At 41.1% G+C, this 72,089-nt stretch overlaps 2 long non-coding RNA genes across 3 annotated transcripts; one reads left to right on the forward strand and one right to left on the reverse strand.

Annotated features, from left to right (window-relative positions):
- Positions 1-7,737: 7,737 nt before the first annotated feature.
- On the reverse strand, positions 7,738-57,442 carry LOC133378161 (uncharacterized). Of its 2 annotated transcripts, none has more exons than XR_009760888.1 (3): positions 57,154-57,442; positions 10,560-10,653; positions 7,738-9,692 (listed from the first exon to the last, which is right to left on the reverse strand). It is a non-coding gene; the product is annotated as an uncharacterized LOC133378161 (long non-coding RNA). The 2 variants fall into 2 exon arrangements; XR_009760887.1 differs by lacking the exon at positions 57,154-57,442 and adding an exon at positions 14,169-14,270.
- On the forward strand, positions 18,807-19,543 carry LOC133378162 (uncharacterized). Its single transcript, XR_009760889.1, has 2 exons — positions 18,807-18,913; positions 19,172-19,543. It is a non-coding gene; the product is annotated as an uncharacterized LOC133378162 (long non-coding RNA).
- Positions 57,443-72,089: the final 14,647 nt, after the last annotated feature.

Here is a 72,089-nt window from a genome sequence, read left to right on the forward strand (position 1 = left end):
TGTGTGTGTGTGCATGTATGTGGTTTTTTTTAAAGGGCAGCCAGGGTTTCATACAAAAGCTTTTGACAAAGATTTGTGTTCCTTTCTCACCAGGTAACTTTAAAGGGTGGGGGAGGGTGGCTTATACATGCCAGTAATAAAGAAAGACCGCTAGAACCTATGTTGGGAACGGAACAGAAAAACAGCTCTAACAAGCATAATTTTTGCCAGCGATTAATCAAAATGTATTTAGTGAGTCATTTCCAATGATAATCAACAGACCTGCTTAAAACAATAACCATTTGGCAATGACAACACTTTTTGTTCATTCTGATGTAAGTGGCCTTTGATGCTTGAAATAAAACACAGTGCTTCCAATGACTGAAGTTTTTAACATGATGAATTATCTGACCAAGAAAATGCCATTACATGGCTCGAGGATTAAATATATGCATCTTTAAGCCTTATATGCCACAACTTATTCAAGCATCACAGTGAAACAAAGGATTGTTCTATTCCCTCCCCCCACCTTATCATAGTATTTTTAACATTTGTCTTTTTCAAAACAATTATCTCTTTAACAGAAATCATTAGCCAGCAACTCAATAGTTCATTAGCATATGGTTGGGTGTTTCTTCTTCCCTTACAAAGACATTACACACTCAAAAGTGTATAGCTGCTGCACTCGTGGGGTGGGGGAGTTATCACACCTGTAATTTGAGACCCTAAGGCAGACTTCACTGTTGGTAAATCTTTTAAGTATTGTATAAAGCTTGTGTGAAATCAGCATTTACACGCAGTAAAGAACCATGGCTGCAATCCTATGGACATTTACTGAGAAGTAAAGTCCATTATATTCAGAGGGACATACTCCTGAGTAAATAACCATAGGACTGATCCTTAAGTAACAGCACAATCCTATATGTGTCTACTCAGAAGTAAGCTTTATTGTGTTCTATGAGGCTTAATCCCATGTCAGTAGGAATAGAATTGCAGTCTCAAAATTTCCTTTCTCCTCGGCTCTGTATTTTAAGTGCTTCTGTAAGAAAAGGCAAAATGATCACTTTTTGTTGTCTATTCCTCATCTCCCTTTGCCACTCTAGAAATGCCAATTGGCATTGAAGGGGCAGAGTATCAATGTTGGTAATAAGCAGAAATGAATACTCCCTGTTGCTGACTATGATGTACTTCACAGCAAGCTTTGGGTAACAAAATGACACTAAACTGAGCTTTTCAAAATCAGATGCTCCAAGAAAACCATCATATCCAGTAACTATGGGGTGCTCCCAGGCAGGAGCTTCATTTTTTTTAAAGGTGATGTGTATTACAAACTGGGTGCTTTTAAATTATTGAGTTTCCCCCAGAAATCCAGATAAAATTAGGGGGTGGAGAGAGAGAGAGAGAGAGAGAGAGAGAGAGAGAGAGAGATAAGCTGGCATTTTGATGCCAATGATATTGTGTGGACACTGCAAAAATGTGCATGCATGAGGAGCGCTGATTCTACAATAAATACCCATGTGGAAGCACCCATGGAAAAGAATCACTTTGATCCTGCTGTTTAATGAAATTCACAAAATCCTGAAATAATAATCCTGAAACTGTCCTATTTAGCAAGCACTGGAATAACCACAATATCCTTTTCTGTGGTGGCCCCCGAGTTGTGGAATAGCCTCCCCGAAGAGGTACACCTGGCGCCTACATTATTATCTTTCCGGCGCCAGGTAAAGACCTTCTTATGCTCCCAGGCATTTTAATCATTTTATCTTTTTAATCTTGTAATACTAATCCTTTTATCATCTTATATTTTGTTTAATTGTATTTTGTTTTCATTGTGTCTTATATGTTTTGTGATTTTATTATTATGATGTATGTATTTTATCCTATTCTGTTTACCGCCCTGAGAGCTACTTGCTATGGGCGGTATATAAATGCAACAAAATAAATAAATAAATAAATAAAGCTTCCTGCAGCAAAATAGAGCACACCAGGATTTATAACCTGCAATGTTATGTCAGAGTGAGGTAAGCTAGAATCACAATGGCATTATGCTTTCCATTAGAATGAAATCTGGTGTAAATGTTTAGTACCAGGGTACCAGTTTGTTGACTTTCTTTTAAAACACAGGTTGGGATGAGGTGGGGTGGTGGAGGAGGTATTATGGGCCAGTATGGAAAGCATTCTTTTTCTTAAGCTTAGAAAGTCAAGAAAAAATAATTTGGAAGTATTTTAAACTTATTTTATCTGACTCCCTGACAGTTAATTTGGTGTGAAAAACGGCAACAGTAGAAAACAGATGTTAAGAGGCCAACATATAGTTAAGGTCACAGCAAACATAAAACACAGCTTTTCCTTTCTAGGGAGGAAAAAAGATTTGTCCAGCAACAGGTTTTCTACTACACCTGCATTTTATTGTTCTGCTCATGCTATCTGCAGACTATACAATGGAATACTGTCTGCCATAGTGCAATACCTCTCAGCACTAGTAATTTAAGACTTTCTTCTCTGTAATACACTAAACCATCATAACCTGTCTCTTCCTATTTAGTTTAACCTACAACCACCACATACTGATTTGGCTGTGTGTGGCTTTCTCTATTGCCATTTATTACTCTGCTCGACTCCTGAAATTCTGTTTGCAATTTAAGGCCACAAATTAGAAGCGTAAGTCATCTGTTTCCTATAATCCTCCTGTCAGGGCTGGAATCACATTTGGAGCTCAGCACCATGGCTAGTCCTGGGCCCTTAAAGCCTCTCTGATTGGTTAAGGAGGCCAAGAGCTGTACTCTGAATAAATAAAATACACTGAAGTGCGGGACTTAAGAAGCACAAAGACGGAGCGGGGGGGGGGGAGGGAAAGCAAGCAAGAAGGAAACTCACCAACACATTTATTATATTATCATGTGCAGAACCAATGGCAAAAAAAGACTACATAATAACAATATGTATTACAATACATTAGATAATATTTATAAGGCAATTGACTGGGATTTTATGGCCCTTAATAAAAGTTACCATCTTATATACAAATATAGGAATGTTACGATTCATTATCGCTTCCATACAGTAAACACTTCCATAATATTTCTCGTCTTTACTAATCTAATTAACTGTTTGCCCTCATAATGCCACTATGAAACTTAAAATCTAAAAAAAAATCCACCCATCTACCTTTAATATATACCTAATGAATCTCTGCTTTTCTCCTTTATAACTATACAGACCACTTTAAAGAAGATATTTTTAAAATGTTCAGGCCTAGTCCCCTCCCCTCCCAACACCCACTCACTCTAACAAAATGTAATCAAATAAATGCAGTGATTTCATAGAAACAGCTATAGCTATAAAGGCCATGTGAATGTTATTTACCTGGTTGCCTGAAATCATATTTTTTAGCAGTCACTGGCAAGTTCTATTTTCACGTCTCTGCATCTCACAATGCTCCACTACAGAGGAAAATAATGATTTCTCATACATTATTTTGAACTTTCTGTATTACAAAATATCACCAGGCAGTGCTAAAAGAACAAGGTTAAACAGTTATTTGAATACAAACAGAATAACAGTGAGCAGGAAATATGTCTGCCGTCAGCAGTATCAAGACGTTTTGTTGAATTAGAACAATTCAGACAGCAATTCTAGGCATACTTATCCAGGTATAAGCTCCACTGAATACAGTAAGACTTACTTTGGAGTAAGCATGTATAGTATTGTGTTGCAGATGTAATACAGAACAACCTAGCCAAGCATACCATATTTATTACTCATTCCTAGCCTTCAGTGGGTAATTAGAGAGATTGACAGAATATCCCAAATATGTACAATTTGTATTTATGCAACAATAAAACTCTGCACTGTATAACAACACAGGAAAGATTTGATTCAGGCAATATATATGTCAGACTTTTTTGGAACAAAACTATAAAAACTATTATAGTGTTTAAAAGTTACAAGAATTCTTTAAAAAAATTAAAAAGAGCATTCCATTGCTCTTTGAACTTTTGTAAATTCAAACTCAGCTATGCTTTTAAATAAAATCTGGCAGGTTATTACTTTTAAATGTGCACTGAGATATTGGGAAGTTGGAAAAAACACACACAGAGAAGAATTGGCCAAGATGTGATATTTTAGAAGCATCTGCTATGTATGATCTGCACTTTGATGTTTTTAAAAAAACTGTCTTCTGCATTACCCAAATAAATGTGCATTACGAGCCCTTAATATACAAATGCAAAGTCATGTCAAGATTCATTTACAGCATGCACCATGATGACTCCTGAGCAAAGGACTCTCTTGATTATGAATGCCATTATTATAAATAACTACGCAAAAGAAAATCATTAACCAAAGACAAAAACATATCCAAATTATTCCGTTTGCTCTAGAGCCGAGATACCACCAGTGCTACTGCTATTAAAATAGCTTGGTGCTGGTAAAGCCGCTGGAGCATTGCTATAGAAATTAGGAACATACTGAAGACTTAGAGACTCTGGAAGCACAGAGGCGGTATACCAAAATGCTACAAAAGTTTCCTTGACTGCCTAGAAAATAGAATTTTTGCCAGATTAAGGACAAATAATTTCTGAACTACAAGCAACCTAATCTACAAGCCAACTGAGCAGGAGACTAATAGAACTAAACTGGCTTCAGTTAAGCACATTTTGGCTGAATTGAATTGCAGATCTTGGTAATATACCCTGGACCCTGGTCCAACCATCCACACAATTCTCCCCACCTACAAGGATTTTCCCATTCACTTGAATAGAAGAAAGAGCTCTGCATATACAAGCGATGGATGGATGTTTCTTCTCAACTGAAGTGAACAAGGAAGTCCACTCACGCAGAAGCGCCATCTGCAAGTAAGAGCAGGACATTGGGCTGCAATTATCATGCCACTTACTTGAGAACAGCCCCACTGGGACTATGCAAATATTATGGGGTCAACTTGGCCACTGCTTGTATTAATCACAAATTGAGGAATCTAACCTCAGATGACAAAATCTGTGCCAATAACCCTGCAAGCTATGCCGTGGTGCGACCCAGTTGTCAAACCATTCAAAAGGAAAAATCACATGTTTGAATAGTCTCTTGCTTCCCTGATATGCAGGACACACCACAGATAATCTCTATTTGAAGTTACCGATAAGTTATTTTCAGTCTGCTGTGCTAGCTTGCTCACAGTGATATATGGAAATTGGAGCAAAACTATATTCAATTTCCTTGTCCTAGAAGTAGGTACTTTTCAATGATGCTACGAAATGATGTTGCCATATAACACAATGCAACTTTGCAGTACAGACTGCAGAGCAAAACGTCTAATTCTATATCCCCCAAAAGCCTTGCACATTAAATACAGGAGTGCAGCAGTTTAACGAGTAAATCATTGGGGAAACATGTAGTGAAAAGATGTTGAATTGAGAATAGATTAAGTCATTCAGCTCTAAAAATGCTAAGACTAGCTAGCATGTGTACAGCATTTAAAAGTTCTTACAATGTGAACCCGGTTTTCCAAATTCTGGTTATCAGAAACTCCTAGGCTGGTTCACATCAGGAGTTCATCACTTTTTAAATAAAATATTTATTAGGTTTTTGTCTTCCATCCAGCATCCCATTATCAGCACAGTTTGTAGAAGTTAAAATTGAGTAAAAATAGAAGAAAAATCAACAAATTCACAATAGTGGCAGGATCAAAGTAGCAGTAAAAATTCCCCTTCAGATGGTGAAAGCTGGGGATTTAAAAAGGTCTTCCAGGCACTGGAAAAAAATTACATTAGGGTTAGCCAAGCCTCCCTGGGGAGGGAGTTCCACAAACAAGGCACACAACAGAGGAGGCCCTCTATAGTTATCACCCTTCTCACCTGAGATGGTGGGGGAATATCCAGAGAAGGATCTCTGGATGACTATCTCAGTGCACAGGTAGACAGATGTGGTGGACGCAGATGTTTCTTCAGCACATGTGTCCCAAGTCATATAGAGGTATTTCGAATTGTGCTCTTAGAAAGACCAGACGCTAGTGCAATCCTTTAAGCCCAGTTTGTATCCTAAAAGAAGCATTCCATAAAAACTGCCATTTCTATACATTCTTTAAGCACAGTCCCATGTACAATGCATTGCAGTAATCCAACTTGGTGGTTATTAAGGCATGGATAATCATAGCAGGCTTGATGACTGGGGGGTCCCATTGTGATGCATATGTGAATGGGCCCTTGCAGATAAAATATGAATGCTAGAACTTTAATTTTCCCTCTTATAACCTCAGCTGCCAGTCACCATCATCAAGAATACATAAATCAAGTGATGCATATGCATGGGTGAACCAATTATAAAAGTAGTATGTATGTTCATTTATATGTTTCTGAATAATGCAAGACAGCAAATATTTCACAGTTCAGGAAATGAAAAAATCAGAAATATAACATTTCAGTTTATATAATAATTCAGAAAGAAAATCTAGAATATCTATTTTTGCAGCAGGATGTCTGTTGCCTCTTACACCCCTCTACCCCGCTCTGTGCCTGACTCATGGCACGCCTTTGTAAATAGCATTGCTGTTTATCTGAGCTTCTGATTATTCCAATGGCCCTCTAGGCTATTTGGATAAATGATGTGCACTGTAATCATCACAGCATTCTCAGTGATCTAGGAATGTAGTCATGCTTGGCATTTTAAAAGATGGAAGAACTGAGTCACAAATTCTGGTTCCATCCATGTGCCTGGGAATCTGCATTCAATGACACTGGAATGGAATTTAAAAACATAAGTGTACCTCAAGGCTACCCCATGACTCAGTGGCACTACAAGTTCAATAACGAATTGTTCCGCAGCCCACTCCAATACACCAGGTTGCCTTAGACTAATTAAAATGAGAAATGTGCCGGAGAGGTGGGAAGAAGAACAGCAAAGTACAGAAGACAATACTGTGCATCAAGTCTCATTCCAGCTGAACTTGTTTCTGCTGATTCTCATTCAGTCAAATCAAGGCGAATGCAAATCAACATGGCTGAAGTCCGCTTGGCTCAGTTTGGAATTGGGCTTGGCAGAAACAGGCTATTTTCCAAACAAAATGAGAGAGAGAGAGAGAGAGAGAGATCATTTTTATCTGAGTCTAATTCTGAATTCAAACTCTGAATTCAGCCTCCAGAGAATATTATTGTGAGTGCAACAGGAACCACATGCCTCCCCCAATATCCCTGCAATCATGAGGATGTCTCACTCAACTCCTTCTTGCAAGATCTCCCTACTTCCCTAGTGACTACTAGCCCACTTCCACATCAATGTGCCAGGCATCAGGGACTTAGGACACCTAAGGTTACATTAGGAATGTTAGGTACCCTGTAAGCTTTGGACATATTAAGATGCATCTGGAGTTGCCTGTGCAGAAGTCTACTCATGGAACATAACTATCTCCCATCCTCCTGCATTCCCTAAAGTTGTTCAACTGCAGATCCGGTGCATAATTTCCAGGGTCCAGATATCCATAGAGGAAAGTCTCAGCCATCCTAGAGAATTAACTTTCCCTGTTTCCTACAGCATTCTTGGTGCCAGGGAAAGAAAGAAGAAGGATGACCCTTAGCAAATCCTTCATATTGTCCCAACCGGCAGTATACTCTTAGCCAGTTTATGTATGTCATGTATTTTCCACAAATAAGATCACAGAAAGCTCCATTGTACCAAATCAGACCATTGGTTCATCTGGCAGAGTATTACCTATGCTGACAGGTAGTGTGAAATGTATCATGAAGGAAAAGGCCACACAGATGATCTAAACAACAACAAGAACTTTATTATAACTAATCATATACAGGGAACAAGGCCCACAGCATGGTGCTGCTTGTAAGGCAGGCCTGGAACGGACTACCACAGCCTGGGGCTGACTCAGCAGTTCCTGGTATGGTAAGCCTGGAGGGCCAATACACTACACCCCTCCCCCCTAGCTCTCATAGTCCTGAAGATACTTGGGACGAGCCCTGGTGCAGGTCGATTGACGACAATTTGCATTGAAGCTGATAGTGCATCCCCTAGTTCCCCATTTGGCTCTGGTTCATGCAGGTCCACTACAGGGTCCAGGCGCAACTGCTCTTGTCCGGCATCAGGAGCAGCCACTGGCTCATTTTCTCTTTCCACCTGAGTGTTTCCAGCACCCTCAGAAAGAACTGATGGCGCTGGGCTTCGTCCTCTCATCTGGTCCACATGTTGACGTAACACATGGCCGTTCGGTGTTTGAGCCCTGTAGGACAATGGGCCCATGGCTTGGGTCACAGTGGCAGGAATACACATTTCACCAGCACCGTAGTTCCTGACATACACCCGGTCACTGGGGTGAACAGCCGTGCAGGTTCTTGAACTGCAATGGACTCCCTTGGTCAGTCCTCGGTTAAGTCAGGATACAACCGATCAAGCAGAGTCGTTAGTAGTCTGTTCATCAATAGCTCAGCTGGGCTCCTTCCCACTGTGGCACAAGGTGTGATGTTTCAGGAGAAAACTTGCAAGGCGTTGGTCCTAGTCACCTTCTACAATCCGTTGCAATGCATGAAGAAAACACGCTGTGTTCCTCAGTAGATCCCATCCTCGTCACCAGTGAAAAGTATCATGAAGGAAGAAGCCACACAGATTATTTAAACAACAACAAGAACTTTACTATAACTAATCATATACAGGGAACAAGGCCCACCGCATGGTGCTGCTTGTAAGGCAGACCTGGAACTGACTACCACAGCCTGAGGCTGACTCAGCAGTTCCTGGTATGGCAAGCCTGGAGGGCCAATATACTACATAGTGGCTGTCTAGCATTTCCAAAGGGGTATCTCCCAGCCCTACATGTATTGAATCCTCATGGGATTGAACCTGAGACCTTTTGGATGCAAAACATGTGTTCTCCAACTGAGCCACAGCCCTTCCCTTGTGCAATTCACAATTCATTTAAAACAGGGACAGAGGATCCTTTTTCAGCCCAAGGTTTGTATTCCCTTGCAGGGAATCTTCCAGGGGCCACATGCCAGTGGTGGGTGAGGCCAGAAAAAGGAGGCTAGAGCAACAAGTGTGACTTTTTCCTTTATGCGGTAGGTTACATTCCAGCCACGCAAAAGTCAAAGGTTTCTAATCACATACACATCTCTCTATCTTCAATCCAGCTAAGCAAGTAACATTTTCACAGTTCAAGGAAACATTCCAGCCACACCAAAGCACCTCGAGAAGAGCACAGAGCACAGTCAGAGACGTAGTCTTGGAAGGGGTGTGGCCTAGAGAGAGTCCCCAGGGCCTGGAGGGCCACATTTGGCTCCTGGTCCTGAGGTTCCCCATCCCTGCCCTGATTTAAAACACACCTAGGTCAGTTAACAATACCCAATACCAATAACATCAATATGCCCACATTCAATAGTTTATTTAGGTATGTGAGAAGGGAAGGAGGTGGCTGTTGTAGTGGAGTGGGGGGGGGCAGTGGCAGCATTGGGTGAGCCTTTCTTATGAGCAGACCTGAAGCTTGTTGGAGCTTCAGCCTGCTCATTAGAAAACTTAAGAGAATCCTTCCTATCGCTAATATAGAATTACTTTGATAAATAATTATTCCACAATGTCAGTCCCGTATTTCAGGCCAAATAACACCAGAAAGTCATTCTTATAAACCAGGAGTGGAAGAACCTTTTTCTCCGATGAAGGCTGCATTTCCTCAGGAGTAATCTGTTGGGTACCACTCTCTGGCAGTGTATGGCAGGGACCTAGGGGTGGGGTGGGAATTCAGTTCAGTTCACATTTAAAGATGAATTTCCCTAATTTGCACAGTTCCAGAACAATATGAAAAGCAAAACACGGACATTCTTTGAAATTCAGACCTCTCCGAATTTTACTATGCACTTCTCCAGCCAAGTAATGTGTACCAAAAAAATATACTAAGGTAAAATGTGCATATGAATGCATATATTAGTGACAAATAAGATATAAAAATGCACATTGGTTCTGACAAATTATTGAATATATCTATGAAATTTTGGGAAAAATTGCTTGCAAAAATTTGTTAATTAGGCAAAATTGCATACAAACATGGGTATATTAGGAGAAAATTGCACATAAAATGTTATGAATTTTCATGATAATTCTTAAAAAAAGAAATTGCAAAGTGATGTAGAAATGTGGAGAACTGAACTTAAGATTGGAAAAATGAGAAACTAAGACAAACCAAAATGGGAAGATTTGCCCATCCTTAGTGGGACCAGAAGCAAAAGTGATTTGCAGCTTTTCAAAGAAACATACCTCCCTCCCTCCTTCCCTCTCCATCCCCCTCCCCGTACCCCTCTCCCGCTCCCTCACCCTCTCTGTGTGTGTTACCCTATTTCTCTTTCTCCCCCCTCTTCTCTCTTACATCCACCCACACGACACAGTGGAGGGAACAATTCTCAGAAGGCTGGTCCAGTGAGCAAGGTTGGACCTACAGTTTCCAAAGGGCTTTATAAAATTAGGCTGGAGACCATATGCAGCCCCTGAGCCACATATTGATCACCACTGTTGTAAGTGGTTTACTGGCAGAAATATTATGGGTAAAATCTACCCTAGTGTTATTAGAACTAGTGGAATTGTTTATTTCTTACCCCTCCTAAGCGTCAGAATTCAATATCCCATGTAGTTTTTCATTGACAACAGATGCTTATGCTGGCATTCTAGGCAGTCCCTCTATGCCATGCACTGAAAGAAAAGAAAAAAGAAAGGAGCTACAGCATATGATGAATATTATAATTCAAGAGAGAAATATATAATGTGGTCATGGATATATATAGAAGAGATTGTGTTATCACCAGCGACACACTACTGATGGAATTGGATGGTTTCTGTGGCCAAAGTTATTTTAAAAACTAAAAGAATAGACAGAGAATGGCTACATTTATTCCTGGAATACAGAAACTTGTTAAAATGGGGATGATTTTTTTATTATTAAATTCAACAGAAAGGCAATCTACAACAAGCACTATGAACTGTGCAGAAGCACTATATAATGTAGAAGCTGCCTTGTGACCTTTACTGCTACTTAAATGGGAGTGAACCTGACCCATCAGCCACATCTTTTCATGGGGTGAGGGAGGCATTCCTGATTAGAGATGGGGGCAGTCATCTTTTCCCCCTACAAGGTCCCTAGCAGAAGCAACATCTCAGTACATTGCTTTCAGGGGCATTTGTAGCCCTGGGCTTTCTAGACACTTGGAGCAGCTACTACTACTACTACTACTACTACTACTACTACTACTACCAGGGCCAGCACCAAAGGGCCTGAAGGACTACGCGTTAGGATGGGGGAGTAGCACTCCCCTTCTGCAATCCGCCACAGGGTCCCTGCCACGGATCACAGGGAGAGAGCTGTCTGCCCGCCTGCTCATTAGCTGGCCCACCCATGCCCACTCGCTCACCTGCCTGTCCCCTCACTCACTCACTCGCCTGCCCTCCCTGCCCCCACCTGCTCACTCCCCCTCCCCCCCACCAGCTCGCTCACTCACCCTCCCCCAGCTGCCCCACTCGCCCGCTCCCCCACTTCCTTGCCTGACCTTCCACCCCCCCACCTGCCTGCCCACCCACTCAGTAGGTAGGTAGGTGGGGTGTGCATGTCTGTGGCTGCCAGGGGCCAGGGCAGGCTGGTGCCCAAGGGCCCTGGCATGTCTGGCACTGGACCTGACTACTACTACTACTACTAACAACAACAACAACAACAACAAATAATGTGAAAATGCCTTTGAAAAGGCAGCCCTCAGACAACTCATAACAGTATAAGAAGTATTTTTTAAGTAAAAATTTCTTGCAGATGTTTTTAACAAATGAGGAAACACAACAGAACAAGACATTTTAATAAACATGCAAAAGTGACCCAAATTGGAATTAGACTGATTCGTCCATCCCTCTTCCTGACTCACTGTACCCCTCCAAGACCCTGGGTGTGTGAGCTAGGCTAATCCCACAGGGATTCATTTCCCCACCCAGATCCCTAAGTCATGAGTAGTAGTTCTAGGGCAGGGATGAGGAGCCTATGACCCTTCAGATGTTGTTGGACAACAACTCCCATCATCCTTGACTACTGGCCATGCTAGCAGGGGCTGACGGGAACTGGAGTCCAACAACATGCAAAGGGACACACGTTCCCCATCCCTGGTCATCGTCTGTTTGAAAACTGGGGGAAATCTGTTGTAGCTGGCCAGCTTCTGAGACTATATGTTGTGTATTACAGATACATAAGCTTTTTGGTTCACCTGAGGTGTGAGCCACAGTGGCTTGGTAGCCTGTGCATGAGACCATACTGGAGAACATCAGGAGGACTTGGGTATAGCTGCGTCACTCTGAGCACTGACTCTGGGAACGGCTACTTTAGCCAAGCCAGCTATGCCTCTGATAGTGGACGCTGCAGGAGTCAACACCAACACTAGGAAAATTGAGGGCTGAGGCAGGATTATAAAAACATCACACACAAGGGCCAGAGAACATTGGAAGGAGGCTTAAATCTTGGTATGTGTCATGGGGTGGGGGGACAGGACCACTTTTGGGACTGAATGATGTTAGGCTGGCTGTTGATTTTTATATTCATTTAGTGCTGCTGCGTTAGTTTTAGATTTTTTTAAAAATTTCTAATTTACATGTGGTTTTTGTGATTAGATTTTGAGGATGTCCTTTTATTGTACTGTATTATTTGGCTGAGTTTCAAGACCAATTTGAAAAGCCCCAGTGAAGGAGCAACACTGGACATATAGGCCACTGCCAAGCCCTACCCCCAAGCCAGCCATCTGCAGATACTCTCTAGCACAGGGGTTCCCAAACTGTGGTCCGTGGACCATCAGTGGTCCACAAGCTTCACTGAGGTTGTTTGTGGCATGTCCATATTAAATATTAATATTGATTGTTAATTATATTTTTATATTATATTAATTATATTTTATATATTTTATTTCCAATATTGTATTTTATTCTATGGAATGCAAATTGTAATACAACAAAATGCAATATATAAGAAATGAAAGAAGCAATAAAAACATAATTTAAAAATCACACAGCATCTGGCACACACACACACATTAACACGTCAAGGTATATAGTAACCAAGGCCAGCCAAGTTATTTTTACACCTTTTACAAGTTATTTTATTCTGAGGCAGAAAATCCCACAAGCATCTCTCCCCTTCCCTGGAAGTAAAAATACAATAATGAATTAACAAACAATTTGCTGCCCTTTCATGAAACTCAGGCTGCATGCACACCATATATTTAATGCATATTTGAAGCTCATTATTTGCCCCAGTGAATCCTAGGAACTCTCACAGAGCTACAATTTCCAGAACCCTTTTAAAAACTAAAATTCCCAGGATTGTTTGGAGGAAAGAATGTGTTTTGAATGTGCTTCAAATGTATGGTGGGTGAAATGGAAATGGACTGCCTTCAAGTCGATCCTGACTTATGGCGACCCTGTGAATAGGGTTTTCATGGTAAGTGGTATTCAGAAGGGGTTCACCATTGCCTTCCTCTGAAGCCCAGAGGCAGTGACTGGCCCAAGGTCACTCAGTGAGCTTCATGGCTGTGTGGGGATTCGAACCCTGGTCTCCCAAGTTGTAGCCCAATGCTCTAGCCACTACACCACACTGGCTCTCATATGGTGGGTACACAACCTCAAAATCAGCTGCCTGTGACTGCCAGTAGGGCTTGGCCTGCTTCTGCTCATTCCTGTGGACAACTCTCTTCTACCTAAATTAAATGCACCTTGGCCCGCTTCCTTATTAAGGCCTCTGCTTCCTGTTCTATGTCTATGTTGTTCTGTTCCACATTACCAAAGCTTTCTTATCCCTATCCTGCTCTCTAGGATCAAAGCAGTTTTGTTGATGGCAGAACAGCTGAGGTAGAATGACCACACATCAACACATGGAACATTGTACAGTATACCTAAAAAAGAGAAGAGACAAAATATGGGCTCACATAATGAGTGAAATCCCAAACTATCTAGAATTTGACCCTAATGAGGCTAGAAATATTTGGCTTAATAGAGCAACCACATTTTATTCATGAGATGCTTGGGACACAGCTACGTGTGTGTGTGTGTGTGTGTGTGTGTGTGTGTGTGTGTGTGTGTGTGTGTGTGTGTGTGTGTGTGTGTGTGTGTGTGTGTGTGTGTAAAAAAATATGAGAAGGAAGAAGGGCTAAGTTTGTGGGCGGGTGGCCTTGTGGGACAACGCATACCGGGGCAGCCCAGAATGATGCTAACTGTTCAGAACCATCGATCTCATCCGTTGATGCTTGCTAATCCTCCAGTAGGGATGAAAAAACTTGGCAAACACAAGAAATATGGGTGGAATTTTGGACTGATCTGAAAAATAAAATAAAATAAAATGGACACAGAAGTTCACGTTGATACAAGGTAATGTTTTAAGCCTTTAGGGAGGGAAGAAAGGGGTCATTGGTCAGTGGCAGAGCACATGTCTTGCATGCGAAAGATCCCAGGTTCAGTCCCTGGTATCTCCAGGTAGGGCTGGGAGAGACCCCTGGCTGAAACCCTGGAGAGCCACTGCCAGTCAGTGTAGATTATACTGAATTAGATTGACCAACAGCCTGACACAGTATAAGGCAGTTTTCTATGCTCTAGGAGGCACTGCTACCAGGCAGAGGTAACAGAGAACAAAAATGCCACTAGAAATGATTCAATCCGTAGTTATGGTGGTCGAGAAAAGACAATAAATATCATGTGCAGTAGAGTCTCATTGTTCAAATGGATGGATGCATACCTGGTACAAAGAGTCTTGATCCTGCAAATAGCTTATTCATGTAGTCAACATTAAATACATACTTCTTTCAAACCCAATATAATAACTGTATTGAACTGTATGTTTAAAGTATATAAATGCTTCAATGCAATAACATTCTTGAGAAGGAAAAGGAAGGCCCAATCTGGCTGTTCATTTCTAATTTTGTACAATCCCCTCAGACTTGACTGTATCACATCAGATTTAATGTGTGATTTTGGCAAAGAGTTTTTTTAAACAAGCAAACCTTGGAGCTTAAGCACTCAGTTAAGCATTTCAGTGCTTCAGATTCTCCCAGTGTGCTTAGGGTCAGGATATAAAATATTGCTTTGCAGATAACATACATACTTTTGAGAACCATGGTTAAGTACAGTTAGGGACTCCCTCCATGTGTTCCATGAGGCACTTAAATACAGTAATACCTTGGTTAGCAAAGCAGATGAGTTCCTGGACATTCCTTCTTTAACAGAAACTTGGGTACCAGAGGTAGGAATAACATGGAAAGAATATGGATAGGTTCCTGCACCCGCTCATAGATGGTAGAGGCAGCTTCAGTGGGAGCTTTAAAGGGTGCCTACACAACAGCCACTCACTCTCCCTCCTTCCCCCTCCCCTCCTTCTCCTCCTCTGAATGTACTGGATCCTTCCCTCCCCAGCCCTGGGAGAAAAGCAAGATATCTCTTTAATGCAAAGCAAACACACAGGCTTGTCAGTATCACCCTAGCAAAGCAAAGGCATAGGCTTATCAGTTTTTACAGAACAAAGCAAAGACACAGCCTGGTCAGTTTCACCTTAAAGCAAAGGCACAGGCTTGAAAATTCATCTATAATAGCAAAGCAAACACACAGTCTAATCAGTTTCACCTTAAAGCAAAGGCATAGGCTTGTCAGTTTATTGATAGCAAAGCAAAGACACAGGGTGCTCAGTTTCAGCCTAAAGCAAAGGAATAGGCTTGAAAGTTTATCCACAGCAAGGCAAAGCTAGTTGGTTTCACCTTTTAAAAAGCTTTGTCAAAAAGAGCTTTGTTCCTGGAGAATTCCTTAACTCAGGTATTACTCTGTGTTCATGTGTGTATTTTAAGACAACTGATAGCCAATTAATAAAACATCATTGTTGAAGGAAAGCGTCTTTTGTAAATTGTTAACAGTGTAGCCCCAATTTGGACAGTTATTCCTCTGGCATATCAACCAATCCATTTACCCCACTGAAATAAACAAGGTCAGAGTCTAGGAAATGTCTCCCTGGCAGCTCCTTGCAACACAGCCTTTGTCATAGTTACTGCAAAAATTAAGCATATCTTTCAAAACTTTGTGAAATGTACATTGCATCGATTGCCCCCTCCCCCAGAGTCAGCTAACGTAATCTGATGAGACACATAAAGAATGGGGTAACAAAGAATGTTTCATTGAATAATGGAGTTAGCCTGTTACAAAAATCTTCTAGTTATAAAAAAAAATCCCTTAAAAGTGTTCCTGGAAACAACTCACCATGAGGCTTGCAGCTAACAGGATCACAAAAGTTGTCCATGAAAAGTAAAATATCCACAACAATTTTCATAATAGCCAGCAAAATGCATTAGCATTTCAATACTGTTCAGTGATTCTGCTAAACAGGATGATGGGTGAATGACCATTCTTTACAAAGTCAAGCAACTACAGTTATGCCCTCAAGCGAAAATATTGCCAAATTACGCAAACTCTAGGGATAGACTATGTAGACCTATGGGGGGACTATTGGGAGGGGGCATTAGGATACAATAAAATGTTGAAATCTACTTTAGCTGTTAATAGGTTTGACCATGTTCCTATCAGTCACAGCTGAAAAGAACTTGGAGAAACACCCTTCTCTCCACCCTCAGCACATTTTTCATTATTCATATAATGACTATAGTAGGCTTAGATGGTCCAAAAATTCAGACAGCAAAGATGCAGAGGCTTTCTCAGTGGTTCCCTGACAACAATGCTATAAACACAAAGTTATGAAATGATTCAAACTGCCGATTCATCAAAATCCAAGCCTTAGCACTTTGGGGAAGTGTAGTCAGATCTATTTGGGCAGGTGTTCAGAACTCAGGATTAAGTCAGCAAAAAAGGAAGTCCTAACCAGCGATGAAGAAACTTTCCCTACCTTGCCTCATAATTAGGTTGGACTTTCTGAGTTTTCTCAGAAAACTCTCAAAGAAAGCTCAGGGACTTTCCAAGAGAGCTTGTCTGGGGCAGCTGCCAGCTCAATAATCTGAGCAGTGGTAAGGTTTGGTTGAAATCAGAGATTCATGGAAGGGATATCTGTCTAGTGGTGGAGAGTGTTGGTGCTAGGGTGAGCCTGTTATCAGCTGGGCATGAACTTCAGGAACATCCAGGCTTGACTTGTAATAGGTGGTGGAGCAAAAGATGAAGATAAGTTGGAGGAGGTACAGCTCTTCTCATCCACATATTCCTTTTTATGTACAAAGAAAAACTGCACCCCAATTTTTGTATGAATAGGGCACAAATAAGAACTGTTTTAAAAATCATGGCTACTACCTTCACTTCTAGTTTGGTTAAAAGATGACAGAGTGGGCTTGGATACCACCTCCCGTCTCCCTCTCTGTCCTCCTATAATATGTATCTTCTTATCTATTCCCATTTCACCCTCCTCCTTGAGAATGTGGACATTTTCCCCAGGCATTTCAGAGGGACATCCTGTGTGTTGATCTAGGAAAGATATTTGTAGCAAGAGAAAATAAAAATGTTAATAAAAGATGGGGACATTTTAATGACAAAGTAATATGTTTTGTGCCAATGTTCTATAAAACATTGGATAGTTTTAACAGATGATTAGACAAATTCATGGAGGGTAAAGGGTATCAACACGGGTAAGACCCAACACCAAAGGGTGGTCAGGTTGGGCCCTGGCTGAGAGCCCCTGTGGCCCAGAGCAGCCCCTGAAGGATCTCTCCTTAGGATGGGAGGGTGGCTCTCCCATTCCACGATCCACGGCAGCATCGGGTCCTGCAACCCAACTCTGCAGTGGATCACAGAGAGGGAGTTCGCAGGTACACACACACACACACACACACAGACAGTGCAGTCTTCAGTAAGCTCCAATACACACTGCACCTGCCTCTCCCATCAGGATGCTGTGTGTGCTGTGCATGCATGCCTACCATCACGCAAGCTGGTAGCAGGGGCCATCTTGGTTCACCAACGCAGGAGGTAAGTGGGATGGACAGGCAGGCTTATTCGCTCTGTGCCACCTGTATTTAGAGGGGGTGTTGGGCTATGGCATCGCAGGCCCAGAGCAGGCTGGTGCCCAAGGGCTCAGTCATGCCTGCTGCCAGCCCTGGCTATCAATGGCTACCCACCCTGATGGATATGTTCTAGGCCCCACTGCCAGAGGTGGTCTGCTTCTGAATAACAGTTGCTGGAAACTACAGGAAGAAAAGGTGCTCTTGCACTCCCGTCTTGCTTTCAGGCTTCCCATAGGCATCTGGTTGACCACTGTAAGAAGAGGGTGCTGGGCTAGATGGGGCACTGCCTTGATCCAATAGGTTCTTCTTATGTTCTTATGTGTTCTGTTTTGCTGGAGGTTTACATTGGAGACCTTTTTATCTGTTTGCTTTTTTTTACTCACCCTGAGCTTTTGGGGTGGGTCAGGCCATATATAACACACCATCTACAACACCAGGCTACCAAAAATGAAGCTAACAACCTTTCAGTATCAGTCTGATGCTAACAAAAGGAGTTGACAATCTTTCAGTATTGCTCTGACATCAACAAAAGAATTTTCTGTTTGCCCACATGTCAGTTCCATTGCATGACTTCGAAGTGAAATCACTTTTTATCCCGCTTACAACTGCTAGTCCCTCCTACTGGGAGAAATAGCAGGATATTATTATTACCATCTGAGATGGTATTTCTTCTCCCTTGCTCCACTAACAACTGCACTTTCCTTGAGAAAAAAAAGCTTGGCACCCAGTCATATAAATCAGCTGTGTGTGAGGCTCCAGACAGGTGAATTTGTCAACCCTTAACATAGTCTTGTTATAAGTGAGCTGCTCTTTATGGTGAATATTTTCTACTTGGGTTACAAACCAGAGTTTCCCTCTCTTTTTCTGTCCTCTGTTTCTGTTTTATTTACCTCACACATTTGGAAATTCTTGTCAGCAGATCCCTGTCTTTGTTCAACATCCGCTTTCTTGTGAAGGTAGTTTGTCTGTGACAGATGAAACTCTTAACCTGTTTAGTTTCATCTCTGCTCCTCAGAGAACCTATCCATCTCTATTTTTCAGGTTTGCGATCTTGCCTCTCAGTCACGTTGACATGTTCCTGGGACATTAACTTGCAGGCCTAAAAAACTTCAAAAATCATTCCAACCAGAGAAGCACTATCAATGCAATGAAATTAAAAGATCATTGAACAATGTCTTGAACTATTTCCCTTTTTTGTCTTTTTTTTCCCTAAGGCCAGCCCTTAAGAGAAGCACACAGCAAAGTCTGCTATCAAGCAGGATGATAAATACACTGGGAATGAATAAAAGCATCCAAGAAACAAATGCTGAAACTTCCCAGTAGAAAATATGAAGATATCACAAAGTGGCATGGGTTCCTTGTCTTTCAGTAAGAAGGAGGCCCATCAAGAACCAAAAGAGCTGGATGAAAGTAGTGAGTGTGTTGAATGTCGGGCAAGATTACTTTCAAATTCCATATCTCAGTAGTAGATTTTTCAGCAGAATGTATTATAAAAGGTGGAAGCAGGGTGTGAGACAACCACCCCACAACCCATAAACCTTTAGGAATATTTTGCTAGGGAAATAAATTATTTTTTGGAAATTTAACATATCTCTGGTTTGTAATTCCTACTCAGACCAATTATATTTCAGAACATTTGACCTGACAAGCCCCATATATTCATTTATGAAGAGATTTATTTACTGCAGTTGCAGGAGTGAAGCTGTGTGTGTTATGTCTGTCTGTAGGTATATATAGTTGGATCCAGTCTTCCTGCCATACTTAGAGTAGACACAATATCAATGAGTTAAGATAAATCTGGACAAGTTCCGCTGAGTTCAGTCAGTCTACTCTTTAAGTGTTACTAAGTCTGGATCCAACAGATAGTTTATAGTTGTGGAGGCAAAATAATAAAAGGCCAGCTCCAGATGAGAGTGAGAGGTGAAGGACCTGCCCTTCTCTCTGTGAAAGTATGTGGCTGGGTTGCAGTGAGAGAATCGTAAAGAGTGTGGATGAAAGGTCATGCTAGAATAGACTATTGTCTCACATGCCGGATCTTAACATTCTCTTACAAAGAGACACCTGCTTCGAGGCAGCAGAACATTCCTAATTTATTTTATTTGTAAATATATCTCCCACCCTCTCAGCACATTAAAGGCAACTTCTGGTGGAATCAAATATAACAACACTGTAAAATATCAACAAAACCACACAAAAAATGGAGGGATACAATAAAGCAGCACAGTAAACAGGCATAAACCCCAGCAAGAAATCATAAGAATAAAACATCAGCAGCTTCAGCAGCAGCTCTTGAAAGGTTTGCTAAAATAGGTAAGCATTGCATTAAAAAGATCTTGGTGGTGAAATGCACTGTGCATCTTAGCAATGTACTCTATTGCTGTGGAGCAACCACAAAGAAGGCTTAGCTTCTTTATTCAGCTGCTGTTACTTCTCAAATGAAGAGACAAGGGTCTCTTTGTCAGACCTTAACAGAGGGGACAAGTCTGAGGCTGAAGGGTCCAGGGCTAACTGAAGGTCCAGTACTGACCCAGACAGACAAGGATCCAAGGGTTGAAAGGCAGGTGATGTGGTCAAAGATGGGCCACAGGTCAGGCGAACAATTGCATCACTTCTGCAACCCTTAAACCACATTTCTTGTTGTCCTCCTGGATACTGGTAGAATAGAAAGGGGGGTGGTTAGGGACGGCAGCAGGTCTAGGGCTTGGCTTCAAACATCCACAAGCCAAATAGGGTGATATTTGACAAAGTCATACTCACAATGGACAATGTATGTAACTCTGCTGTTTTCAATGAGTCTACTTTGTGTATGACTAACATTGGCTACCACCCATATGATGGATATCACCCACAAGATATTTTAGTGTAGTTGATTGAAATTTCTGTTGATCATATAACATTGAGATTGTGTATGATTAGGGAAGGTCAACCTAAATGGATGTAGTAAGGTTATCCATGCTATTAGTATTGTATAGTGATGATGAAATTGCAAGTCCTCATTTTAAATTTCCATTTAATTCCTCAGTTTCACTCATTCAAAGACAAAGGGAAGAAAAAGTAGGTAAGAAAATCTTCACACTGAAATCAGCATAAAATATATACCCTTAAAGACCTGGGTTGATTTCTCTGTAAATGAACAAATGTTAGGTCCAAGTGAAAGGCAAATTAACCTACAAGGAAACTGACAGCTTTATAACCTATGCCTCTGATTGAAATGTTGGGAGTCTCTTGGCAATTCCCCCAGACATGCAGGTAGAACAGTGAGTTCACTTATTATGTTAACTAAAACAATGTGGCTTTTCACAAATGCACCTTGGGCCCAGCCAAGTGTAAAGGTGTATCAATGTGCCAAATCAAAGGAAAGACCTTATTTACCTGAAGAGGTTTGCGACCAGTCTTTGAGATATAAAAACCAGGGCAAAGATGCCTTATCCCTCAAAGTTTTCAGATTGTAGAAACATACATGGCAATATCCAGGAGGCAGCAAGTGCATTCAGTGAGTCAGAAAATATCAAGGTCCAGTCTGATTAATGTAAATAAGAGCATATTGATGAGACTGAGGGTAAAATATACCAAGTATTTTAATTATGTTCATATGCTCAGCAGCCGCTATGTGATCACCTGGAGGAGCGTCCAGAACTGTCAGATGGATTATAGCAAGGTGGGGGATTGTGGGGAGCCAGACACTTATGAATCACTTGTCTCCAATCCCACATGGGCCTTAATTTGCGTGTGAGCATAGTAGCTCAAAAGAGAGCCACCACAGTTGCACAAACTACAGCTGCAATTTATATAAAGGTCACATGTGGAAGTACCACTTCAAACAATTGGTGCCTCACTTGATCCATACCGGATTACAAATCCATTGCATACTCTCACATTCCTGCACACACATGCAAGCAATTGTATGGGGCCTGTTCCATCACAATCAGTGACAAAAGCACACTTCCTTCATAAACTCCATAGAACCTTTGAGATTAACTGTGAATATGCCATGATTGAGATACACATTTTGATATACTGTTATCTTAACAAGCTCCTCCTTTTACCCTGCCTGTGCAGCAAACATTCACTAGACCTCAGAAGTGGCTTACTGTCATACCCAGCCAAGTAATTTTGTACAACATGCCCCCCCCCAGGCACTAATGGTGAGCAACAGCAGGAATAATATCTTTCAGGCCATGGGGGAAATATCACTGCATACTAACAAGCCTCCAAATCTTAGCATTATCACCACACCTGGTAGTTGATGGTGCTTCCTTAAAACCTCTAGCTCTTTCAGCTGTGTCATGACAGAAAAAAAGGCAAAAGGCAAAGGATCAGAATTCATTAAAAAGTGTTTTTTTTTCCCATGCTTGAGAGGCTTAAAAATCATTCACAGGCATTCATCACAAGTAGGCATCCAACTATCTATCAAGGGGTCCAAACCCATTTCCATGAGAGACACGTGGAGGCACAGTTTCAGTCTTTGTAAACAAGCCTGGGAAATGGAAACAGTACTCATTGGGCTTCCTTTCCTGCCATCTCTCCTAGTTTGTTTTAAATGGCTAAAAGCGTTTTTGGAGATATCACTAAATGCAGTGTGTGACCCAGAACCATAAAAGTGAATGGGAAGATTGCCATTGATTTCTAATAAGGTCTTTATCATGAAAAAGGACTGGACTGTGGCCAAAACTAACTGAACTAAATGAAGTTAGTATATGTAACATTGAAAATAAAATGAAGTATATTAAAAACAAACGTTATCCTAAGCCAAAACTATGATTACAATATAGTCTGCCCTGTTCAATGGCTGCCATTTTGCTGAAATCAAATGTTACATGCTATTTTAAGCAGTTCATAACCAAATAATTGTCATCAGTATTTCCCTGCGCTTATCTATCAAACAATGCCTGTGGTTCAAGTTCACTTTATGTATATTTTCCATTCTAATATGTGTCTCTTAGAAAATATCATTATGTTATGTTATAAAATAGCTACAAGTTAAAAATATGAAGTACCTTAAGTAATGCTCTTTCCCATGAGACACCCTTTGCAAGTAGTCAGTAATGCAATCAGATATCTAGAGTTATTGCAATTGCCTGCCAAAACATCACTCATGTCTATTAAGGCATCCTGAAAAACACCATTATATCAATACCAGCTATGGCATAATTCCTTTTCTTTCTGGAATGTTGTCTACTATGAGTCATTCCACTGTGGCAGGATTTTATTGGAAAATGGGTTTAGGAAAGGAGGGACAAGGGTGGGCACTTTTGTCGCTGTGTGCATTAAAGAATATTTTGTAAATCATATTTCAATGGCTGTTTGATGACAGTGGGCAGAGAAGAGAGATTTGTACTTTCTGTAGCTCCACTTGTGGTGCAGCTCAGTCTGCACTAGCCCAAGTCTGTACAGGCAGAGACAAGTATCCCAATGCTGTGCATTTTTTCAGTTTGGACAAATTTTGACAGAGAATTTACGTTGAATTCAAAATTTGAATTCATATTACATATGTAAAAAAAGCAAAGCTAGCTATCTTGGCCCATAAGAAATATTCCAAAATCCACAATAGGTCAATACCTTTATTAGGCCAACCAAAATGTTACAAAATATTGAGTAAGCTTCAGAACTCTTCATCAGGCTTGTTGGTAAACAAAGCAGTGGCGGGGAGCTGGCTGATGTTGTAGTCATGGATAGAATCTGCATTTAGTCACAGTGTTAAGATGGAATGTGGGAGGAAGCAGACAGCAGCAGCCCATGAGGAAGGGTAGAGCCTCCCTCTCAACAGCAGTGTTGCTGCAGCTTACCTGGGCAGGGAAGGGTCACAGCAAAGTCAGGGCTATGTCAGTACACTGATAGGTGCTCTGGATTGGCCTTGCCAATGCACCCGAACAACCCTGACCACATTGCCACCCTGTCTTGCCCCATTCCCATTTAGGTAAGCTGCAGCAACACCAGTCTTGAGAGAGTGACTCCACGGCTCTGCCTGAACACAAACTTCTGTTGGTAGCAGACATTCAAATTATGGTTTACCCATACCTCCATTTAATCTGTCATGTAAGCCCCTTGTTTCTCCATTAGTTCACTCTCACCCATATAACATCCCCCACCAACCGCTGTCTTCCCCATTTTCTCTTAACTAAATCTGGCATTTCCCTACCCACCAATACTCCAAATAGTTTTGGGTAGGGAAAGTCCAGATTTAGTTAGGAAAAAACTGGAGGGCAGTGGTTGGCAGGGAACGTTACATGGGTGAGAGTGAATTAATGGAGACACAAGGGGCTTACATTCCCAATTACTGGAAGTATAGATGAGCTCTGAGTCTGTACAAGGTGCTTTACAGGTTTCAGATTGCACATACACCTGCTGGGAAGAAGAAACGTACCATGCACCATTTTCAAAAGATAAAATCAAGCTATTACCCAAATCTATCTCTATCCATGGGCAAAACACATAGGTTCCTTGATAGGTAGAAATCAGGAATAAGGAATAATTTGAGGCTTAATGGGAGGAATTAAACTAGAGGAAGAGGATCTTATGCCATTTCCTCCAACGACTATGTAAAGCTACACAATGACTTCTGTTTGCTTTTAACCTCGAATACCAGCGAGTGTAAACTTTCAAAATGCCCTAGAATGCTCTGCAATATTGGGTTAATAGAATCTGGTGGACAGGATGATATGGAAGGTGTTTCTCGAAGGCAGAGAATTTGGAAATGACTATTATACCCATTACATATGATCTATCAGCATTGTTCCTGTATTCTTTGTGGAAATCCACACTTTTGTGCCCAAACAAAACAATCTGTTGTGATCCTGCCACAGGACAGTCCCTAGAACCACATGGATTTCACATTAGCATTGAAGACCCTGTGAACTTTCTAGTGCCTCAGTTCCATACTTCATGATGTATGGTGTATAACATTCCACTGAATATTTCACATTGCATACAGCATAGATTCCTTTTTAGCTGAACATGTATTGAACTTGTTAATGTGAACAGACAATTCACTCATACTTACTACCCTACACATGGGACAGCTTAATGGTATTGCAATTAATATATGCATAAGTACAACCTACATTATCAAGAGTAAAAAGCAGCTAACGACTCAATCTCATATAATTACACAGTATCAAAAGGTCCTGTAGCCAGCACTAAAGTAAAAACAACTTTCTACCTCAGCAGTACATTGGCATAGCTTCATGGTCCTTCCTTCTGAATACACCACTGATTACCTGAATGCCCACTTGAGCATTTTTTGCATTAAAATAATTTCAGCATGTTTTTAAACAAATGTAGCAACCACATTCTCAATTCATGAAAACTTACAAAGTAGCATTTTGTTGGGCGGTGCATACTAAGACGACTTCACTGATTTCATTGGGAATTATTCTTACCCATTATGTAATGAGTACAAATATGAGAAGGGGGGTTGCTATCTCATCTTTGCATGATATAGGAAACAGAAACAGAGCCTCTAGAAAAGAGATTTTAAAGAACTAGTGTTGTATGCAAATCTATGGTAATAGATGTCCTTACATTAAAAACAAACTGACTTGAATAATTGTTGATTTTTCCAGACCCAATAAAAGCTCATACTATTTCAAACTCGGCTATTTGATAGAAATATTTCAACATGGAAACTTGATAAGTCACACAAAAAAGTATATGAATACAGCTGATATAGAGGATTTTTAAACTGTTCAGGCAGGCTATCATGAATTTACAACTGACAATTATTTTTAAATGAATTCATGTAACAAATACACATTTCGTAAATTATGAGGTTTCAGACTGCATTTTTTTTCTTTTTTCATCTTTAAGAAAACACAATGCTAATAGTTTCCTTTTTCCTACCCTTAGCTACTATGTACTTTCTTGATGTGGACTTTCAAAATACAAAGATGGTTTTGGCAAGTTTTCAAAATCTTTCTTCAAAGTAAACTCTTAAAGACTTTTTTTTAAAAAAATTGAAACATGAAGAGGGTGCCTCACTAAAGAGGATTCATAATGAACCATATATGCAAAAAAACCCCACCAACCCTTGTCCAAAAAATGTCCATATATTCATTTGTCAGGGCTTTCTCTGTTGCCCTAGTGTGTATGAAATTGATTTTGGGAGGAAAAATATGATCATAAGAGTAAGCCATTTTAAAAAAGCCTTTCTGCAAATCAAACAAAAAGCATTTCCATTATAAACCCACATTTCAAAGTATAAAGTTACTTCTTTTGCAAGTTTAGTTATACTTGTCCTGTTTTCCAGAGTAGTGATCAAGTGAAGAGAACCCAATGGGAGAGGTGTGTTTTCCCAGTTCCCCTCTTCTCCTGCAGCTCTCCAGGGTCACTTTCCACACTGTACTGGAGGGTCCCCAGAACACCAGTCAGAGGATGCTCCCACTGGTCAGAGTGAGCCTGGACATTCTTTATTCACAATTAGTAGATATTCTATACAATCTGCTCTACCCCATTTGGCCCTTATGCAATGTGTCCCATTGAATGAATGTGAAGCAGTCAGGTTTAATGGAGTATGCACTTCAGCAAGAAACTTTATAATGTTCTGTGTTATCCCTTTGTACTTTACAGTGGTAGGGTGCTGTTGTTGTTTTGCCTGAAAAAAACAACTAGCATGTCTCAAGGCACCTTACGACCTGCTCTACCAAGTAGACTATATGCAGCTACTCCTGCCATATGCAGGTAGGACTTTTATTGCACATGCAGAACAGCAGCACATAAACCCACATGGGATCCCACTGTGCACTTAAATGCAGGGCAGATGCATTAAGCTGCCCTTCAGCACAGAATCCAACTAAGGCTAAAAAAAATCAGGGCATCCCACTTGGATTGGCAGATTTGAATCCACACGCTCTGTTACTGAATGTGAAAGACTGTGCATATGTGGCAACAATCACACTCAGGGCCAGCACACAGCATTCTTAGGGAAATGCCAGGATCCCAGCAGCACCCACTGCCATAGATGCCAGGCCTTATCTGCCCTCTCTTTTTTGTTCCCCAAAAGGTGACAAATGCACCAGACCCCAGGTTTTGACAAGATACTCCCTATGGAAAGTTTCATTTCATGTTGAGCCTTTGAAAGATTTTGTTAGGCACCATGGCAGGAGGGACTGAAAGATTACTAGGGGAGACGCAGGATGGAAACATAAAAGAGCAGAAGCAGGTGGCCCTGAGGATTGTTTTTTTTAAAAAGTTCTTGGAGGAGCACCTTGATTTTGCAAGAAAAGCAAGTCCTAATTCCACAGAGGTTCAGTTCTTGAGCAAATGCTATGATATCAGCTGCTGCCACTGCTCTGCCAACAGGGCAACTGGGGAGCTTCCCCACATTTTTGTAATCCAGGCCTACGTCATCTGCCACATTATGATCCAGGTGACCCCTTATGCTATCAGTGTAGCTCTTCTCACACTGACATCTGGACTGGGTGGCAACAGGGGATATGTTGACCCTGTTTCTTCCTCTTGCCCCCAAAGTCTTGCACAACCCAAGGCCAAATCTTGAGCCCCATGAAATGCCAAGTGATACAGGCCCACAGCATTGCTGACATGAGGCCTTAAGTTTATTCCTTCATCCCTAGTGGAGGATGTACAATTCTTTACCACATGTAGAGAGACCTTTTTTCCAGTCCTGCCAGTGTTTTACCATATCACCTATGAAGGAATTGAGGATGGAATAGGATCATGGCTGCTGGCAATGCATCAGCATCTCAGCAACACACACACACACACACATATGATGGCCACACATTTGGTGAGCATGAGAGCATGAGAAAGGACTCCTTGCATATACCGATACACTCACATAGAGTTGCTCCATGTCAGAGGGAATCCCATTCCAACAGAGTCCCTTATCAGGTTCACTGAACACACAGCTCACGGCAGTAGCAGCCCAAAACATTTTGATGCCTTGGTTCTCCCAACTCCCACCTCTCTACCCCAGCAAGTCAAGGTGCATAGTACCCCAGGCTGGTCAAGTTATTTGGGCACCTGGGGCAGAAAATCCCTTGAGTGCCTGTTTCCCCTCCTAGCAGTAAAAGTACAACAATACAAAAGTAAACAATTAAACATTTTCTGCCTTGTCATGAGACTGAACATCATCTGCTAGAGGAGGCTGCTTCACTCAGCCGAATAGTATGGCCTGCCAGTGGGGAGTGGAGGGAAGCATGGCCGGTGCATGCATCGGAGGCAGGGGTCAGTGGGCCCTTCACATCAGGTCTGAACAAAGCCATCCCTTAAGACTTCTGACAGATGGTCAGAAATTATGCACAAAATATTGGTATTCATTTAAAAGAGAGAAGTGTCATGAGGTGAAGCAATCGCCCACCTACTTCACTATGTGCAGTAGCAGATGGGAGACTCAGGGCGGGAGAGGAAACCTTTTCCTAACACTGAAGACCACACTTCCACTGTACTGCTGATACTCTCCTGCAATTTTCTTAATATCCGAACTTGAACTTGAGCATACAATCCATGGTGTTATGTATAGTGACAGTAAAAATAGCCAGCCCATGAAAATTAACAATGTATTTAAAGGCATTGCTCTTTCTCTAGCACTCTTAGCTCTTCTCTCTTTCTTCCTCCAAATTCTGAGGCACAGCCTTTTTTGTTTTAAAAAAAATGCCCCTTCCTTTTAATGGGCACGGGCTGTGGGGAAACTTAGTTTACCCAAGTTCGTTCCCTCAGGCAAGAGTCACAGCAATGCTGGCATAAAATATACACACAATCTCCCGCCAACTTTTCTAGCAGTCTATGGTAATAACCAAAAAAAAGCTGATGCAGATCCCTGAGCCTCATTCTGACAAAACTAAACACCTGCCCTGGTTGTTCAGGTAGAGCACTGTTGTAATGAGGCTTTAGAATGAGATGGGTGAAAAGATGCATTTTTCCATGTTTGTCCTCTGCCTGCCTAGTGAACGTGGAAACCTACAAAAACATGAAAGGGTCAGATGAAAAACTGCACAAGAGGGAAGCCATTCTAAGCTACAACAGGCCCAAATAAAAATTCACATTTCCATCTAAATGTGTCAGACGTCATTTTAAAGGTGCCCTTTTTTCATCTTACGACACAGCATAGAGACAGATACCAGTCAGAATACTGTTGGCAGAAACCTGAGTACTAGCTTCCTGCCAGGATAAATGAATTAATTTGCTCTGTTTTCCTTTAATAATTTATTTAGAGCACAGAGCATGCCTAACAAACTATCATGGTCATTGCTTGTGTCACTTCATGTATGTCCGTATGGCTCCAATTGCTCAGGCCCCATCAAGATATCATGGGGGATGGAAGGTTGCTGCTGGCCTTCATCTCCTCAGCGTGGTGTGATGCAATATCATTATGATTTGACTTCATTTTGCTTAGAATTTCTCTCCACCCCAAAGCAGCAGCCAATGAAGTGCTGCAGGGCAGAGAAAACTCAATGCATGATGATGTAATGTCATGTGTTGTCTTTTAGAGGAACCTGGCCCAGAGAAACAGGTGGGCATCAGCTTGATTCCCTCATAATTTATTTATTTATTTAATTAATTAATTTAATTTATATACCGCCCTAAGCCTAAAAGGCTCTCTGGGCGGTGTACATCAGAAATAAAACAAGCACAATATATAAATACAATAAATATAACAGAATCAAAAAAACAAACAAACAAGCAAGGAACCAAACTACACCAAAATACAACAATAATGCAATACTGTTAAAATACACTATAAAATACACATAAGATACAGTTTAAAATGCCTGGGAGTATAAAAAAGTTTTCACCTGGCGCCAAAAAGATAGCAGCGTCAGCGCCAGGCGCACCTCATCAGGGACACTATTCCACAGTTCGGGGGCCACCACAGAAAAGGCCCTAGTTCTAGTCATTACCCTCCGAGCTTCTCGATGGGATGGTACTCGGAGGAGGGCCTTAGATGTTGAGCGCAGTGTACGGGTAAGTTCGTATTGGGAGAGGCATTCCACCAGATATTGCGGTCCCATGCCGTGTATAATATCTATTCTGGGCCTTTTTCTGCTATACTGCATGGAATTCCTGGCTTAAACTAATGGCAGGGATCATTATGTTTCAGCCCCATTGCTATTTTGAAAGCTGGGATTCAGCCTGAAATAAGTAAAATAAAATCAGAATGGAAAGTACTTTGAGCATGAGCAAAGTGTATTTTTCTCTGCAACCAATATCAGCTGTCTAGGAAACCACCTTCTTTCAAGGCAGACATCTACAAATGGTAACACAAGATTCAGAGAAAGAGAGAGAGATAAGGCAGTGAGGGAAGAAGCAGCACCTGGTGAAATTTTCTCTGTTATTCAACTCCTAGAAACACAGGACCCCTTTCAAAATCAGGATCTGGCAACCCCTTGTGCAAACTTGCTGCTGTTTACTGACTTTCCCTTCGCTTGCTTGGTTGCTGCTTCAGACCATGTTTGCTTAGCAAGATTTAACTGCCTCTTCCTCTTTTTTATTTTGGTATATATTTGTCTAATGGGAAATGCATATAAATTTATCTCTCTCTCTTTTTGAAAGCTACCAAAATGTAATGCTAATCTATAAAAATAGCTAGCTGGGAGAAGAGGGGGGGAAACCCAGTCGTTATGTTCTGTAATCCCTCTTTGAGAAAATGTTCAAATAGTCATTTTGAAAAGTTGTTCTCACTCGGAGCAGAGACAGCTGTTCTTCATACATGCTGCAAATGTTTCTTTTAAATTCCTGAGGACACGAAAGTTTTGATTCCAAGCCAGGACCTCTCAAACTGGCAAAAACTAAACACACCCAAGGCTGCTGCTTTTACTGTCGCAATAAACTTTCTCCCACAACTTATAAGGGTAAACCTTTTACCCCCATATCCCACATTGTACGATTAGTCAAATAATGTCTTGTCCAAGCAAAATACATTTTGTCATTTCTTGAAAATGTTACCTTTCACAGAAGTATAGTGTTTCTGACCAGCAGGGAGCATATGTCAACATTATCTATTATTACACAATGTCAGAACCAGAAAGGGAAGGTGGGTGGTGGCGTGAAGAACAACTTGAGCAATTTTCTAAAACAGGCATTTGAGAAGTACAAAGCCAGAATGTTTTGTCTGATTTTAGCTGTGTCAGCAACCTGCCCCTCCCCAACTACCGCAGACCACCAGAGCAAGCCTAACACAGCAACCGGTGACCCACTGCCTAGTTTGTTTGTTAGCTAGAGCCAACAGTTTCCTAGACTGGAAAGTTTGAAAAGAACAGCATACATACATGTGTGCAGACACACACAAGCCACCCTCTCTACAAAAGAAAAGAGAGAACCTAAAATATGTGACTGAGAAAAATCAGTCCGGCTGGTTATGAGAAATACTGAGGTTTTAGGTAATTCATATTCTGACCCCTTTTGTAGACTTATTATTATCCCCAGTGTAGATCTATATGGTCTTTTACTCTCTATAGATCTTTCACTCACCTCCACAGACATTAGGGATGGGTGAAAATTTCAATTCCGTTCACACTTCAAGCCGAATCTATCAAATTCACACTTTCCAAACCAATATGAGAAACGAAACACTTATTTGAATGTTGTGCTGCACTTTGCCAACAAACCAATGTTTACAAAAATGCATATATTAGGGGAAAGTGTGCATAAAATGAATATATAAGTGAAAATAACATGCAAAAATGCATCATATGATGAGAAATGGCTTGCAAAAATGTGTACATTAATCAAAACTCCCTACAAAAATATGCTTATTAGGAGAAATTTGCACTAAAATGCTAGAAAATGTTCATGAGGATTTTTTTTAAAAAGCCCACAAATTGCTGCAGAAATGTGGAGAACTGAATTTAAGATTGAGAAACTGAGAGAACCAAAATTGACACAACTTTCTATTTCTAGTGGACATATATGGAGAAATGATATATGTACATCAGGATTCATTCAGCGTGGCAGAGATGTGCTGGGGCCCACCATCCTCCATAATAGTTGCTGCATTTGCAGATGTTGCACTAGAAAACCCAATAAAGAAACATGCTTCTTGAATGTGCCCAAGCTCCATTAACTTAAGGAAAATTTCTTTCCAGATAAATGCACTGAGGAACATATAAGGCAGGCCAGTTGCAGACATTGGAAGCAAATCTGATTAAGCTTGGTAATCACTGTTGTTAGGATCAAGATAAGAAACATTTCAGAATAATCTTGGGCCCTCAGTTTCTATTTCAGGTTTATACCCCATATAGAACAGGCACCCCATTCACATGACCACTGAGCTGCTTATAGCCATTGGGATAAGTACTTAGAATTCCTGCATGTACTGATATTTAGTTAGTCCATACATTTATATTCTGCTTTTCTTCCATCATGGGAATCTAGACAGCGTACATATGGTTTCTAGGTGGTCTTTGATCCACACTCTGACCAGACCCGGATCTGCTTAGCTTAAGCAAGTTGGCTACACTCAGTGCTTTTTTTATTAAAAAGATGAGACATTAGTACTCATAAAAGTGATGTGGGTAGCAGTACAAAATGGCTACCATGTGCAGCAAAAAAAGGTTTCAACAGTCACAAAATACATAACTCTAGAAAAACTGACTGATTGATCATTTTGCAGGATCCATATAAATCTAATGGCCTTTGTGGGCATTCATGAGCTACACACTATACAAACTGTGTAAAGGAGAGCAGGGACACACTGACAAGTCCCACCTCCTCAGATGCACCGCCTTATTCTTGTTCACAGCACGCCATAAGAATGGAGAATGAATTTCTGAAATGGGGAGCCTCCTGTTCTTGTGAAGGCTTCCCCTATACAATTTGGAACTCCACAAGAGAAGGCTCTGTGCTTCAGAAATTTGCTCTCTAGCTCTTAGACAGCTGCAAACAAGACTAAGATGATGCACCCAGTGGGCAGGACTTGGTAGCAAGCTTCCACTCTTCTTTGCATAATTTGCATCCTATGTAGCTGATAAACACCTAAATAGGGCAAAAGGTGGCGGCGGGGCTTGCATCATACAAGAATGAAAGCAATCACCCATCCAGAGTGAGGCCAATGCAATAAAAGAAGCATGGCCCTTGGAATAATTTGCTTTGTTTGCCCTCAGTACCATAGTCATGTAGCCAAATATGAACAAACCTTCATGAAATGCACTCTGGTTTAATAATTCTTGGGTTGCATCAAAAGGGAAACAATATATTCATGCATTTTGAGTGAGGCAATGTGATGTGGAAAGTATTGCCTTCGTCTGTCAGTTTGTTTCATTTGCCTCAATTGGTCACCACTTAACCAATTCAGATTGGCTCCATTGCATCACAATGACATCATGTGACAAAAAGAAACAGCAAGAGGGAAAATGGTATCAAAGATGCGGCAGCAACACTAATCTGAAGCAGCCATGAAAGAACTTACAGGTTTTTTTCAGGAAACATTTTAGTTCTCTGGAAGTACTACTTTTACCCTAGAAAATAAAATGGACAAACATTTGTCCAGCTCTTTTCTCTTCCAAAACCATACCCCTTATATTATACCCCCCATTTCAATTTATTTTATTAATTTGTCATATTGGATATTATGTGATATGGTGTCTGAGCCATCCTGATGGTTTTGAGAAACTATATTGGCAGTATACAATTTTAAAAAACCAAATGAATAATTGAATGTACAATACTAACTATGGCTGCAATCCTTTTCACACATACCTAAGAGTAAGACCCATTGAATTCAGTTGAATAGGCGTATGTAGAATTGCACCAAATATGAGGATTTGGTTTGTGATTTATAAATACAGTATTTTAATAGAATTTTCCAACACAAGGAAACAATTGAAGGGTTTGTATTGCAATGGCATGCAAAAAGATTAATCCCATCCATCGCAGCCCAGACCTGCCTTCAACTCATCATTGGCAAGAGGACAACATTATATATATATATAACCAGTTATTAAAACATTTGTATACCAGGTTGATTTCAAGCAGTTTTCTTTTAGCCGCTACATACCCAATGACCATTTGAATCAATTAGCCATTAGTGTTTAAGAACACAGAAATTTGATATCTGAGTTTCAAAACAATTATTCCCTTTTGCAGTTGAAGCTCATGTCACCAAAACTGACAAGTACAAGCAAACAAACCTAAAATCTGTCTCAGAATTATTTTGAATTTCCACATCCAAACATCTATACCAGGACTGCCACTCAGCTAAAGAAATTATAGTTGATTAATCATGTGAACTTTAATTAAACAGAAAATTAAATCTGCATTAATTTGCATATTAATACATTATTTAAAAATAGTAATTTTAAAGAGCAAAAAGCCAACATTCTTTCTTCATATTTAGATTAAGCATTCATGCCACAGCAGGCACCATCTCAGAAAAGGCATTCCATCTGTGTATGAGAGAAGGAAGTCTTCTAAGATACCTGCCACCCATGGATTTGCAAGAACTTTCAAAATAATTAAGTTTTTAAAAGACAACCATCCCATTTGATTAGTCAAGGGCACCTTTAAAATTGATTAATCTAAATGGTTAATCTACTAAATGTCACAGCACTAGCCCACATACAGAAGTATAACTGAGAATTCAAGTGAGGCCTAGTTCTGCTTTAACTTCAGAGACTGACAATGCAATCCTATCCAGGTTTACTCAGAAGTAAATCCCAGTGTATTCACTGGGACAAACTCCCAGATAAGTATGCACAGGATTGTAGCCTTAAGACACAACCCACTGGTAGTGTTTGCTAAGATATTATCCAGTAGATTCATAATAAATTTGACTCATGAACCAACCACCAGTCAACTGTTCATGCTGTGCCTTCAGGGATCCCAAAGGTCCACTATAGCTTAGAAGATAGAAGACCTGTGGCCATTACATTGGAGTTTGGATAGAATTTCCAGTTTCACCTAATGTGTTTCTATACCAGTTGTAGGGAACTTTGGCCACCCAGATGTTGTTGAACTACAAGTCCATCAGCCCCAGCAAGCATGGCCAATGGCCAAGGATGATAAGAATTATTGTTCAGCAACAACTGGCGGGCCAAAGGTTCATCACACTGTTCTGAAGGAAATAATAAGAATCCCCCCCCCATTTTCTAACAAAGAAAAGGCAGAAGTCCTCAATTCCTACTTTGTCTCAGTCTTCTCCCAAAAAAGGGCCTATGACCCTCCCGGGAAACATGAAGTAGAAGGGTCAGGATTGGAGCTTGATATTGACAGACAAATGGTCAAGGAATACCTAATCACTTTGAATGAGTTCAGATCGGCAGGGCCCGATATACTGCATCCTAGAGTATTGAAGGAACTGGCTGAAGAACTCTCAGAACTGCTCTCTATTATCTTTGCAAAATCATGGAGGACCAGATGACTGGAGGAGAGCTAATGTTATCCGTATCTTCAAAAAGGGCAAGAAGGAGGAACTGGGGAACTACAGACCAGTCAGCCTAACATCAATCCCTGGAAAAACTCTGGAGCAGATTATAAAGCAGTCAATCTGTAAGCACCTTGAAAGCAATGCAGTGATTACTAGGAGCCAACATGGATTTATGAAGAACAAATCCTGCCAAACTAATCTCATCTCATTTTTTGATCGGGTAACCTCCCTTGTAGACTGTGGGAATGCTGTGGACATAATATATCTCGACTTCAGCAAACCTTTTGACAAAGTGCCCCATGATATTCTGATTAGCAAGATAGCTAAATGTGGGCTGGATGGAACAACTATTAGATGGATCCACAACTAACTCCAGAATCGTACTCAAAGAGTGCTTATCAATGGTTCCTTCTCAAACTGGGCGGAAGTAACGAGTGGGGTACCACAGGGCTCGGTCCTGGGACCAGTGCTCTTCAACATTTTTATTAACGACTTGGATGAGGAGGTACAAAGCATGCTTATCAAATTTGCAGATGATACAAAATTGGGGGGCATAGCTAATACAGTGGAAGACAGAAAGAAAATTCAAAGGGACCTTGATAGGCTGGAGCATTGGGCTGAAAACAACAGAATGAAATTCAACAGGGATAAATGCAAAGTTCTACACTTAGGAAAAAGAAACCAAATGCACAGTTATAAGATGGGGGATACTTGGCTCAGCAATACGACATGTGAGAAGGATCTTGGAATTGTCATTGATCACAAGCTGAATATGAGCCAACAGTGTGATGTGGCTGCAAAAAAGGCAAATGCTATATTAGGCTGCATTAACAGAAGTATAGTTTCCAAATCACAAGAAGTACTAGTTCCTCTCTATTCAGCACTGGTTAGGCCTCATCTTGAATACTGCGTCCAGTTCTGGTCTCCTCACTTCAAGAAGGATGCAGACAAACTGGAACGGGTTCAGAGGAGGGCAACAAAGATGATCAGGGGACTGGAAACCAAGCCCTATGAGGAGAGACTGAAAGAACTGGGCATGTTTAGCCTGGAGAAGAGAAGACTGAGGGGAGATATGATAGCACTCTTCAAGTACATGAAAGGTTGTCACATAGAAGAGGGCCGAGATCTCTTCTTGATTGTCCCAGAGTGCAGGACACGGAATAATGGGCTCAAGTTGCAGAAAGCCAGATTTCGACTGGACATCAGGAAAAGCTTCCTAACTGTTAGAGCCATACGACAATGGAACCAATTACCTAGAGAGGTAGTGGGCTCTCTGATACTGGAGGCATTCAAGAGGCAGCTGGACAGCCATCTGTCGGGAATGCTTTGATTTGGATTCCTGCATTGAGCAGGGGGTTGGACTCGATGGCCTTGTAGGCCCCTTCCAACTCTACTATTCTATGATTCTATGATTCTAGGTGGCCAATTTGTTGTATGCTTAAAAGAGTTGTGGAATTCCATATTCCTGGGCATTTGTTGTTATGTGCCTTCAAGTCGATTACGACTTATGGCGACCCTATGAATCAGTGGCCTCCAAAAGCATCTGTCATGAGCCACCCTGTTCAGATCTTGTAAGTTCAGGTCTGTGGCTTCCTTTATGGAATCAATTCCTAGGCATAAAAGTTTGAATTCTAAACTGAATTCTTAAGAGTTGGAAACATGCATCTGACCCTTGCTCTTGGGATTGAGTATAGGGTTATGCTTTGAGCTCTGTCTGTAGGAAAAGAGGTAATAAAAAGAGATGAAATGATAATGACAACAACATAAAAGACACTGCTGCATTCTTTCAAAATTACTAAGTGAGCTATGAGCATTTCCAAAGAATGATCTTTTTATTAAAATTATCTAATATTCTAATCTTATTGGGCTTATACTATCTCTCGGAAATAAGAATTACACACAGAAATGACCCAGCACCACAGTGGATGCTGCTGACAACATAAACATACATTTATCCAGAAGCATTAGAGGTTCATGCAAAACCAAATAAAACCGAAATGGGATTTAAAGCTTGTGGTCAGATCAAGAAACCACAACTAAAATAGTTTGTTTATCCAGCCGAGTATTACACTGTGGCATGAGCTTGTAGACTTTTTGTCAACTGTATTTATTCATCTCAGAATTATTTAAAATTACAGCCATAGAATTAAAGGCAAAGAAACTGATGTCTGTGCATGTTCAGGGACATTTTAATATACAAATAGTTTCCTTTGTCACAGCTTTTTTTATTGATTATTTTTATGCCTTCATAAAAACTCCATGATAAGAGGGCTATTTGGTGGAATTTCTACATATTTTGTCTCTAGTTCAGGGCAGCTGGTTTCTTTCCTCTCAGAGGAGAAAGTATATTTATCACTCCAACAGTGACTCAAAACAAACAGGAAGTCTTCATCAGCAGACTCCTGGGCAAAGCAGATACTAAGGTACTGGCAGAAAGGAAACAGGTCTCAGGCTGTGGAAGACAGGCTTACAGTGCATATTGCAGCAAGCTAGATTAGAGAGATCCACAAAATTATTTCAAACCATTTTTTTCCACAAAGAAGGGACATTTCCCACGAGAACTGCAAGGGCTTTTTTGACATAGTGTCCTCTTGTTATGTTTCCCTTCTGCGATTGGTTTTAGCTGAGGAATGTGACCTGGACACCAAGAGGCCAATACTTTTGGTGAACCTACGTGCCGAGAGGAAACGTGAGGCAAAGTGTTCTAATCGTTTCTCTCCCCCACCTCCCTTCTGATGCAGTTGATTCAAGGAAAACTGCTCTTTCCACCCATGAGAGTTCTCTGACGGATTACTTCATGTAAATACAAAATTAGCCAATAAAGTATATTGTCATGTAGGTTTAAGGCAGGAAAAATAGCAGTTATTAAAATAAATATTACTCCTAGACGATTATTTTTAAAACATCATGTTGGAAGGCAGCGGTCATTATTGTTCACTGAAATATAATCTCCAAGGGTGACTGGAATGTGTCTGAAGAATGGAAGTACACTGGCTGCTAAAACACACATAAATAAATGTTAACAACCCATGGGCAAACCCTGGCTTTATGGATACTTCTCTTCAACTGAACACAGTGCCTTGTCCTAAATGCCTCTGCTAATGCTGCTTACTTATTTGAATTTTCATGTGTATGAATATTATTTCAGTATACTGTAGACAATATGAAGGGTTTATTCATACAATCCCTTGCCTGGATTAAATTACGTGAGCATTTAGTCTCGCTTGCTCCACAATCAGTACATTATCTCAGGACTAAGTAATAACAGTCATGTTTACAAGATAACTTATAGTGCCATCACACTTACTCAGAAGTTATACTCAATGAGACTTTTCCCCCAAGTAATCTATTTAGGATTGCAGCCTTCAACTGAATTTAGAGATGGGCAATTGCCCTCCCATTTGCCTTGGAAGTGCTCAGGGCTTTGAGTATATCAATCTGGCATTAGAACATGCAAAAAAGCTCCATGGAGGACCATCTTTTCCCAAGATCCCCAGCGAGAAAAGACATTCCACACATCATTTCTTGCCAAAGGGGAGTCCCTGTGGCACCTCCTCCTTAGATGCAAATACTGCACACAGTAGTGTTGCCAGGTCCATAGTTTTCTCCTGAAGACTCTGGATTTCTGGGGTCCTCTCTGCATCTCCAGGTGAACCAATCTCCAGAATCTCAGTTTTCTTTTTTTAAAAAATTAAGTTTCTATGTGGTCTGGTTCAAGAGATATACACTAAAATGTCAGCCACCTCTTCCACAACATCTGTTAAATGAGCTTGTAGCTGGCTCCTCTAACCCCACCCTTTCAGGTATGTACCCAATAAGTGAAGTCAGGATTGTGATCAACAAGGGATTTGTTGACCTCCAGGCAATAGCTAGAACCCATTGCAAGTCTAGAAAACGGTTGTTTTTTCCTGCTTATCTGAAAATCTCATAAACTGAGTAAGTTTATAGCTTTCAAGAGTAGCAAAAGTTTCTCTCTCATGTGCAGGAGATCGAAATGCCATTACAATGAGTTATGCTTTTCTAATTATAAGGAGTCAAACAAGTTTAAATATTCCTGAGCTGCTGAAGAAGGCACTGTTTTGAAAACCTTCCCAATATGAAGCTTTAATCCAATACTTGCTTTTCTGGGAGTAAAGCTGCAATGCTAATCCCACATATCTGAAGTAAACCTCATTGAATTCAACAGAACTTACTTTTGAGTAAACATGGTTAGGATTGTGCTGTAAATTAAAGGGACTTTTGAGTGAACATAGTAAAGAATTGTGTTTGTATTGTAAATCTTTGTCTCCCCTTCCAATCCTACTTTTTAAAGCAATTAGGCAGGGCATACTTACGTGTCACTACTTTTATTGTGTAGGAAACTAATACTTAGGGTTTTTTTAAAAAAAATGTTCCTCAATGACCAACACATTTTGAGAATAAACTATTTATATGGGTGATATGTATTTTACATCTCCAGTGTGTGTGCACATTGAGTATTTCCAACATCCCTGTGAGGTAGGATTGCTGATTGGAAACCAAGGCAGCTCATAACAAAAAATAAATCCATTTAAAATCAAATAATCATAAAAACAAGTATAAAAGTTGCAAAAGAGGTTAAAGTGGCATGATTCTGAATTTTAGGTTGGGTGACTGAAGTTCTTTATACTTGGGGCTGCAGTTCTGTGCACACTTCCCTTTTTTAGTAAACTCCATTGAATACATTGGGACTTGCTTCTGAGTAAACATGCATAAGATTGCACTATAAATATCTTTACAAAATAATAAGCTTCTTTCACAGTTATGCTTATATAAATATTCCTTCATACTGATAAGTATCTAATTTCTCACTATGGTTGTACATTATTATTTCCTCTACATTTTAAGTGTGCCCTTCTTCCTTGAGGTAGTCATTGTCCCTTTCTGTTGTTTTCACCCTGGAAGGCAAATTAGACTGAGAGATGGTGAGCAACCATCGTCACCCAATAAACTTTATTGCTCATATCCATTTTAAAAATTAATTAAAACAATTTACATGCAGGCAAAGTTTATAAAGTAATCTACACAATGCATTTAATGCACATCCAACTTGCATTTAAAGATAATGTCTTCCCCCTAAGAATCTTGGGAAGTGTAATTTCCCCCTCAGAGTTATAGTTCTCATCACCCTTAACAAGTTATTTATTTATTTATTTAAGCCATTTCTATACCACTTAATATATATAAAAATCTCTAAGCAGTGTACAAAAGATAAAACAGCAAATATAAAAATACACAATAACACCACAATACACAAGCATACATAATACAAATTAACAAATAAATATTAAAACAATTGCCTTGTACTTCTCCACTCAACATCTCTCAACCTCCTGACTCTCAACCAGGTCTCCACTCATCAACCCCAAAGTCTCACAAGCTTCACAGGGGATCCCAAAAATAGCAAACAGAAGGATGCAGGGGCAGCTGGAGGCCCAGGCCACCCCTGCACTGGAAGGCGCCATCAACAAGGACTCCATTCTTGCTGAGGCAGTATAGGTAGAAGTGCGGGGCGCAGAAGGTGAGCTCCAGGTGGCGGTGCAAGATGAAGCTGGAGTGGCCCATGTTGAAGTCCACCGAGTCCTGTGAGGAGCCACGGCCCATCATCACCAACACCGGATGCATCACAAACTCCAGGTCACACCAGAGGCAGTGCTGACACCAGGCCCGAGGAGGAGGACTGTTCCATCTCCATCTCCTTGAGCTCACTCAGCTGCTACTCCCTGGGCTTCTGCTGCTGCAGCTGATAATCATGTATTGCTGGTGTGCTTCAATAGGCTTGGCAGGTCAAAGTCAGAATCCCTTTCCAGCTACACCGATTCGATCAGTCTAAGTTGATTCGATGAGGAGTTAGAAAACTCCTGCTGTAATGCTGGATCTGTTTTCTTATTCTCTCCTGACTGGGCCATAGGATGCTGAAGTGTTCATGCCGTCATTCACTGTGCCATATATATATGCAGCAGCACAGGCAAGCCTCAGCTAGCTCTACAGCAACAGAGTCTGCCCTACTCAGCTGCGCCTCTGCTGGGGAAAAGAAGTGCCAGGATGGTTGCAGTTCCCATGAATCTGTTGTGGGATTCATGTGCTTCAAATGTGTGTTGAATGTGCTTTAATGAATGGTGTGGATCTGCCATGCTGTGCATTCATTAGTGAATTGAAAAGAACAATTTAAAAAGATACTTATTTACATAGGGGAAGGGCTGTAGCTCAATGGTAAGGCATATGTTTTGCATGCAAAGGTCCAAAATTCAATATCTGGAAAAACCTGTTGCCTGGAATCCTTGAGATACATGTCATCAGTATTGAGCTAGATGGTACCAAATGGCCTGAGTCAGTATAAAACAGATTTCTTTGTTCCTAAAAGTGGAAAGAGATCCAAGGGCCACAGTGACTCCAAAATTTATTTATTTACAATATTTATATACTGCTTTGTTGTAAAAAAAAACCTCAAAGTGGTTTAGAGAAGGAATTAAAACAATAAAATTATTGGCAAAAACAATTTAAGACAGATATTCCAGCTAAATGTGCCAGCAACTCCTAACAACTTCAATGACTCTGTCCTATCTATTCCTGATGTTATTCATGGCATAGGTGACTGTTCACCGTTTCTTAGGTTCCATTTGTGGGAAAAGGTGACAATGCATACATCCAATCCAGTCCAGCAACATCTGCAGGGGTATACGTTGTAATTGTTGTTTTTTAATAATGTTGTAATTGCTGGGGTTTTTTAATAATGATATTTGTTATTTAATTTTTGTAAATTGTATTGCCTTCATTGATGTATTTTTATGCTTGTGCCTATTTTTTTGTAAGCCGCCTTGAGGGCCTTTGGCCAAAAGGTAGGGTAGAAATAAACTTAATAATGATAACAATATTCTAAAACATTCAAAATAATAAAACCAACAATGAGTTAAAAACAGATTTAAAAACATAAAAGCTTCTACATGCCTGGGTAGGCTTGCCTAAACAAATATGTTTTTAGTGGGTTCCAAAAAAGAGTACATCAATAGGCAGAGAGTTCCAAAGGGTAGGTGCTGCCACACTAAAGGATCAATTTCTTACAAGAGCAGAACAAGTACTATGTAGCACTCATATCATGGAAAGCAAACCTTGAACTTGCCCTGGTAGCAAATTGCCAACCAATACAGATTTCAGAGCAGAGATATTATGTACTGTTTGGGTCTCACTCATGTCAGCAATTGTGCCACAGCATTCTGTACTAACTGCAGCCTCTGGATCAGGTTGTGCTGCATGGGGATTTCTGTGACCTTGGCTGACTGGCTGCCAGGATTTTTTTAGTTTTGGCTTTTGGTTGGGAACCCTGACAGGTTGTGGAATGCTGAGTTTTCTGCCTTACTCATAGGAATCTTGTTGTGGTTGGTATGGTATTGCATTTAGGAAATCATCACTGTCTTTTGTTTTTCTTTTCTATTTGCATTTCATTTACCTTTGACCTCACTCCCTTACATCCATAGAAGCAACAACAGTGGTTCCATGCTCTCAGCTCAACCCCCTTAGACCTACTGATGAATTATGATGCACCTTGTTGGTTGCATGACAGTTTGTTTCTTGCCCAATAGTGGTAAAAGAGAAATCACAGACTGGAAAGTGTCACTTCAACTGCTGTTGTTCCCAAGCTACTGCCTATGAAGGTAGACCAAACCATGTGTGTTTTCTTTCTGTCATTATTCTCACTGGAATTGGGTTGGCTGTCAAAGTGAGTTTATAGCAGCTCACAGGGTAGGCAGAAAAGGGTAGAGAATCTTCTTACTCTTATTCATATCTGAAACCTCTTTCTGAAATGATAGATCAAGTCTGTAACAAAGTTTGGAGCAGCCATGTTAAAAGGCAGGGACAGGGCATTTCAGGCAGGATATGGATATCTTTGCAGAGGATCCCTAGTCAAGCTTTACCAACACGACAATCCAAACCATATCTACTCAGAAGTAAGTCCTATTGAGTTCTATGGGGTTTAGTCCCTTAGTAAGTGCATTTAGAATTGCAGCCTTCAGGGCATCCATCTTTACTCCTGAGTACTCCCATCAAACATCTCCACCACACTAGGCTCCCTTCTTCCTCCAATGGCCTTCTGGTGACTGGACTTGCCTGAGGGCACTTACCAGAAGCAAGTAGGCTACATTAAATATTCCCTACCCAGGCTCTCTAAGCAAATGAGAAGGAATGATTCCATCACGTCAGCTGGAACTCGGAACATCATCTATTAGCTAAGATTTCTATCTTCATTTCCAATCAGAGAAATGTTTTTGTTTGAATTGTATGCCCCACGCAACTGTGGCTGATGCATATCATGCTTAATGACATCACTAGGGCCAGCCCCTGAAATCTCAGTGTTTGGGATGCTTCTGACCTGGCAACCCTAGAACAGAGCATCAGTTCCCAACAGGATCCTGGATAGTCAAGTCCCAGGTTCTCAAAATGAAAAGATGGTATTCTACATGTTCATAGGAGCACCTGATGCTACTTCCTCCTTTCCCAAGGGAAGGGCTTCTAAGCATTGGGTATAAGCTAATGACTTCATTGCACAGTGCTTGGCACCAGAAGCTTTGGTATGTTTATAGTACTGCAGTGCATACGTTACACAGATACTGTAAGTCCATCACCTCTCTTCAGTCACTGCTTAACAGGAGCAGCTGGCAAATGCATAGGGTTTAACCCCTCCTCCTCTTAGTTACTGATCTGTGCCAGTTGTCTGGGAAAAAAGGTATAATGCACATATACTTTTAGGCCACCACAGTTCCATATGAGATGGGGGGTTGATTGTTTTTTCCTGATATCATATAATGATTCTAAGCCTATGATTAAACCAGGGCCCCTCAACTCAATTATCTTCACTAATTATCTTCACTAATTAAGGTTGTTACCTGCCCTTGTAGTTAACAGATTTCTGTTTTGTGCATGTTGAATGTGATTCATTTTTTTTTGTAATTTGTAATAGTATTGCTGTACTCTACCCTGTGACCACTTCTTATGAAGGGCAGGTTCAAAAATATATCAAATAAATAAATAATATCTAGTCCCATGATGTTCCTATACAGCAAAGATGAGGAAACTGTTGCCCTCCATATACTGTTGGCCTACAACTCCCATCATCCCTGAATGTAGGGCAAGGTGGCTGGGGCTGATGGAGCTGGAATCCATCAACATATGGAGGGCCAGAGGTTCTCCATCCCTGCCATGCAACTTTGTTTTCTGAGTTTTGCACATTATATGTTTGATTTATGGTATACACACATTTTTCATCCCACAACAAGAGCAGTTCTTTGCATTTCCAGGTAGCCAGAGGTTGTGGCAGCTTTTAATTATTTCCATTAACTGTTGATTATTTATTAATATTAACTGTTGTTGTTAGCATTATTATTTGTAAATTTCAAGATATAGAAGCAAAGCTAGAATAATGACCAGTTGAATGGTAATATAAGCACCTATTTAAGGAGTTTCTTAAAGGGGCTTTTGTCCCCAATCAGTTTATTGAACAATAAATGCACACTTTTTCATTGTTGCATATATCCACATCTTTGTTGCATATATCCACATCTTTTTCACGGATATTACATTTCCCTGACACTAAACCAAAGCATTTGTCTCTGGCAAAATACAAATCTTCCCCAGATACTACAGTCACTTTGAGTTTGATGTGACAGTTATGAGTAACATAACTTTTTAAATATTTTGTAATGTTGTTCATAATGATGTAACTGACTGAACAGAAAGCTTCTGATTGCATAATTTTAGAACAGTTTTAAAAAAGCATGCATTTGGGACATGTGGTAGGGGATGGATCACTGTATACCCCCTCATTCAATTTCCCCCCATCTTTATCTGAGACTGTCCACATATTGTACTATTTGCAAATGTGATGCATAGGCAGCCTATGCAAGAAGGTATGGTTTACAGGGAGTCATCAGATTGGCTGATAGCAAAAGCAGGCAGCAGGGAGGGGCAACTGTGCAGACCTGCCCTCCCAGCACCAGCAAAGAAGCAGCAAGGAGGCGAGAATTTATTCTACTAGTGATGCTAAGATATATTTAGTAAACATTAAGGGAATTACAGAATAAGCATCTAATTCCTATGACTGGATTATGTAAGAGCATATTAACAATATTAACAATGCTAACTATGAATGTATAGCTAGCATATATTGAGACAAATTGTGGACATCACTATCAATCTTTAGGTGCCAGGTGAAGCCATTTTTATTCATCCAGGGATTTTGCTCTTAACTGGTGTTTATCTTTTAGTTAGGTGGGGTAGGACATGTCTTTTTGTGTTATTTCATGATGAGCACTTTGAATTAATAATTTATAATTTAGTGTATTTTAAATTTTGGTAATGTATGCTTTTTTTTAAATTATGAGTCGCTTTGAGACAAAACATTTGTAGTAACCAACAAATAAATCACAATCATAATGTAGTCGCACATTCTAGTTCCCACTTTTTGCCTAAGTGGACCAGAACTAGGGATGTATTGACTTGCAGTCTATCTAAATAAGTACCTTTTGAGTCCAAGCAGGCAGGCAATAATATATCAAATAACAGTTTCACTAAGATCTCTAAGGAAAAAGAGGTTCAGACTAAAACTGGTCTTTAAGAAATATTATTTTAAAGTAAGAAACATTAAACACTTAGTACTAACCACTGCTTCCACCTCATAGCGCCCCTTCATACATTATATATTTTCATGAAGGGAAAAGTCTGAAACCTACATAGAAATAGCTATGATTAACAATCACATATTCACACGTATTTTACTGCATGTACACACACTAGGAAGCTGCAATTGGCCATAGTTTCTAATGTGCATTTGCAATTAATCAGAATTGTCACACCCTACATCTTATCCTACAATATTTATATTTTTTGAAATAAATAACCTACATGCAGGCTACACTTCATAACTAAAGGCAGTGCTCTCTATGTACAAAAACTGTAAAGTTTGAAGTGACCTATAGAGAGAAGTTACTAGCATAACACACACTGTGGTTTAAGTGTCACACATTTAAAATGCAGTATCTACGATGTTTACTTGATAGGCTAACAAGAAGGGTTATGCATGTAACTACCAAAGTCTTGTTCAGCTGAGCAACAACAAGCAATCTAAAATAAAGGGCAACTCTGTCTCTCTGTGTGTATGTATTTTCCCCCCTCAGCTCAGTGATTACAGAAAACCCACAGTGCCAGCTTGAGACTGGCAAGGCAACTAGCACCACACACAAAAGCAGTACGGAGATAATTTTTTAAAGGAAAAATACTTCAGTGTGTATTGGAATTATGAAGACTACTTTAGATATGAGTTGGGTGGCCACTTACAAATCACACACACCCAAAAGAGGAAATATATCTCTTAAAAAAGGGGGTATATATTTGCATATGCTAATGTAATATGTGTAGATGCAAATTTAGATGTCATTATTATAAATAGAAATGCAGTACATCTTAAGAATGTGACAGGTGGCCTGTGAGTAACTGCCCAGGTTGCCCAAATGCTAACTGTTAATGGGAAACTTCAATGCCGCTGCTCACTGTCCTTCTTATGGTGGTTTATCTTTTAACCAGACTTAGACCAGACAGCCCTTCAAAGGACTGTCCTCTGACAGCTCTTTAAATAGAGGATTGTCCTATGTAAAATAGGACCCACAGCCACTCTAAGTGTGAGGGAAGTTATTGCACACATACACACACACACTTACCATTACTTCATTCATATTGAGACTTTCTCCTTGTCTTTTAGTTATCTGTCTGTTGTAAAGATTAAACACTAAATGATCACAGGGAATTGTAGGCACTACATAAATAATATCACTTCAATTATAATGTAATGCCCCCAGTGTGCATGCTGCCACTTTACAGAATATAAGAGGACAGGTTTTGGTCCTGACACTTTGCAATCTGCAACCCAGTACAGTACAGGGGAGACAACAGAGAAAAAGAGGGAAGTGAAAGAAAGAAACCTTTAGACAGCTAAGGCTGGTGGATCTGGCAGCATGGCCAGTTCTGCTATTAGACAAAGTGAGGTAATCACCTCAGGCAGCAGATACTGGGGAACAGCAGTGGCATCTTTCCCACATTCCTCCTGAACCCCCGCAACCAGTTATTTCTCTCTGCTGGAGGACAGAGCTATATGTCACATGTGGCCTGGCCTGGACACCCTAATGATGATGCCCTTTAGGCCACCCACCTGTCAATCACCTGACATCATATGACATTACGTGATTCAAAGATCAAGGTGGGAACAGCCATAGCACTAAGATTGTAGATAAGGGATTACTTCCCTCTAATCTTAGCAGTGAATAACAGATCTCCACAGCTGATGTGATATCATATCAAGTGACTGACAGGTGTGTGTGGCTTGCCCAAAAATGGCCTTACAGGCCAAATTCAGAGGTGTGGCTGGCTAATTAGACTCTATATTGGAAATTCCCCACTGTTATATCTCTCTCTTCCCTTCTGACAGCTACCAGTGATTATCCCAACCTCCTATAGCAGCACAACCATGGCATAATATCCTTAAATATCCTGTGGGAACCTCAGCCACACCCCATTAAAAAAAAGGTTCAGATGGATTTTGAAATGTACATTATCTGCCACCCAGCTGCCCCTCATCAACTATTTCCACATATATTAACATTAACTGAAATTAACTACAGCAGTGATACTGTGGCTGAGAATAAGTAACATGTAAGGTTAGTCTTAAGTAAGATGTCCATGGTATGCCTAATAATACACACCATTGGCAAATTATGGAGCTAGGGTTAATAAATTGCAACCAGCAAGCCTAGGCCTTGAAAAGACCTGCAATATGATGCTGCAGAAGCATAAAGAGGAATGCCTGTGTAGATGTGAACTTGAATGAAGTTAACCTGTCCTCTCAATATCTATTTTTGACATATGCTTAATCCTGGTAAATCTATTTCCTTGCACCTGCCCCTGGCAAATCATTGGGAAGTCTCTTTGGGGTAGAACTGGGGGATGCTTGAGCCTTTCTTCTACCACACCCACACCCACACACTACTTGTCAGATAGCAAAAATAACTGAATGTGCCTTTCTTCTGTAACAAACATATCCAAATGGTTAAACAATCTTAAATTTTACAAGACTGAAAGCCTGGGGTGCAATGGGGAATGTACAAATGGATAAGACATTGCTACGCTCAGTTTACTGATACACTTGCTTCAGAAGTCAATACAGGGCAGATGACTGCATTACAATTGCCTTCTGCAATGTGCAATTGATGGGAGGACTAGGAAGAGACACTTGGTGTATAGGAACTTGGAAGAGGGCCTTTTCAGTTGTGACTCCCCTCTGTAGAATACGGTCCCCAGTGAGGTCTATTGGCACCTCCATTGACATCCTTTCAGTGCCAAATAAAGATGCACCTTTTCCCCCAGACATTTGATGGACTGAGATGATGTTGTCTGTTATTAGTATGCTGACAAAGCTTTCTGTGGTTGCATGGGCGTGTTGTTTTTATTGTTTTGTTTTTATAGTATAATGTTTTTTGTTTTTAACATTGTTTTAAGTTGCTTGGACACCTTCGGTTAACAAGTTACTAATGCATCATCATCATCATCATGTTTACAAGTACACAAAAAAGTCCATATTTTCATCTGAGGAATGTTGGAGAGTATGTGTTGACCTTTCCTCCTTTGATGAGGTGCACAGCATGTTTTTCTATGGTCATATCCACACCATACATTTAAAGCACATTTAAATCACAATGTCTTCCCCTAAAGAATCCTGGGAAGTGAGGGTCCTAGGAATTGTAGCTCCAGGAGCAATGGTTCCCAGAATTCTTTAGAGGAAGCCATGTGCTTTAAACGTGTTTTAAATTTATGGTGTCGATGTGACCTACAGCACAGATGATGCAACTGCAGCCCTCCAGATGTTGTTGGATTCAAACTCCCATCAGCCTCAGCCAGCATAACTAATAGTCAGGGATGATAGGAATTATAGTCCAACACCATCTGGAAGGTCACAGGTTCTCCACCATGCTGTAGAACCAGGATTTCAAATGTATATCAGGCCTTTTTCCAGTTACAATCTTTCCGCTCTATATATAGCATTGAAATAACCTTCTTGTGTTGATCAACAGTAGGCCTCAAGCACAGTTAGAATCAAGTGCTTGGCTTTACACCAAGATGAGGTATCCAGAGATCCCCTAGAAGACCAGCACTGTATGACAATTTGGCATACAATACCCGCACTAATATTCTGTGTTAATTTCTCCCTCAGCATTTATTTTTAACTATACTGTTCTACTGATGATAAAGAAAAGAGTACAGATAAAATAACCACACAGCCTACAAGTTTCCACATTCACCACTGCATACAATAGCTAATGGTTTCTAAACCCTTAAAGGGCAAACTAGACTGAAATGCCAAGAGGTGGCATTAAGCCATAAGAATATCAGCATGCAACTCTCCTTAAATGTGGAAAATTGGTATTCAGCCACCTGGATTCATTATTTTTAGCCTATTGTGATTTTCAACCTACAGTAGACACGTAAAAAAAACCCCTCCCTATTTATATTTGAACTTGCCCACAATAGACATGCATTCCTCAGGGACTGTACATTATAATGGCCTGGTCTGGCCTACAGGAACCTGCAGACTCCACAGTCATAGGATTGGCTGTAAGGTCTTCTAAATAGCAGGCAGTATTTCAGGGGAGTATAAATGATCTTGTTCAAAAGCAACAGTTAATTACATAGGCCTAAGCTACATGTTCTGGGGAACTGTGCAGACCCTGCAAAACCACATCTGCTTACAACATGTAATGTGGACCATACTAATTCACTGGTTCACTAATTCATACTTACCTTCCATCAGCCTTTCACCCCATATGTACACTGAATCTCTTGGTAGGGGCTCAAATATTTACAGAAAATAAACGGGAGGTAATCAAATCCAGAAGCCTCACCTTACAGTTCTGCCCCCTCCCCCATTTTAGCCAAATCATATTTGCCCTGTGTTTCAAGGACACATTCCAGCCAACCAAAGCACTTCAGTTGGACATGAGTGGGTGTAGACCGGGGAGGAGGCAAGGCCAGGGGGAGTCCCAAGGGCCAGTTAGAGGGGCTTGGAGCCTGGAGGCAGCATTCAGGGGAGGAGAAGGACAGGTTTGATCATTTGCATGTTTATTGAGTTCAGTGTGATTCTACTCCCATGCAATCATGCTTAGGATAGGTAAAACTAACCCGGAGGAAGGGAGGGAGGGATGGAGTGGGCAGAGAAGGAGGAAGAAGGAAGAGGGGAGGGGAGGAGGAAGGGAGAGGAGAGGGGAAGGAGAGGAAAGCCAGATCTGATCATTTGCATGCTTGTTGAGTTCAATGGGATTTACTCCTATGTAATCATGGTTAGGATAGGTAAAACTGACCATGGGGCAGGAGCAGGGAAGGAAAAAGGGAGGGGAGGGGGAGGGAGGAGGAAAGGATTGGAGTGGGAGGGGCAAAGGAAGGGGCAGGGGAGGGCATGTTTGATCATTTGCATGCTTATTGAGTTCAATGGTATTTACTCCTGTGCAATTATGCTTAAGATAGGTAAAACTGACCATGGGGAGGAGGAGGGGAAAGGAGAGGATTGGAGAGGGAGGGGAGGGAAGGGGCAAGAAGGAGGAGAAGGGAAGGTGGGTTTGACCAGTTGCATACTTTTTTAGTTCAGTGGGATTTATTTCTGTGCAATCATGTTTGAAAATGGAAATGGACTGCCTTCAAGTCGACCTCAACTTATGGCTACCCTGTGAATAGGGTTTTCATGGTAAATGGTATTCAGAGGTGGTTTTACCATTGCCTTCCTCTGAGGCTGAGAGGCAGTGACTGGCCCAAGGTCACCCAGTGAGCTTCATGGCTGTGTGGGGATTCGAACCCTAGTCTCCCTGGTTGACCTGGGGGAGGGGCAGGGAGGGTAGGAGGAGGGGGAGGGGAGGAGATTGGGTGGGTGGGCACTGGGTAGAAGGGAAGCCCCTTTCCAAAAGGAAAACATTGTGAACAGTTTCAGTGTTTCCACCACATTTTTATTCTACAGCAGGCACATGTAGCCTCCCACCCAAATTTAAACTAAAGCTATCCCTGGCCACATCCACACCAGGCCTTTATGTCACTTTGGACAGTCATGGCTTCCCTCAAAGAATCCTGGGAAGTGTAGTTAGTGGATGATTCTGAGAGTTACTAGGAGACGCCCTGTTCCCCTCACAGATCTTCAATCAGAGCAGCTGCCTGTTAAACCAGTCTGGCCACTGAAGCTCTGTCAGGGGAATAGGAATCTCCTCTCAGCATCCTTCACAAACTACACTTCCCAGCATTCTTTGGGAGAAGCCATGACTGTCTAAAGTGAAATAAAGGTCAGGTGTGGGTGTGGCCCCCTGATTAGGGAAGCCCAGCAGGTGGGAGTCTGGCTTTTAGAACACTGACAGTTGGTTCTTACTGAGCATGCCCGACACTATCATAGGCTGCCAACCAAAATTCTTAAATTAATTAAAAATCAGCCAAGCATGTTTTAAACTTTAAAACTGCAGAAGATGAAGGTCAGAGTATGGGGCAACGTCAGTATTAGGATTACAGGTACTCTGTGAACATAGCTGATTTTTAATGAATTTCAACAGATTATGAGAACTCTGAGAGGAAAAAGTCCAAAAGGCATCTGGGTGTTTTTTCTCTCTCTTTAGACTTTGAACTCTCAGTTCTTTCTCTGTTTTGTGTATCGCCATGAAAATTGAGAGGGTTGTTAAGCAAGCGTTTCTGAGTTCAGGACTGTAAGTTTTGTAAGGTTTTGTTTTGAAATGAGCTTATGGGAAGCATCAGAATGGTATGGGGGGTATTTTCAATTTAACATTGCGGAATGTGAAAGATCCACACTGGCTATAGTATACAGCCACTCCTCTTGTGGCTGTATAATACAATGCATCTTACAATACTGGAAAAGATTGTGACCAGGTAGCATGTGTGCCTTCTCAGTATATAGTTTGAAGTCCCTACTCTCCTGCCTTAAGATCCTTTACCTTTAAACTGGATGTATACTGGACAGCCTTTCAAATAGAAGAGTTCTTCAAACAGAGAGTACTCTTTTGATAGCACATAGAGGATAGATCTTTTTATGAAATCGTCTGTAAAGGAGGGCACATGCATTTTACCATACTAGGGTAAGGAGAAGCAGAATCAAATGCATATTTTCCTTTATTAGGAGGTAATATGTAAAGAAATCTTGAAACATTACAGTTCTCAAACTGCAATGCGCCTTAGCATTATAGTCTGGGATGTAAGGCTACAGGCTTCACTTAGTAGTATCACTATCTTCTTTCCTTTGCTGTGTTCTTCTTCAGAGCAGTCCTCTAGTTAGCTAATCTCCACTCCACTCTTCTCCTCTGTCCATGGTTAAGTTCTCTACACAAGGTTTATACTGTGGATAAGAGCTATAGACCACCCAACGGAACAGACGCAAATGAGGAGATGAGATTACTCAGCAGAAAGGCATGTCCTGTTTAGGCAGTTTATCCAGATTATCCAATGGCAGGACTGGGGTGAAGTAGTAAGTATACAAAAGCAGAACTATTAAAGCAGAGAAACAGGAGCAAAACCATTAAAGCAGAGATGGGGAACCTGTGGCTCTCCAGATGTTGTTGGGCTACAGCTTCCACCATCCCTGACTATTGGCCATACTGTCTGGGGCTGATAACAGCTAGAGTCCAATAACATCTGGAAGGCCACAGGTTCCCCATCCTTGCATTAAAGCTATCACTGCTCTGAAACAGCTTCATCCCAAAATCTGGATTTCTACTGACAACTCTGTGTTTCAACTGATTTTGTAGGTATCATGTCAGAATAGACCTAAATACCGTCCTTCAAAGCAATGTGGTTACTCTGATGTTAGATCAGAATCCTAATCCTAAATTGAAGAAGTCTAATTAGGTTCTGATTCAATCTTCATTACCCATAAATAACACTCCAGTCTGTGAACTATGCAGATACGCACCAGGGTTAATTTCAGCAAAACGTACAAATAATTTGGAGTAGGTGACTGATATAATGAGCAATACCATTACAGAATCAAAAGGCAACACTGTCCTACCAGCACCTAAGAAATAAAGCAAAACTTATATTTTGCCTGGAGGGTGGATAAATTATTATCTTTAGACTGTTAAACTACCAAGGTGCACCAGGATATATAATCATAATAAAACTGTATTGCTCTCACTTTTGTCCTACTTAATTCCATTTCCTCCTCCCTTACTCTTCTGTTACACTCAGCTCTAAGAATATCTAAATATCTAAATATCATCTAAATGATAGAACATCTAAATATCACAAAATACAACTTTTGTGGCAGGCATTCCCTTTTGTTCTGTAAATAATTCACAGCTCTTTTGGACATCAATATAAACAATTGTTTATTCGGAATGCAAACCTCACAACATTCTGTTAGTTTACACAAGATTTTGGAAGTCTCAGACAAACACAGGAAGAGCTATACAAACATTTTGGTGAAAGTTACAATGGAAGACATGAGTTGATATTACTATGTCAGACTGTAAAAGCAGAAAAGAAATGCTGTTGTTATGTTTCCAAGCCTACTTATCACAAAGCATCACAAGGCAATCATCTCTCCTTTTTTCTTTTTCTTTATGGAAACAGTAGCGGCTTCTTCTCCCTTAGCACTGTGATGGTGGTAACCCCAATCCTGAAAACAGTAAAGTGATCATAGTGGTACAAATGGGGACTGAGAAAAACTGTGCTGCAGTAGGGATAGGTTTGTAGCAGGGAAAGGCAGAACATTCCTTTAGCAGAAAAAGGAGTGTATAAAAGTAGCACACATTCTTCCAGGTTAGAATTTTAAAAATGGAAGGGAGGACTTTTATCATTGCTGGAGAAGTAGCATTGCACTATTTTGATCAACCTTTGCTGAACAAAACTATCACCACAGTAATTAACCAGGCACCATAGCTCAGTAATAAAGCATGTGCTTTGCAAGCAAAGAATGATAGGATGGCCCCCTAGCATCTTCAGTTAGAAGGAGTATCCCTGCCTGAGATGCTGCAGAGTTGTTGCCACTCAGACTAGACAATATTGGGTTAGATGTAGGGCACTTCCATGCAAGAGTTCTTGGGGAATAAATGCTGTCATGCCCACAAGTTTTTTGCAGCATCCATATAATAATGTCATCATCAAAATGCCAGCCCATACTTTCTTAACCATTTAATTTGAAATTTTCTCTTGCCATGGAAAATCCAATAAGCAAAACTAACTGTGGGCATGGAAGTTTGTTAGCACATGGGAGCAGCCCTGTAGCCAGCCTTCTTTGTTAGGTGCAGCTACATTTCTAGGTGGGGCATTGGGGGAAGATGCACAGGTGCTCTGGAGAGGATGTGAGGGGCACATTTTGGTGGGCGATGTCTGTTTCCACACTCCTACTTCCATTTGCTTCTCACCTAAACACAACCTAGCCATTTTGTTTCCAGCTAAATTGTAAAGGAAATAAACATATTTCCACTGATTGATGCATGCTCAGTTGAAAGATTTCCCCACAGTAAATGGGAGGGCTTATGTGGGAGACTACAGTACATACATTCATACATACAGTACATACATTCAGCTTTTTTTTAAAAAAAATGAGGTCTTACGCACCACCTCTTAATCACTCTTGTAAAAGATCTCTTTATTAAAACAAAATTAAAAAACAAATGGAAATTAATGTCACCCACCCCAAAAAGTCACAAACTTCCATTTTGCCCATTTTGCCCATTGTTAAATATGATAATTGGCTTGATGAGGCTGGTAATGTTTGCTCTTTTGCAGTTTCTGGGGATTCCTTTTTTTAAAAAAATGTATGCACATACAGGTACAGAAATACCTGTGTACATGCCCAAAATTGAGAGCAGAGAAGGATTCTCTGAGGGGAGGGACAGAAAAGCCCAAATACATTTTCTCACAGTTTACCCACTGGTGTGGATGGCAAGTGGCAGAACAGTATTTAATATTATGACTAAAAAAATTGGAATGTGGGGAAGCTTACTTGCCAAATGTGTACACAGAAACACTGGATCTCTGGAAGCACCCAAAAAATTGTCTGACCTGAGCTCCCCATCTCTCTCTGCTCACAATATAGATATATATACAATATATATTTATGTGCATAGGGCCACAGATTGCACCGACATTAAAAAAAGGAGAGGGACTTGTGACTCACCATCAGTGATGTTATAAACACTGTCCAACTGGGACCATTTTGATGAATTAGATAAATGTTGGTTGGGCTTCCAAAGGGAGCTTTTAGATTTGAACAGGTACCAGTTGGACCACTATGGAAGCCTGGAAAACCAGACTTGGCAATGATAGCTATCTATACAATAAGAGAACAAACATGCTTCCCATCTCTAAAAACACATTGTATGAACAACCCCTCGCTGGCTAAATCACTCTACATTATAGTTACTTTCTGACAAATGTAAGTGGAAGGAGAAACTGAGGCATCCACATACAACCAGACAAAATGACTTTTTATCTTGGGAGTCTTTTTCCACGCATACAATTAGGTTATTTATGATGAAATTTTAAAGAAGTGAATCATGTATGTGTGATGTGCATTAGGGTTTTTCAATCATGCATACTTTGCAAACTTCTTTGCATTTTCTCCTTGTCTTCTAACATCCACCTCCCCCACTTTGCTTCGAAGTAAACTCCACTCCCTGAGGACAAACATTTTCCTATTATTAGACACCAAGTACATGCATGGGCATTTTTAGTTAGGTAATTAATGAGTCTCAAGTATGTCAGCATCACCTAACCCAAGCATTGATGCTTTAGCACTCTGGACATTTTGTAGGCAGTTCTAATCAGAACAAGAAATGTTGCTGCCTGAGGTGGCTACACTGTACATTCCAAGAAGTCAGCCACATCCCCAAGATGTTTGCTGCACAACACTTAAAGGTATATGACACAAACCTGGAAACCCAAATACGATCAAAATGCTTTAGCCCATGTTGATGCCCCACCAGTTCACATAGCTGACAGGAATTCTGTACCATCTGCCCAGACAATCTGGTTGTCTTCTAGAGCTGCCATTTTTTTTCTGGAAAGCATCCTGTGTTTCTAACAGCTGCATGACACCAGGAAAATCAGCTGTTTTATTTACTTACTTGCTTACTTACCATAAGTTCTCCTGCCATCTGGTAAAATTCCAGCTGCTGTGCTTGGGCACAAGAGTCCCAAGAGGGAAAACATTAGCAATCTTAATATTTTTGCAGAGACAGCAGGGAGTATCAGTGGGCAAATTAGTCATTCTTGTCTTTCTCCCACATTCCTAATTGTGGGTGGTATTCAATGCTGCTCCTACTCAGAGTAGACCCATTGAGGTTAATGGATATGAATAACTTAGGAACATTAATTTAAGTGGGTCTACTCTGAAACAGAATTTAGTTGAATGCTACATCATAGAATTAAGAACACAGCACAGAACATGAAGCCAGCCAGAAAGCTGCCATTAGAACAGAAAAAAAATGGGGGGATGTTGCGTGCACAGAGGAGGCAAAGTACATTTCTGGGGCAGGAGTTTTCTGAATGGAAAACAGCAGTACATCATGTGCACACACGCACACACACACAGTGTATTGTAGGAACACATGAAAGGAGTCGCAAGACCACATGGACCAGCCCACTCTCATTACATGCCAGAGAGCATGGAGCATTTTCCAGCTGTGTGTGTGGCTGAATATATGCCAGGAGGGGGAATCAAGAGACCAGAAGATGGCCTCAGGCACAGCACCTAAAAGGATGACTTGTTGCCTTAAGTTGAAACCCTGTGTGTTAATGAAAGGAAAACTTGCACCTTTCTCTCCTATAATGAATAATTACCTTCCATTGTAAGGTTGCTGAATTGAGCCCCAAGGAGATGCAGTGAACTTTGCACAAAACAAGGGTGCTTGAATGATGAGGGCAGAGGCAGGAGGGGTGTGGAGGTGTCTTGCTCCATTTTTGTCCAATAGACTTGAAGAAAAAGAAAATGCCCATCCCAGTGCTTTTTTCATGAGATGAAAGATCTGAAGATCTGGAAAGATGCATCCAGGTTTTTCTGAGTGCCAATTCTAGTGACCTCTGCTGCGGTATTATACTGTTACAGGAGTTACTGTTGTCTTTATGCTAATTCTAGAAGAAATTCACAAGTTTAAAGCAGATTAAAGCATCCATTGCAGTTTTTCCAAGAAAAAAACCCAAAGCATCCAGTAACAACTGGAAACAGGCTCCTACAAACAAAGTAGCCTAAACTGACATATAACACTTAGCCACTTCCTCTCTATAATAGCAAACCAATCACAAAAGTGTCCCATGCCACTCCTACCCCCCCACCCCTGGAAAAGAACAAAAACCCTTCAAACTCTTTAGATGAAACAGATGAGATGACAAAGTAGCAGTTAAAGAGTTCCACAATCACTTTGACCCATCTTTCTCTTAAACCACAGAGATGGGAAAAAAAGAAACCCACTCTTTTTTCCTCTGAGAAAGAAAAAAAGAAAGAGAGATGCCCTGTCCATTCTTTGGCAAATAGCAATGCACTTTTTAAAAGCCAAGAAAGAGCAGATATATACCATTTTCACACACTTCATTTCCTTCTATGGTGTTCTGCTTCCTAGTGGTATTAATAATATTTTTACCATTCATCCATATTGTTGTACTGTGAAGATCCCAGAAAGTTATTGGACCTCTGACATTGCAACAAGGTTTGCAATAGGTGGGACAGCTGTTCAGGTAAAGGATAAAAGATGCAACCCCAATACACAGAGACATGGAACTATATATGATCTGCCTTATACTGTCAGACCATTCAGCCTTGTAGCCCTCCTTCCTTGTTAGGTGGGGCAGCCAAGTTTCTAGATGAGACAGCCATATTTCTAGGTGGTGCATTTTGAGGGGTGGGAGGCGCATAACTCCAGCCAATCCCCCCCCCTCAGTAGTGGAGAGGATGTGACCACCAGGGGAAAGGAAAAGTCAGTGACTTCCCCCCTAACTCCTCCATGCAGAGTATGTGCTAACTTACATAAGGGGCTATTTAAAGGTCAAGTTAACAGATAATATAGGATGAGCACCAGGAATTAAATGGCTAGCATATTTTTGTTTCATAAGAAAAAAGGATATTAAGGAAACAGTGAACAAGAGGGATACAAAAAGGGTAAAACAAACAAAATAGTTTATGCTGTAAGTAAGAAGTTAAAATCTAGTGTGGAGCTTGTTTTCTCACCAATTCAGTTCTAATCCTATATCAAGACAACATCAATACAAAAAAAAAACAGGTTTAGAAACAAAGTAAGAACACATTACAATGCAACCATAGTCAAGCATTTAGGGAGAGTGGTATTGAGAACAATATGCATAACTTTCTTGTTGATTTTACAAAGTTAATGTTGCCTAATAGACTTTCTTTTGTAAACTTATAAAAATGCTTGATAAACAGGCAAGAAAGCTTTCTGAATGATAGGTTCATGATACACCTTTTCAGAGGGAAAAATATATTACATCTAAAAATCATACTTTAGAACAGTTGCAACTTTCTATTTTTCCTAGAATTAATGTAAAACAATTATCAAATTAAGTTTAGCTGTCCCTTCTTTTTCAAATACAAAACCCCACCAGATCTGTTAAATGCTAGTGAGTCACTGTATCTGGAAAAGACCTCATATTGAAATGCACACATTAGGAAAATCAGAAATTAGCCCTGAATTAGAGCATAGGTAGCCAGCCAACAAGCTAACTATAGTGTGCACAGCAGTGTTTCTATTTCTCTAGGGCTGTTTTCATCCTCTGCCATCAAGAAAAAGAAGAAAAAATACCCACTATGATTGTGAGTATAGTGAATGCTTTAAAAGACTCAAGGGTAATATAGATCTTTTTTCAGAACACTTTCTCTCTTAATTTCGCCCTTTAGTAATAAGCACCCAGTCCTGTTCTACTCATCATAATAACTGCAGAATAAACAACCTATTACTTCTTACTGCAAGCAAACAAACATGCTTCTTTATTGCTGGCTGGGTAGAGAACACAACTGAAAGTGAAACTGAAAAGCAGAGCAAAGGAAAGTCTAAGGGGTGGAATCTAACTCTACCCCATAATACAAAATTCTCAGATTTAATTCTTAAAGGGTCATGTTAGTATACTGTCTGTTTTGTTCATGAATACTTAAGTAATGATTGGGTGTTTGTGAGCATGAAAAATTCATCCTCAATCAGGGAAAGTCTTGAGTGAGGAGACTTTTGGTAGCTTTTCTTGATGTGGCTTTTGTTGTGCAGTCGCCCTGTCTTATTCATTGAATTTTTCAGAGGGTCCTATTCTTAAACTTCTCCTGTTAAAACAAGCTGTCATCCTTTAAATAGAGGCTGTTGTCTGTCATATCACAGATTACATTTAAAAAATTTAAAATCTGGAGGGGGAGGACAACTTTAGGAGGAGCAGTGCCCACATTCTCCCCCCCCCCAGCTACAGGGCTGAGATCACTGCAATGCTCTGATGAGCATGTCTTTCCAAGATCTTATTTTTATTTAGGTGAATTTAAACATGGCCATTTAAACATGGAATCCAATAAAACAAAACTTTAAATAAAATAATTTAACCATGGTGTCCAATGAAACAAGATCTTAAATAAAATTAATAAAAATAAAAATTAATAAAAAATAATACCCCCCCAAACAGGAGGGTCTACAAATCCCACCTAAAACCATGAGGGAAGAGGCTTGATGAATCTCCTTGGGGAGTAAGTTCCACAGTTGCAGAGCCACCATCAATAAGGCCCTGATCTCACGCATAGAAATTTTCTAGTGCTGCTACCTGAAATCTTTTTTAAGTGAAGATTGAATCTGGGACATTCTGCATGCAGTGTATGTGCTCTGTTGCTGAGCTATGGTAATCCCACAGCTTTTAAATTTACTATCCAGGGAAGATTACCAAGTAACAACATTGTATACTTGTTATTTTCTATTTCTTTCTTGCCTTTTGCTTTATAAACTCTGAAGTAGGAAGGTGGAAAGTAAATAGTTTTTTTTGTAAAGTATGGAACTGTTTTTTATTCTTATTCTAATATATTAGTAATACAGTATTAACTGTATTGGTAAATACCGTTGGTGTTCTTCAAGTGGACACACTATATCCACTTGATATCCACTATATCGAAACCACTGAAAATCCCCTCTCAAATCCAAAAATTATTTAAGTGTATCAGGGAACTCTTGGATCCCTCCCTTCTGCCACATAAACAGTCTATCCAATTTTCAAATATACAGTTCTGGATGGTACTACAAATCCTCCTTTTCCAACCCATAGATCAGGAATAAGGAAGCTGTGATCCTCCAAATGTGAGTAGACTATAAATCCCATCATCCCTGAATATTAGCCATGCTGGCTGATGGGAGTAAGAGTTCATCAGCTTCTGGAGGGCCACAGGTTCCCCACCCTTGGGAAAGTTAACTGCTACATCCCTTCTTACCATCAGAGGTGTGTCTTGCCTTACTAGGCTGCTGTTGTGAGATAGCTATTGCATAATGGATTTTAAGCAAGAAGTTTAAAAATGTCCTGTTTTATGGCTTTTCAGGTTATCTCTGACTACATGTTACCAAATTTCAGTTTTCTAGTTGCGGCCGATGAGTGAAATAAAGCACAGACAACAGCAGTTATGGTTGAAACAAAGGGCCACTTTATTAAATTATAACAAACCCATTAAAGCGACCTGTTATTAAATTATAACAAACCCATTAAACCTAGGTGCGGGACTAAACCTTAGGCAAGCAGCTTGCCCCACAGCTTTTGGGCGACCAGCCCCTGCTGGGGCAAAGGGCAAGCCCCCTTTTGCTTACCCCTTGCCCTGGCCATACCTTGTAGGTGAGTAGGGGGGCCTTCCCGCATCACCACCCCCCGGGGCCGTAGAACCCTCGGTGGATGAGTTAAGTTGGCCCCAAAAGCAGCCCATATCCTGCCCTCGGGCCGTAAAACCCTGAGAGACAGGCCTCTGGAACTACCAATCACCTCCAAAGGTGCCTAAGGGGGCCACCTAGCTGATCTTTACCTAATTCCCTTCCCGCACCTTACCGCATTGAAACTCAACTTGTCCCATTCCAGTTATTCCTTTCATCCTATTAGATTAGCCAAATTAGCCAAATTCACATATTAATCGTGACTCCCCCTAACCTGATTCCCTCCTCCTCTCATAGTGTGGAGCAGGCAAAAAACCTGCCCGCCAACTAGGGTGGGCAGGATAAAAATTCCTACTCAGCCCCGAAGCGACCTTGGTCACACCAATAAAAGAGGGAGGGCAGGGTGGGCGTCTCAAAGGCAAAGAGGAGGAAGGAGGGGCAGCACGGGCTTAAATAGCCTCCTGTCACTCCTCCCCTCCATGCAGCACATCGTGCGTGTGTATTGCGTGCAATGCGCGATGCTACCCTTTTTCAGAATGGTGTCTGTAGCTTCACTCCCTAGCCGCAACTAAGCACCGCCCGGCCAGCTTCATGGACGAGCGGCGCTGGATTTATGGTGAACATACCTTCACAAATTTATCATTTATTTATTTATTTAAAATATTTCTATCCCACCCTTCTACCCTATAATAGGGCACTCAGGGCGGCTTACAAAAATAAAATTAAACACGTACATAATAAAATTATAAACAATAAAATCACAAAAATATTAAAATAAATTAAAATACATAAAATACTACATATATATATTCACTAATAGGCAAAAAAACCTTGTGGTTTAAGAACGTACCTATAGCCCACAGATATTTCTATCAAACTTTAAAAAGCAGGGAAATTGGGCAGCTATAGTGAATGCACCAGGGGAGCAGGAGACCTGAACTCCTCTCTGAGATATTGGACTGCCCTACAAATTTGTCAGAATGCAAACACAATTTGGGTTGGTCTTTCACAATCCAATCCACTTGCTGTGTAGCTTGGAAGAATTTGGTAACATGTGCCTCTGAGCATATGGTGAGTGGTGGCAACACCTGCCATCTCCAACGATAGAGAATTATATTTGTGTATGTTTGTTGGTGTTCTTCTTACTTTGCTTCTTTCCTGTGTTACTAATGTTTCTACAGAGAATCAAAATGAGAACATTTTATTTCCCTCATTATTCATCCAGAAATTTGTGTCAAATTTATTTTATTAATTTCAAAGCCTTTTTATTGGTCAATGTCATATGATGGTGCAGACAGCCTTTTGTGTTTCAAATTGGAGGTTATGTTCTATTTCTGTTCTGGGTGCATTAACAGTTGAATCTGAAACTGCAGTTTGATGTAAAATCAGACTGATTACGATATGTTGCTACTTCAGCAATGACTCTTAGCTGTGGGAAAAAAGAGGATGCATGTTTTCAGCCTGCTATGCAGGGCCAGCTCCAGGCATGCCAGGGCCCTTGGGCATCAGGTTGCCCCGGGCCCCGGCGTGTACACACGCGCAAACGCATGCGGCATGCACATGCGCCCCCATGCCTCCCCACTTACCTGTCTCCTGACTTTTACCATTGCCCTTAATGAAGATGGTGGCCACAGTTTCCCTAAGGGGATGAAACCTCCACTGCCATCTTTGTTGATGGCACATGTGCGTGCTACGCGCGTGCATCTCTCCCATCAACTAAGATGGTGGCAGCGGCTTCAGTACCTTAGGGAAGCTGCAGCCGCCATCTTCATTAAGGGCAATGGTAAAAGACAGGAGACAGGTTGGTGGGGAGGCATGGGGGCACGTGTGCATGCTGCACATCTTGTCCCAAGACAAAACCCGTGTCTGCAGTATACACACACGCACACGCGCGTGTGTGTGTGTGTGTGTGTGTGTTCCACAGTTCATTTTTGGGAGTACACCTAAAAAATAATCTGCAAACAGGCTCTTAACAGTCCAAAGCCCAAGTCCATCTTTGCTAAATGATTAGCAGCCTCCCTTCACCTGCCATTGGGATAGGTATCCATTGCTATTAACATAATTGTTCTTAATGGCCCGTCCTTAATTTCATTCTAAATACAAGGAGCAGAGTGGGAGGAATATATGGCCTCAACCGTCAACACTGAGACGTCAACTACCAAAAACATGTGATCGCAATGTATCTTATTTACCGTCCTCTCCACCACATAATTAATGGCATGAGTGTTGAGACATCACAGAGCTAATGTGGTGCAGTGGTGAGACTGTAAGATGAGGACCTGGCAAGCCTAGATTCCAATCCCTACTCTCAGAGCCAAAGTTTATTGGTGACTTTTGGTCAGTCACCATCTCTCACCCTAGGCTATCTCACAGGCTTGTTGTGAAGATTACACAGGGTAACAGCCTTGTACGTCACCCTGAGCTCCTTGGAGATAGGACATGCATTTCTTTGTCCCACAGAAGCCTGTGATGTAATGCACGGATGGGTAAAGGTAGGACTTAATGTCACCCTGTGCATTTCAAATTGTGGGACGATGAGGGGAAACTAGAGATGGGACTGCTGTTTATGATTCTGGTAGTATTTAGTATGGGAGGGGACAAACTTCAGGCTTGCAGGATCCACTGTATTTCTTACTGGAACCCTGAGATCCACAAACTAGAGCATGATATAAAGGCACTTACATATATTTTAAAGAATTCTGTTCACATGAACACATAGCCCTTCCACACAAAAAATTACACCTGGTTATCCCAAGCTTTCTTCATTTCAGTAGTATAATTTAGGTGAGGAGTCATTTTCTTGTTGCCATTATTAAACAATTGGCAGTCAAATCCTTGCTAATCTACTTCAGATCAGTAGATCCTGACCAACCTTCTGTCCCTCATGTAGTCTCACTATGAAGCACACCAATCAGCCTTGTAATTGGACCTCTGGTATCTGATTCCACACACACCCTTTAAAAAAAACTCTACATTCTCACATACAATTATGAAAAATGTAGCCTCTTTTCTCTGCCTCTGGACCTCCAACCTCTTCAAGTCATTTATCCCTGAATATTTGAAGGAGGAATGCAGTTTTCAATCCTAATGCCAAACCCAGAGAGAGAAACTTTTTATATTGTCTTCATTAACACAGGATGCTGGCTTGACATCATTTCATAGAAGACAATGCTCCTGCTCTCACTGTTGTTATTTAGCATTTGGAATTGGTGCCAAAAAAATCGGCTGAATATGAAACAACTTCAAAGACACAACTCTGTGCCAGCCAGAATGCATCAAAGTTTAACAAGGGGAAAAAAGCTAGCAACTTAATTCACCTGATCTTGTTGGAGAGACAAGTAAAGGGAGCTGTTTTTATCAATGTACCTTCCCAGCACTTCCTTCCTCTCCCAGCCACTATTTAAACTGTTTTTGCATCTCCCACCCCACCTTTCCGAAGCAGGACTGTGGCAAGTTTTGACTTTACGGGATGTGAAAGGAAAAAGCAAAGGAAAATCTTTTTAAAAAGAGAGGGGCCTGTGTTGCTCAGAAGTGACCAACCACTCATATCCTTCTGCCTTTCCCTGAATAGAATAAAAATCCCACTTTATCAGTTCTTTATCAAGATTAACTTCTGCTTCCTGGAGAGTATTTCTGAGGTAAAAAAAAAACAGTGAAAAAGTATGGGGGACAAGTTTAACTCCTGCTTCCCAGAGGTAAGCAGCAAATTTCTGAGGTAAAAAGCAAATGTGGTGAAAAAGTAGAGGAACAAGATTAGCTCCTGTTTCCTGGAGCATACTTCTGAAGTAAAAATGGAAAGGAGGTGAAAATGTGGAGGGAACAAGATTAACTCCTGCTTCCCAGAATATTATTCTGAGGTGAAAAGCAAAGGTGATGAAAAAGTAAAGGAACAAGATTAGCTCCTGCCTAATGGAGAGTATTACTGAGGTAAGAAGCAAAGGTGGTGAAAAAGTAGGACACGATTAGCTCCTGCTTAATGGGGAGTATTTCTGAGGTAAAATGGAAAGTTAGTGATAAAAATGGGTGGGGCTGAACAACCCAATCTGTCAAGTTCCATTTTAGAAGAAAGGAAAAAACTGAAAAGTGAACACGTTAAACATGTGCTGTTTCCTGCACTCAGGAGGGAAGAAAGCATGCTAGTAACTGTGTGCACAAGGAGATCTGCAGTGGTGTTATCTCTGACCTGCAGCTTAGCCCTTGTGTCTCAGCTGCCAAAAAGCTCCTATTCAATGTTCTGCTGAGTTCATCAATGCTCCACGTGTCAGGATCCTAACAGGAAAAAGCAGGACAGGCACTCTGCTCTATTCAACTGCCTGGGGACCCCATGACAACTGAAATCCACTTATAGACTGTCCATATCAATGTGCGGCAGGTCAGAGCACATAACCCCTCCAGAACCACAAGCCCAGGCCCACACCCTGCCCCGCTTGTCAACACTGTCACTTTTAAACCAAATATCAAGCCTTATCACCAAACCTGAAGTATGACAATTAAGATGGATTGTCAAGCCTGCCACTGCTGCACAATTAACAATAACTTGGCAGCACGTCTCACCCAACTGTTGGGTGGCATGGCAAGAACTTTATCCCTGCTTAGGACTATATCAGCATATTCAGTAGGCTACAAGGCATAATGCCTGAGATATGAACACATTTCTTTTTTGTCTTTTCAGAAAATCTGCAATTAAGCTGCAGTGTGCAGGCTGCATAAAGCAGGCAGTAAACTTTGCAAACCCCAAGAAGAGGGGGGAGATTTTTGATTTTGTGTCCTTTTTTTTGTTTGAGGCCGTGATCTTATGTATGTTGACTTGAGAGTATGCCTCCTTGAACATATGGGGTGTTACCTCTGAATAAACAGGCATAAGATCAGGCTACATGCCTATGATCCTAGACATACTAAAAGGTAAGTCCTGTCAAATTCAGTGGGGCTTTTTTTCAGAGTAAACAAGCTAATGATCACACTACAAGAGTGAATGTTTTGAATACTTTGGTATGCAATCATTACAGAAAAACTGTAATATCCGAAGGAACCAGAACATTCAATGTAGTGTCTAAAGCAATACAATGATGATCGACTTTGTGAAAGAACATGCACATATTTTCTTAATATTTGTCATCTGTTGTTTTTGTTGTTGCTATTGTAATAAGTGTTCCTCAGATCACAGTCACACAAACAGTGAAAATTCATGGCATGTATACCCAAAAAAATTGCAGTGGTCTTTCTTTTTATGCCAAACTTCCTTTATGTTTCTACTAAATCAGCTGCACAATAAACTGAATGTTTTTATTTTGGTGGTGGGTGGAAATATTTGAGATGTAACCAGCTTTTAGGTGCCACACACGCACACACTTTCATCTCCTTTGCTTTTTAAAGTGTTGTTTATTGTATCTGTAAAATCTGCTTAGGTGGGGGTGGAAGAAGCAAAGATCTTTCAGCAAAAGCTAAGACATTGTCCTCTTTGACATCTGTGTCGCTGGTGGAGAGGATATCCTGCCAAATGTAATAAGACAACTGTGTGACCCACCTTGTGAAGGGAGGCACTACTAACTGATTAGTGCCCAGCAGGAGAAGTTGCTGATTCTTTTAGCCTTCAGCCGCATCCTTCAGGCAGGAGGGAAAAAAACCCTTGTGTTACAAGAGAGAAGGAAACAATGCTCTATAAGCGAATCACTCCATTTTGGTGAGGAATGGCATATGAGAGTAACAAATGCAGCTTTTGCATACAAAGTCTTCCTTCATAAAACCCAGCCAAGCAATGGATTAAACCACCTGGTGGTTTTGGCAGGGGGAAAAGAAAAGGGGGGGGAATCTTCAGACTCTGACAAAACAAAACAGGTGTACAGGTATAAAACTTTTGCTTTCCAATAATATACAGTCTGCTTTTCTCTCTTCTCTCTCCCTCTGTACACTCTGGAATGCTTTGACAGGTGCAGAAGTTCAAGTTACAGGGTGGAAGTAGCAAATAAATACACAGCATTAGTGTCTGACGTGCTTACTGAGCAACTAGGGATGTTAATAACTGGCAAGGTACACTAATCTCTGATTGCAACATTTGGTTTACCTTAATCTGGAGGGACAGCTGTATTAAAGAGGGAATTATACTAATCAGTTCAAGGCCCTTGCATATAAAACTCCCCATTAGGCTTAAAGTACAACAGCTTATGCTCATTCTGTAGGAGCCTTACATCTGGTTCTGAATAAGTCTGCCTCTCATTTGCAAGGTAGAAACTGAAAACAAGGGAGATTGGTAAGGGGGGAAAGAGAGAAGGCTGACAGTTGCTGAAGGGTGGCTGATAGAAGAACAAGCCTTGATTTGTTTTGTTTTTTAAGAAAAAAGGCACCAAAAACTAGCCATAAGACATCTTAATAAAAAAATTAAAAGGCGTGTGTTATCAACTCTGGGCCATTTTTTCCCTGTTACCAGAGGTGACCAACATAAAATAAAATTGATGATGTCAGTCAAAAACAGCTAAGCACAACGCTTGGCTTTGTTATCTTAAGTCAGAAGGTATGATAGGCCGTGCCATATGGCTTTAATCCTCCTATATCTTCCATCACCTAACAGGCAACCTTCATGTAGCATGACCTTATTTGGCAGGTCTCAGGTTAGGGCTGCCCAAAGGGGATTTTTCCCCCCTCTGTTTCTGCTATCTCCCAAAGGTTTATGTTGATTTTTTTTTAGCCTTGCAAACTATAAATCCGACTGATTACTTTGCACTCTTTTGCTTGACTGAGCCTTTACAATCAGACATCCCCGTTAACAATAAGCTCCTAATGAATCAAACATCTATGGCATTAGTTTCACCTAGCTGCCTCTTTCCCATGCGCTGCAGCTCTTTGTCAGACCTGGCTTGATGAGAAAAGCTAGTGACACTTGGTGCACCTATTGATAAACAAGGCAGTAATGAGGGGGCATAACAAAAATTACCTCCAACAACCTGATTAAAAATGACAGGCAAAGACTACTGCAGCGCTTCTCAGTTAAGGTAACTTAAAAAAAAAAAAAACTTGGGGAGGCAGAGTGGGAGGTAAACACATAATTAAGTGCAACTAAAGCAACAGTTTTTCTCCCATCAAACTTTCACTGGAAATTACACCACCATTTATGAGAAAAGTGTTTCTCATTCCATGGATTTCTTCTGGCATGTGTTTGTTTTCATAACTGTTAATCTTTTCTCATTCTCTGCACTTCACCCCACCCTGCCAATATACCACAGGGTCAGGACAGGGCAATTTGCAAAGCAAATTCTTTTCCAGAGCTTCCGATTTTAGGTAGTAGAGGTAGTAGTAGGAGGAGTAGGAGGAGTAGGAGGAGTAGTAGTAGGAGTAAACATGTGCATATTTCTATGCAAGGAAAAGCAGTGGAAATTCCAACAAATGCCAATCAAAGGACACACGAGACTTCATTTTTAATAGGCTACAAATGTATTCCTAGTACAAACACTGGGGTAGCTGAGGAATGGGGAAGGGGGATATGTTAGAAGAGCAGCTTGTAGCTCTCAAGCAAACTTTCAGATAGGAGTGCTCGATTCCAAATGACAAATGTGTGGGTTTTTCATTTGTGAACCACCGTATTGGGAGGATTTCAGTCACTGCACAGATGCACTTGAAAATCAAATATGGACATGGGGAATGTGTTTTGGATGTAGCAAATGAGGACTGATGACATGTTTATACTTTGCACATGAATTTTATACAAAGTCATCCAGTGCAATGAGATCATATTGTTGTGCGCCTCCCCAATCTTGAAGCGGTAAGATTTTAGAGGTCCCTGCGCTCATCCTGGGCTTGGTTTCCTTTGGGAAGAAGGACAGACGAGACGGTGGTGTCTTTATGAAATATGGTTTTTTTATTTACACACATTCCAACCTGAGCTTAGGATGGAGGGGTTCAAGGCATCAGCAGTCCAATATCCAGCTTTTCCATCAGGGTTGCAGGAGACATCCTAAAGCCATGGTGCAGAGAGCCAGCCTCTCTGCCTGCCACCAGTTCCCAGACATTCTCAGACAACTCTACACACACTAAAAACACAAACCTCTCCTAGCTGCCAGGAGGGGGGGAGGCTCTCCTGAAGAGTTTCAATGGCCAAAGGATCTTCCTGGCCCATTTACCAGTTGCTGGGCACCTAATAGACCCATTAACAACCTGGGCACTCTATTAGCTTAACAAAAGAAACTCCAGCAGAGCCAGCCCCTCACCCCAAGGCACAGGATTCCAAATCAGAGGCTGGAAGGGAACTCACAGGGATCATCCATTCCAACCCCCAAACTCACAACACTACCCCCTTCCCCGAAAAGGTCTGTCCCAGACCTGCAAACAAAGAACAGAATAACAGCTTTTCCTACAAAGAAATAACAGGTACAGGTTAGTAAGACATTGAAATATACATCATTAAAAGCATAGTCATATTACAGTCTCATTTCCACACAAGTACAAAAACAATCCATTTCTTTACAGCAAGTTTTCAAATAACTGCTCTCCAGGCTTCCTCTTCTTTCTTGGCAGTGGCCAAGATACTGAGTTCCTGACATGTTTAAGCAATATTACACCCTCAGTACTGGAGCTCCTTTGTCCTGCCTTGTGCCACCGCAACACAGCAGCCCTCAAACACACATGCACATTTTCCCTTCCTCCCCCAAACAGTTGTACACACAACCACAATCTAACAGACACAGAATAGTAAATCTTAAACATTAAAACCTTATTGCAAAAACCTATCAACATAATTCCTAAAAAATCATTAAACAGCTCATATCCCCACACGCATGCAGAAAGCACAAATCAACAGCATTTCAAAAAGGCAATACTATCAGAAGAATTCCTACAGCAAATCAGTAATTCCTACAGCAAATCAGTACACAGTCCCATATGCATAGCCCCCACCCCCAAACCATATGGTTGCCCACATGGCCCTTTGTCTTGGGGCTTCATGGAGTTCCCAGTCCAAGCTGATCCCTGCTGCTGCCTGCAGGGTCTTGGGACTCATCTCCAGGAACAGATTTGTTTCCTCATCAGCACATGGCAGGCTGTAGCCATTTTCTTCCCACTCTCTGCTCTGGGAAAAGTCTTTAAGCCAGTCCATCTCCTGCCCCAAACTCCAAATCAAAGTCCTGCCACAAGTCTTTATCTGAGGGCATCTTCTTCAGGACTAGTTGGCCTAGCCCACCCAGGTTGGCAGAAAGAAATCTTCTCTGTTGTCCCTCGCTATCTCCAGTGTGAATCATGGGCCCAAACAGGGGCAGGTTACCCTCCCAGTGTCTCTTGACCCCCAAACTCACAGGGCGCTGGGTACCTCTTACTGCTGGAATTTGCTCAGGGACTGCACCCATCATAGGAGCTGCATAAGAGCATTATGGGGCACCCAAGGGGCAAAGTCACTTGGGGGTTTTATCTCACCCATCTCTCCAGGCTCTGGGAGCTCCTCTTGGACTTGCACTCCCACCTCAGGCTTCTCCTCCTGCACTTTTCTTGCACAGACATTTCTCCAGGCTCTGGCAGCTCCTCTTGAACACACGCCTCCAACCTTTCCTCCTGCACTTTCTCTTCTATAGCTGGCACATATGAGGTGAAAAAGTCTATCAACAGCTGCTCTTCTCCAGCCTGTAGTCCAGCTTTCTCTAAGGCCTTTTCTTCCTCCTGCATTACTTATTTAACAGCAGGCACACACGGAGCAGAGAAATCTATCAGCATTTTTTCTCCAGCCTGTACCCCACTTTCTCCCAAGGCCTCTTCTTCATTTTCCAGCCTGTCCTTCAAATCTTGGGGCTTTACTTTCAGCTTTCTAGTGTCTTCCCCCCTGGCAGGCTCCTGGACAATCAAAGCTTCTTGTTCCTCCTCCACTACTGACTGCAACTCCTTACAGTCCAAGTCCTCCAGCTGCCCATCCACTTTCTGGATCTCTTTAGCCACCCCAGTCTGGGTGCTCTGCAGCTGGACTCCCGAGTCACTCTCGACCCCTTGTAGCAGCTGATCAGGCAGGGCTCTCACCTCCTCACATGGGGTCTCCCTTTCCTCTCCCAAGAAGCTTCCAAAGATCTCCCCTATTTGTTGCCAGTGCTCCCGTTCCTCTTGGCGCTCTCTTTGCCTTTGCTGCTGCTCCTTCTGGCGCTCTCGTTGCCTTTGCTGCTGGTCCTCCCTTTGCTGCTGGAACATCAATCTTAGCTGTTGCAGGATTGCTGTTTCTCCCCCCATTTTTACTCAGGCACACCTTGCTCCCAATGCTTCTTCTAGGAAACTCAATCCCACCTCTAACACCAGTGTTGCGTGCCTCCCCAATCTCCGAGCGGTGAGATTTCAGGGGTCCCTGTGCTCGTCCTGGGCTTGGTTTTCTTTGGGAAGAAGGTCAGCGGAGACGGTGGTGTCTTCATGAAATATGGTTTTTTTATTTACACACATTCCAACCTGAGCTTAGGATGGAGGGGTTCAAGGCATCAGCAGTCCAATATCCAGCTTTTCCATCAGGGTTGCAGGAGACATCCTAAAGCCATGGTGCAGAGAGCCAGCCTCTCTGCCTGCCTCCAGTTCCCAGGCATTCTCAGACAACTCTACACACACTGAAAACACAAACCTCTCCTAGCTGCCAGGAGGGGGGGAGTCTCTCCTGAAGAGTTTCAATGACAAAAGGATCTTCCTGACCCATTTACCAGTTGCTGGGTACCTAAAAGTCTCATTAACAACCTGGCCATTTTATTAGCTTAATAAAAGAAACTCCAGCAGAGCCAGCCCCTCACCCCAAGGCACAGGATTCCAAATCAGAGGCTGGAAGGGGACGCACAGGGATCATCCATTCCAACCTCCAAACTCACTACAATACCCACCTTCTCTCTCTCTCTTCTTTTTTTATCCCACAGCTTCAACAAAATGGTAGCAATTGGATAGAAATGAAGATCAGGCATC

This window comes from Rhineura floridana, chromosome 2 (genome assembly GCF_030035675.1).
Source record: "Rhineura floridana isolate rRhiFlo1 chromosome 2, rRhiFlo1.hap2, whole genome shotgun sequence".
Taxonomy (NCBI): domain Eukaryota; kingdom Metazoa; phylum Chordata; class Lepidosauria; order Squamata; family Rhineuridae; genus Rhineura; species Rhineura floridana.